General features: G+C 45.2%; 1 protein-coding gene across 1 annotated transcript; it reads left to right on the forward strand.

Moving 5' to 3' along the window:
- Positions 1–37,365: 37,365 nt before the first annotated feature.
- Positions 37,366–60,384, forward strand: LOC311110805 (SH2 domain-containing protein 4B-like; the record flags this gene model as incomplete). The annotated part of the gene is made up of 8 exons (XM_084153370.1): positions 37,366–37,540; positions 37,783–37,942; positions 38,182–38,329; positions 53,484–53,622; positions 53,899–54,205; positions 57,205–57,332; positions 59,165–59,385; positions 60,292–60,384. The coding sequence occupies 8 exons, from the start codon at positions 37,366–37,368 to the stop codon at positions 60,382–60,384; spliced, it is 1,371 nt and encodes a 456-aa protein (XP_084009496.1).
- Between the last annotated feature and the right edge of the window lie 564 nt (positions 60,385–60,948).

Below are 60,948 nucleotides of genomic sequence, written 5' to 3' on the forward strand. Positions count from 1 at the left end.
ATTCGTCAGTTATTCTGTGCTCTGGCACACTCAGATGAGAGTGCTCTGATATCGGAGTAGATAGCCAGACTGAATTTACGAACGCACCCTATATAAAAATGCTACATTATCCTATATGGTAAGCCTCTTTCCCTCGGATGAACAACCAGTCCTTGGTTCCTACTGTGTCCTTTGGAGCTGTGCACACCAAGGACAACCATGGCGGACACCTCAATGGTGTTTACATTCAACTTAAAAGTTATTCCAAAAGGAGAATATTATTTAAATAAATGAATATATCAAGCATTCTATGCAACAATCTTAGGAGTTGTATGGTACTTGTACATACAACAGAAGATTGCATTCATATTTCATGCCCGTTGCGATATGCTTACCATATATTTCATATTCAACATTTTAGCAAACAGAACACATTATGGCCTTTTGAAGCAATCAATCATATGTTTCAATACAAAAGTAAGTAGCAACAACAAGAAGAGAGCCAGCTTGGTGTAATTCTTAAGTCTAAGCCGTTGGTGGGGGGGAATACGGTTTTAAAGTGTCTGTCATATATCTAGGAGATATAAGAAAGCTCAGGAAATATGTATATATATATTTTTTTACACATAACACTACCATGACCAAAAGTATGTGGACACTTGCTTGTCGAACATCTCATTCCAAAATCATGGGCATTAATATGGAGTTGGTCCCCCTTTGCTGTTATAACACCCTCCACTCTTCTGGGAAGGCTTTCCAACAGATGTTGGAACATTGCTGCGAGGACTTTCTTCCATTCAGCCACAAGAGCATTAGTGAGGCGAGGACTGATGTTGGACGATTAGGCCTGGCTCGCATTCGGCGTTCCAATTCATCCCAAAGGTGTTCAATGGGGTTGAGGTCAGGGCTCTGTGCAGGCCAGTCAAGTTCTTCCTCTGGTCCTCTGTAGCTCAGCTGGTAGAGCACGGCGCTTGTAACGCCAAGGTAGTGGGTTCGATCCCCGGGACCACCCATACACAAAAAAAAAAAAAAAAAAAAATGTATGCACGCATGACTGTAAGTCGCTTTGGATAAAAGCGTCTGCTAAATGGCATATTATTATTATTATTCTTCCACACTGATCTCGACAAACCATTTCTGTATGGACCTCGCTTTGTGCACGGGGGCACAAACTGTTGCCACAGATTTGGAAGCACAGAATTGTCTAGAATGTCATTGTATGCTGTAGAGTTAAGATCTCCCTTCACTGGAACTAAGGGGCCTAGCCCAAACCATGAAAAACAGCCCCAGACAGTTTACAGTTGGCACTATGCATTGACGCAGGTAGCGTTCTCCTGGCATCCGCCTAACCGAGATTCATCCGTCGGACTGCTAGATGGTGAAGCGTGATTCACCACTCAGAGAACGCGTTTCCAGAGTCCAATGGCGCCGAGCTTTACACCACTGCCGACGCTTGGTATTGCACATGGTGATCTTAGGCTTGTGTGCGGCTGCTCGGCCATGGAAACCCATTTCATGAAGTTCCCGATGAACAGTTATTGTGCTGACTTTGCTTCCAGAGGCAGTTTGGAACTCGGTAGTGAGTGTTGCAACCGATGACAGACGATTTTTATGCGCTACGCGCTTCAGCACTCGCCGGTCCCATTCTGTGAGCTTGTGTGGCCTACCACATTGGGTTTGTGAGAGTCTCCCCTTTCTACAATGGGTCATTAGTTTGTATCCCAAATGGTTCGAACGATACAGACAAAAGTTGGCACATCAGTGTTAACAACTTCAGACGAGTCCAGTGGGGCTTTGGGGGTCGTAGAGCAAAACGGAGAACACCATCGTGAGAGTCTCCCCCTTTCTCAGATGATACAGATGTTTTCGTGAGAAGGATCATTTTCGGGATGTCTCCTGGTCTGACAAACAGCGCTGTAGCTCTACCACTTTCCACCGCAGATGTGGAAGGGTGATATAGGCGGATGCGATTGATTGAGATGCAGCCCATACAAAAAAACTGACAAATCTAGCTTAAACTGACGGATTTTGATGGGGATTTTTTTATTATGTTACTTACATTGACTCACCAGTGCGTCAATAGACTCTAGGGGGTTTTAACAAGACAGCTAATGCAAAGGGATGATTTTATTCACACCTGAACACAGTCTACTTTCCTTCAGTACTCTGATTCCCTGTTACTTAAGTGCTTGACTTGGGCAGTAGCTCACCGGAGCTGAGTTCCGGCACCTCACATTTTCTACTGCTTGAGCTCCTGTTCCTCTCATAGAATATTAGCAAAAAAGTATTGTGGAGCTCCTGCACCTGAATAAAAACAGTACCGGCACCCACATTGAGTACCGGCAACTACAGTGCATTGCAAAAGTATTCATCCCCCTTGCCGTTTTTCCTATTTTGTTGCATTACAACCTGTAATTTAAAATGATTTTTATTTGGATTTCATGTTATTTTTATTTTTTCACCTTTATTTAACCAGGTAAGCCAGTTGAGAACAAGTTCTCATTTACAACTGCGACCTGGCCAAGATAAAGCAAAGCAGTGCGATAAAAACAACAACACAGAGTTACATATGGGGTAAAACAAAACATAAAGTCAAAAATACAACAGAAAATATATATACAGTGTGTGCAAATGTAGCAAGTTATGGAGGTAAGGCAATAAATAGGCTATAGTGCAAAATAATTACAATTAGTATTAACACTGGAATGATAGATGTGCAAGAGATGATGTGCAAATAGAGATACTGGGGTGCAAATTAGCAAAATAAATAACAATATAGGGATGAGGTAGTTGGGCAGGCTAATTTCAGATGGGCTGTGTACAGGTGCAGTGATCGGTAAGGTGCTCTGACAACTGATGCTTAAAGTTAGTGAGGGAGATAAGTGTCTCCAGCTTCAGATTTCATGTAATGGACATACACAAAATAGTCCAAATTGGTGAAGTGAAATGAAAAAAATAACTTGTTTCAGAAAATTCTAAAGAATAAATAACTGAAAAGTGGTGCGTGCATATGTATTCATCCTCTTTGCTATGAAGCCCCTAAATAAGATCTGGTGCAACCAATTACCTTCAGAAGTCACATAATTAGTTAAATAAAGTCCACCTGTGTGCAATCTAAGTGTCACATGATCTGTCACATGATCTCAGTATATATACACCTGTTCTGAAAGGCCCCAGAGTCTGCAACACCACTAAGAAGGGGCACCACCAAGCAAGTGGCACCATGAAGACCAAGGAGCTCTCCAAACAGGTCAGGGACAAAGTTGTGGAGAAGTACAGATCAGGGTTGGGTTATAAAAAAATATCTGAAACTTTGAACATCCCACGGAGCACCACTAAATCCATTATAAAAAATGGAAAGAATATGGCACCACATCAAACCTGCCAAGAGAGGGCCACCCACCAAAACTCACGGACCAGGCAAGGAGGGCATTAATCAGAGAGGCAACAAAGAGACCAAAGATAACCCTGAAGGAGCTGCAAAGCTCCACAGCGGAGAGTGGGGTATCTGTCCAAAGGACCACTTTAAGCCGTACACTCCACAGAGCTGGGCTTTATGGAAGAGTGGCCAGAAAAAGCCATTGCTTCATGCTGTGGGGATGTTTTTCATACAGGAAAATTATTGAGGGAAACCTGTTTCAGTCTTCCAGAGATTTGAGACTGGGACGGAGGTTCACCTTCCAGCAGGACAATGACCCTAAGCATACTGCTAAAGCAACACTTGAGTGGTTTAAGGGGAAACATTTAAAAATCTTGGAATGGCCTAGTCAAAGCCCAGACCTCAATCCAATTGAGAATCTGTGGTATGACTTAAAGATTGCTGTACACCAGCGGAACACATCCAACTTGAAGGAGCTGGAGCAGTTTTGCCTTGAAGAATGGGAAAAAATCCCAGTGGCTAGATGTGCCAAGCTTATAGAGACATACCCCAAGAGACTTGCAGCTGTAATTGCTGCAAAAGGTGGCTCTACAAAGTATTGACTTTGGTGGGGTGAATAGTTATGTACGCTCAAGTCTTCTGTTTTTTTGTCTTATTTCTTGTTTGTTTCACAATAAAAAATATTTTGCATCTTCAAAGTGGTAGGCATGTTGTGTAAATCAAATGATACAAACCCCCCCAAAATCCATTTTAATTCCAGGTTGTAAGGCAACAAAATAGGAAAAATGCCAAGGGGGGTGAATACTTTCGCAAGGCACTGTATATCAGTCCAAGTCAAGGTTGCTTATGATCTCAGCAGGTGTAATCGGCACTAAAGAGTAGAGCTTTTGCTAGTTTAATAAAAATGTGGCCACCAAAATAGACACTATTTACACTGAGGATGTCCTGCGGCCGAAACGTTTGTCTTTTGTTTTCACCTTTTATGTATGCACTTTCTTGCACTATGATTTTTTTGGGCACCATTATGTTTTAATAAACATATTGATTTTGCATTCAAGCCTCAGTTTTGGATTTATTCCTTTTTTTGAAAGCATGCAGCTCTCTATCTCATCCAGTATTCGTATTTTGACTCCTATGCACCTGGAACAGACTCTATTCAGTAGTAAGGGCCTTAAAAGAGCACAGACTCCCTCTGATCATTCACCAAAATAGACATGAAATGACTTCTCGGTCCTGTATGGACATAATGGCACGGCCGTGCTTTTTAAGTGACAGTACTTATTACGCTGTACAGTCTCTGCAATAAGTGTCAATGAATTCCAAATTAGACTGTCTCCTTATGTCAATACTGAACACACAGCAGTTACTTTTCATACATGGACACTTGTTCTTTTTAGGAAAATGTACGAAGTCATGAGAAAATATAGCCCTCCTTTGAAACTGCAGTCAATTAGGACTGTTTCCGTGACAGACGTTTAGAAGACATATCTGACAGTGATTTTAATTGTTTTTTGGGCCAAATTATAATGTACAAACAGGTAGTTTCTATTTAACTAGGCAAGTCAGTTAAGAACAAATTCTTATTTACAATGACGGCCTACCCCGGTGACGCTGGGCCAATTGTGCCCTGCCCTATGGGACTCCCAATCACGGCCGGAATCGATCCAGGGTCTGTAGTGACACCTCTAGCACTGAGATGCAGTGCCTTAGACCGCTGCGCCACTCGGGAGCCCCCGAGTACATAGTTGTGTATGTGACTGAAAACATTTTTATACATCCAATTGCACAAAATGTATTCTTCTTAAATTCTTCATGGAGATAACATCATCAATAAAATTACTCCTGACACAAAAGGAGGGAAAATTAAAGAGTTTGGGGTAAGATCTTATGAGACTAGCGTGCAGCAAGATTACCAATCAATGACTAACTGGAGTGAAATCCCTATGACAGATACTTGAGTTATGTTTAACATGACAATTTAGCCTCCCAAATCAAGATGAATTGTACTCTGCTGCTTAAAGTGACACAGGGAGGGACATTAGCCTAAGCAAGGTTTTCTCCTCTGTAGGTCTGCAACATGCCACCACGTAACAACGGTACAGCCTCTGCCTGTCTGATCCAGCTCTTTCAGGGACAACTCTCTCCATCCAATCCACACTTTGAACGAGTCAGCTCCCATGATGCACAGGGACCACAGAGTTTCTAAACCCAGAGGCCCAACATCACAATACTTCGGGGAACGCTTCGTGAAGCAGACTCGACAGACCAGACACTGGTTTGGGGTTTGAGAAGTCAATGAGAGAAGCGTAAAATGATTCCTCAGTTGTTAATTTTCTCAATTTCTAAAGGCACAACCTAGATTCGAGCCAATGTCTTAAAGTAACTGTCCAGTGAAAATCTCACTTTTAAAAGTTCATATTCTGTTAACTCATACCCAAATAATGTTGTTGACTCATCCTATACTTGGAGAAAAAACACTTCAAAATCCCACCTCAAACTTGTATCTCAAACAGACAGCTTCAAAAATGCTTGCTATTTCCTCAGAGTATGATGTCATACTCCTGAGGAGGATGAGCTGGCCAATCAGCGGTCTTGAGGAGAATGAGCTGGCTAATCAGCAGTCTACTCATATAAATATTTTTTATGACCGGTATTTCTGTTTTTGGGGAAAGCCCACACCATTCCAACACAGAAAACTATTTAACTCATATTGTAAGTAATTATAGGTCAAATTTCATAGAACTCTGGAAACACTGGACAGTTACTTTAAGTAACACAGTTAACACATTTTCATTTTCGTCAAAAACAACTTCATTTCAAGGAGTGCCTTTTGATTTGACGGCATTTGATGGCATGACCGTTAGACCTGATGACGTGTTTCTGCGCATAACCTAAGCTAGCTAACGTCGCCATGACATCGCCTACAAGCACGATTGGGGATTTCTAATAGAGAAGCAGTTTATAGGCATCTTCATACTTAACCATCTTTGGCTTGACCCTGTCTGAAAGCAAAGCCTCTAGTGGGTAACTGGGAGGGGAACAGAGTAGACACTGATTACAGACATGAGGTGGGTATGATCTCATGTTGAGGGCAAATAACCATACCTTAGAGCTGTACAGTGGGACGGGGCATGACAGATTCTGTCCTGTTTCAGGGCACAGGCAGGGGCATGGGATGGAGGGCAAATGATGTGAACTGTAGAGATGACAGGCAATCCTGCAAGGGACAGGATGGGGGGAGGGGGCAGAACAATGACAGATGAGGATGGAGGGTATACAGTGGGCAGTCATACATGGCTGTATTAGGCAACTATTATCCTAGCCCTTATACCCACTGTGTCCTGCAGGGAAGTCCTTGCCTCTATTTCAGGGTCATGGCAGGGGGCTACAGAGCTGACCAGTGGCTCTATTGTTTGGTGACATTCAGTATGAGAGATATAGATTCCCTGCTGTATTAATGGATGGTTGGCTTCACTCCTAGCTGGTGCAATCAGGTCTCATGCAACAACAGCTATTCGTCTAAGAAGTGTGGTTAAGATAGAATAGTATTTCCCAGGACGGAAAGAGCTTTGAGACCCCCAGTTAGAAAACGTTATTTAAATTCACAATGCTATAACCATCCTTTCTACTACATCTGACTGTTATTTGATACATTATCTATCAGTGTCCTAACACACATGAGGACTCCTGTGGGGCAATTCCACGGTAACAGTGACACTGAGACTCTGATTTTTCACTTGTATATTATAAATTGTCATTTTAAATTAACTTAGCAAACATTGTTTTTTGTTTGACATACATTTTAAAGTGAAAAATCAGAGTCTCGGTGTCACTTTGTTGCTCTAGCTTATCATTTATATCTGAGAGGCAGAGAATAGACACTCTCTCCAGATCGAGAGGGATTGGTCATTCCCATCCCATTCAGTGGCCAGCTCTTTCTCTGTCTCGTCTGGGCCTCAGAGAGATGGAGGTACCTGGGATGTCCCCAACTCACAGAGAGAAAAACAGAGAGAGAGGTGATTAAAATGACTTTCTCACGCAGAGAAGAGAGAGAAGAGAGAGAAGAGAGAGAAGAGAGAGAAGAGAGAGAAATGGAGGAAGGGAGGAAGGGAGGGGAGAGGGAAGAGGGGAGAGGTGGATCTTGGTAACTTTCAGTAGAGACATTATGCAGATAGCCAAGATTTGAATACAGGCCACAAGGATGTCTGGAAAGCATTCAAGACATGTCTGTGAGTATGGAAAGGAGGGAGCGATGCAGCCTGGGTTCTTTAACAGATGTTGTGTCGTAGAAAATGGCTGGGGGAGATCCAGCAAAGCTTTGTTTCCCTCCTGAGAGAGTGGCAAACCCCACTGTCTCAAATCCACACAGCTCTCCATTAAATACAGGTGTGTGCCAATTACCGGGACTCAAAAGTGTTTCACAAAAATACACCCATAGAAACTGGAACACTAGCGGATTGTGCAGGCTCAGGTGAATATAAAAAATAAAGTGGTTCTTGGCGAGTATAGTGCAGTACTACTTTGTTGACCAGAGAGAGATTAATTGTTTCCATTCATCCCTCAGTCTCCCTCAGATATGCATATGCTAGGCCTCTCTGTTCCCACAACAGTACTGTCAAAAGCAAAAAGTGAATATATTTGGAGTAAATTCATGTCTTTACAAGTAAATGGGTTACAAAAATGAGAACACACATCACATTATGTATACAATTTCCACTGAGGAAACAGTTACCTCAATTTTACCTTGCTACTTCCAACAATGTTGCAAGAACATTTCCTGATTCAAACAACATAATAAAGCTAAAATCATAACTAGCACACCGTTAAAGCAACTAGGTAGGAGGTAGGATTATAATGTACATCAAATCGCAAAGTGAGAAGAGGGAACCAGTCCAAGCCCCATTCACCATGGCAAAGCCAAACATAGCTCGCGCCATCTTCCTCTGGCTGGGCCTGCACCAGCTCTCTTCATCTCCCACCCTCACCAGTCCCCAGCGTCTGGCAAGCCCAATCGAGTTGCTCTGTGGTACCCTCCTGTGTGACCCTCATCATATCCACATATCCTTATGGTTGTGGTGATAGCTAGCATTAGCCATCAAACACAACAAGAGCTGGAAAGAGCAGAGAGGCAACAGAAGCAACCCAGCGGGGGATGTTTGTAGGAGTACCCCTCACCTCAGCCAAATGACTACAGGGTTTCCGTTTGTATTGTGTGCCCATCCGCAGTGCTAGCTTCTTGCTTTCAGCGCTAACATAGGAAGCACCCATTGGAAAACTGTGTTTTTGGGATGAACATCTTAATTAAGAAGTTGTAGCTGATCAGTTGGTTGTATCCTTTGCTTCTCTTCTCTTGGCTTTAGTCCTTCAGTACCAATGCCAATTGACTCTCTTGGATTACATTTGGCATAACCAGCAGACAATATTTCAGGTCTGTAGGAGGTTGGCAGTGTAAGATAAGTAGCTTGCTGGTGGATAGGTTCTTCTACAACAATGGTCCTTGTGTGACATTGCCAAGGACTCCTCCTCTAGGCATTTGGAAGAACTCATGGCCACTTGCACTGATAGAGAGGAGGATAAGGGAGAGGAATAGAGAGAAGGGGAGAGGCAGAGGGAATACCAGCTTCTGCCTTCTAATTCCCCATGTCCCTAAGGTCCCAGCTGTTTGCTATTCGTCTCTCTTCTTCCTCATCTCTGGCAGGTGTTGAATCACACTTTTTTCCCTCACAACATTCACCACATTCATGGTTCAGAGCCTCAGTGATATTTTTGTGTGAGCAAGGGGCTTTTCTGGCTGCCCTGTTTTCTTGGTTAAATATTCCCATATAATGTCTGGTTAAATACAAGGCTTGTCCCTTCAGAAGTATTTTGGGACACATTATTTAAATATTATCATCACACCCAGAGGATGCTGTGTTTTGAGAAAGAGAGAGAGAGATAGAGAGAGAGAGAGAGAGAGAGAGAGAGAGAGAGAGAGAGAGAGAGAGAGAGAGAGAGAGAGAGAGAGAGAGAGAGAGAGAGAGAGAGAGAGAGAGAGAGAGAGAGAGAGAGAGAGAGAGAGAGAGAGAGAGAGAGAGAGAGAGAGAGAGAGAGAGAGAGAGAGAGAGAGAGAGAGAGAGAGAGAGAGAGAGAGAAAATCACCGCTGTCAATGGGCTTTAAAACAGCAGCCCCCAGTGGCCAACACCATTCACTGCAGCCTTAGCCCGTCTCCAGACAAAGATAATTTAATTAATTCAGAGCGCAGCATCATTTAGATAAGGCTGCGATAGTCACAAGCTAATCAGGGCAGGCTTACGGCCAGTGGGTTTTTTAATCGAGCGTTGTGATGTCTTGTTCCCGTTCAGTTATTGGTTTTCCCCAGTCCTTAGATGTGTGTAATAGAGGGAAGGTTTAGTCCGGCTCAGTGTGGAGAATCTGTCTGACCACACAGACAGAACACAGCATCTCCCAGTCACTACTGAGCCAAGCCTGTTTGGGATGCAGTCGCGATGACAACCACACACTCTAGTGTGATGAACCAATTTGTTCCATGCTTATCTCAGGCCCTATTCTCCACTGCCAAAGCAGGAAACGTATATGCCCCAAAGATAGTTTAGTGAACACAGCTGCAGGGGGGACATGGTGTTGGACAACTCTAGATGATTTGGAGTCCTCTTCTGGAATAAACTCTTTCTAGCTACTCAACACTGGTGTTACTACAGTATGCATGTCTGTGACATTTGTGACAGTTCAACTGGATGAAGAGCAACAACACAATGATTTGACTGCCGTTGATGTTGTTTTGATGAATGATAGAATGGCTGTCATTAGGAACCACCAAGAGACATGCATCAGTAACAGTAAAAGCCAAGCTGGAGGCTCCTTATAGTAACTTAAAGTGGTGATCAAAGTTGTGATGTTCAATAAATTCCTGACTGCTAAAAACCTCCCGTCAATTAATGTAAAGGGGCATTTTACAATCTTTACGCACGTTGTTCTTGTTTATCTGCCAGAGAAGGCAATTTTATCTGCCAGAGAAGGCACATTTTCTGGAACAGTTTATCAAAGAGTTACAGTGACAGCCACTTACTTCACACTGTTGACTTCTTTGAATATAAGCAAAATAACACTCAAAAGATCTCACTAGAGAGTTCATACACACACACACACTGCATTTTCTGCATTTCTGAACGGGCTCGTGGTAATGGCTGGAGCGGAATTGGTGGAATGGTATCAAATACAGTACCAGTCAAAAGTTTGGACACACCTACTCATTCAAGGGTTTTTCTTTATTTTTACTATTTTCTACATTGTATAATAATAGTGAAGTCATCAAAACTATGAAATAACACATTTGGAATCATGTAGTAACCAAAAAAAGGTTAAACAAATAAAAATATGTTTTATATTTGAGATTCTTCAAAGTAGCCAGCTTCATGAGGTAGTCACCTGGAATGCATTTCCATTAACAGGTGTGTGCCTTGTAAAACGTTAATTTGTGGAATTTATTTCCTTCTTAATGCATTTGAGCCAATCTGTTGTGTTGTGAAAAGGTAGGGGTGGTATACAGAAGATAGCCGATATTATGGCAAGAACAGCTCAAATAAGCATTACTTTAAGACATGAAGGTCAGTCAATCCGGAAGATTTCAAGAAAGTTTCTTCAAGTGCAGTCGCAAAAACCATCAAGCGCTATGATGAAACTGGCTCTCATGAGGACCGCCACTGGAAAGGAAGACCCAGAGTTACCTCTGCTGCAGAGGATAAGTTCATTAGAGTTACCAGCCTCAGAAATTGCAGCCCAAAAAATGCTTCACAGAGTTCAAATAACAGACACATCTCAACGTCAACTGTTCAGAGGAGACTGCTTGAATCAGGCCTTCATGGTCGTATTGCTGCAAATAAACCACTACTAAAGGACACCAATAAGAAGAAGAGACTTGCTTGGGCCAACAAACATGAGCAATGGACATTACACCGGTGGAAATCTGTCCTTTGGTCTGATGAGTCCAAATTTGAGATTTTTTGTTCCAACCGCCGTGTCATTGTGAGACGCTGAGTAGGTGAACAGATTATCTCCGCATGTGTGGTTCCCACCGTGAAGTATGGAGGAGGAGACGTGATGGTATGGGGGTGCTTTGCTGGTGACACTGTCAGTGATTTATTTGAATTCAAGGCACACTTAACCAGCATGACTACCACAGCATTCTGCAGCGATACGCAATCCCATCTGGTTTGCGCTTAGTGGGACTATAATTTGTTTTCAACAGGACAATGACCCAACACACCTCCAGGCTGTGTAAGGGCTATTTTACTAAGAAGGAGAGTGATGGAGTGCTGCATCAGATGACCTCCACAATCACCTGACCTCAACCCAATTGAGAAGGTTTGGGATGAGTTGGACTGCAGAGTGAAGAAAAAGCACCCAACAAGTGCTCAGCATATGTGGGAACTCCTTGAAGACTGTTGGAAAAGCATTCCAGGTGAAGCTGGTTGAGAGAATGCCAAGAGTGTGCAAAGCTGTCATCAAGGCAAAGGGTGGTGTCACGGTTTCGGCCGAGGCTGCCTCTCTTCCTTGTTCGGGCAGGCTTCGGCGTTCGTTGTCTCCGGAATACTAGCTGCCACCGTTGTATGTTTCATGTTCGTTTGCTTTTGTCTGATTGTTTTCACACCTGTTATCATTTAGTGTCATTAGTGTCCTATTTAGTTCTCGTTGTGTTTGTCAGGTGTTGTGTGTTATTGTTTCGTGTACTGTCGTATTTGCTGGTCGTTTGACTATTTCGCTCGGTTGAGCTTACTACTCCACTGCGCTGGAGCGTATTTACGCACCTGTTTTCGTGCGCCTGTATTTTGGTCGCCTACGTGCGTCGTTCCGCCTTCGGGCGAGTTTTCCTGTTTGCCTTATTGGTAATTTTGACTATAGTCTTTTGGATTATTGACTTCGGTGTCCTTGCGCTTGATTCCACCCATACACCCACCTACAGCCAACCCTGACAGAATAACACACCCACAGTATGGAATCAGCAGGAGCCGCTGCAGCCCAGGCGACGCTGGAGGACAGGGTCCTCCAACAAGGCGACCAGATCCAGCAGATGGGGACCGCACTGCAGGAGGTGATCACTACCATCAGAGGCTGGGGAACGCCGCCACCACCACCCTCCCTGCCAGCACCATCGGCCAGTCAGCCCATTCCCGCACCGGAACCTCGAGGAGTCCGACTCTCGCTCCCGAGGGCTTACGACGGGACCGCGGCCGGGTGCCAGGGTTTCCTTCTCCAGGTGTAGCTGTACCTGGCCACCGTGCACCCGGCGCCCTCGGGACATGAGAGCGTGTCCGCCCTGATCTCCTGCCTGTCCGGGAGGGCGTTGGCATGGGCCAACGCGGAGTGGAGGAGGATCGACGCGGACACTATAACCTACGACGAGTTCTCCCGCCGCTTCAAGGCGGTGTTTGACCATCCCCCGGAGGGGAAAGCGGCGGGAGAGCGTCTGGTCTTCCTCCGGCAGGGGAGGAGGAGTGCCCAGGAGTTCGCTCTCGAATTTCGTACTCTAGCGGCGGATGCAGGGTGGAATGATCGGGCTCTCGTCGATCACTACAGATGTAGTCTACGAGAGGACGTCCGTCGGGAGCTGGCCTGTAGGGACACCAGCCTCACGTTCGACCAGTTGGTCGACATGTCCATCAGGCTGGATAACCTGCTAGCTACCCGCGGACGTCCCGAGGGGGGTCCGTCCATTTCACCCTCCAGCGCCTCCGAGCCGTGCCCCATGGAGCTCGGGGGCGCTGGCGCTAGAGAGAGGAGGGGTCGGCTTACTTGGGGGTCCATCCCCTGCACCAACTGTGGTCGGGGAGGACACACCGCGGCTAGGTGCTGGGGATGGCCTCCTAAGGGAGAGAACGACAGGTCCCGCACTGGGGATTCCTTCCAGGTGAGTAGGCGCCCCACTCACCCAGAGCTCTCTGCTACACATTTCTGTATGCCTGTGAGTTTTCCACAGGTAGCACCTCATTCCCAGCATAAGGCGCTGGTAGATTCAGGCGCGGCTGGGAATTTTATTGATAAGAAGTTTTGTTTAGCTTTAGGGATTCCCCTTCTTCCTGTTGATGTCCCTTTCCCCGTTCATGCCCTAGATAGCCGTCCGTTGGGGGCGGGCTTGATCAGGGAGGTCACTGCGCCACTTAGGATGTGTGCGCAGGGGGGTCATCAGGAGATGATTCAGCTATTTCTGATTGCCTCTCCTGCGTATCCGGTGGTGCTGGGCCTGCCCTGGTTGAGTACCCATAACCCATCTATTTCGTGGCAGGAGAGGGCTCTGATGGAGTGGTCTGCCCAGTGTGTGGGTAGATGTTTAGGCGTTTCCGTAGGGGCTACCTCGGTGGAGAGTCCAAACCAGGTGCCCGCATTGCACGTTCCCCCTGAGTATGGGGATTTGGCTATTGCGTTTAGTAAGTCGAGGGCGACGCAGTTGCCGCCCCATAGGCAGGGAGATTGTGCGATAGACCTCCAGGCAGGAGCTGCGCTCCCGCGGAGTCATGTGTATCCTCTGTCTCAGGAGGAGAAGAAAGCTATGGAGACTTACATAGACGAATCTCTGAGACAAGGATACATACGGCCTTCCACTTCCCCTGCGTCCTCGAGTTTCTTTTTTGTGAAGAAGAAGGATGGTGGTTTGCGCCCGTGCATCGATTACCGTGGTCTCAATCAGATCACGGTGAAGTATAGTTATCCACTCCCGCTGATTGCGACCATGACTGAGTCCTTGCATGGGGCGCGTTTCTTCACGAAATTAGATCTCAGGAGCGCGTACAACTTGGTGCGCATCAGGGGGGGCGATGAATGGAAGACAGCCTTTAGTACCACCTCGGGCCATTACGAGTATCTTGTCATGCCATACGGGTTGATGAACGCTCCGTCAGTTTTCCGAATAATTCGTGGGTGAGATCTTCAGGGACATGCAGGGGCAGGGGGTCGTTGTGTACATTGATGACATTCTCGTGTACTCGCCTACCCGTGTCGAGCATGTGGCCCTGGTGCGCAGAGTGTTGCGGAGGCTGGTGGAGCACGACCTGTATGTTAAGGCAGAGAAGTGTCTGTTTTTCCAGGAGTCGGTCTCCTTTTTGGGGTATCAGTTGTCTGCGTCAGGGGTGAAGATGGAGGTAGACCGTGTGTCGGCCGTGCGTAATTGGCAAACACCAACCACTGTGAAGGAGGTGCAGCAGTTTTTGGGGTTTGCGAATTACTACCGGAGGTTTATCCGGGGTTTTGGACAGGTGGCAGCTCCCATCACGTCTCTCTTGAAGGGGGGTCCGGTGCGTCTGCAGTGGTCGGCCGAGGCGGACAGGGCTTTTGGGAGGCTGAAGGACCTGTTTACCTCGGCTCCGGTGCTGGCGCATCCGGATCCCTCTTTACCATTTCAGGTAGAGGTTGACGCGTCTGAGGCCGGTATAGGAGCCGTGCTTTCACAACGGTCAGGCGCGCCACCTAAACTCCGCCCCTGTGCTTTTTATTCAAAAAAGCTCAGTCCGGCGGAGCGAAACTATGACGTAGGGGACAGGGAGCTGTTAGCCGTGGTACAGGCCCTAAAGGTGTGGAGGCACTGGCTTGAGGGGGCTCAACACCCTTTCCTCATTTTGACGGACCACCGTAACCTGGAGTACATCCGGGCAGCGAGGAGGCTAAACCCTCGGCAGGCTAGATGGAGTATGTTTTTGACCCGGTTTACGTTTAAGATCACGTACATCCCTGGGTCCCAGAACGGTAAGGCAGATGCGCTGTCTCGGCTGTATGACACGGAGGAGAGGTCCGTGGAGCCCACTCCCATACTGCCGGAGTCGTGTCTGGTGGCACCGGTAGTGTGGGAGGTCGATGCTGAGCTCGAGCGGGCGTTACGCACCGACCCTAGTCCGCCACAGTGCCCGGAGGGTCGGAAGTACGTTCCGCTCGAGGTTCGGGATCGATTGATCTATTGGGCTCACACGTCACCCTCCTCTGGACATCCGGGTATCGGCCGGACAGTGCACTGTCTTAGTACCAAGTACTGGTGGCCCACGTTGGCAAGGGATGTGAGGGTTTCCTTCCTCCGTCACAGGGGAATACCACTATACTGGTCGTTGTGGACCGGTTTTCTAAGGCCTGTCGTTTGCTCCCCATGCCTGGCCTTCCTACCGCCCTGCAAACTGCCGAAGCCTTATTCACCCATGTGTTCCGGCACTACGGGGTACCCGAGGATATTGTGTCTGATCGAGGTCCCCAATTTACCTCCAGAGTCTGGAGGGCCTTTATGGAGCGGTTGGGGGTCTCGGTGAGCCTCACCTCGGGTTACCACCCGGAGAGTAATGGGCAGGTGGAACGTGTAAACCAGGATGTGGGTAGGTTTCTAAGAACATACTGCCAGGACCGGCCGGAGGAGTGGGCAAGGTACGTACCCTGGGCCGAAATGGCCCAGAATTCCCTACGCCATTCCTCCACTAACCTAACCCCTTTCCAATGTGTGTTAGGTTACCAGCCGGTTCTGGCACCCTGGCAGCAGAGCCAGATCGAGGCTCCTGCGGTGGATGAGTGGGCGAGGCGCTCGGAGGAGACATGGAACGCTGCACACGTCCACCTGCAGCGGGCCCTCCGACGTCATAAGGCGAGCGCCGATCTCCACCGCAGTGAGGGACCGGTGTACGCACCTGGTGATCGAGTCTGGCTCTCTACCAGAAACCTGCCCCTCCGCCTGCCCTGTCGGAAACTGGGTCGGCGGTTTGTAGGGCCATTTAAAGTCCTGGGAAGGTTGAACGAGGTGTGTTATAAATTACAGCTACCTGTTGAATATAAAAGTATTAACCCCTCGTTCCATGTGTCCCTTCTCAGGCCGGTGGTAGCTGGCCCACTCCAGGAAAGTGAGATCAGGGAGACTCCTCCGCCCCCATTGGACATCGAGGGGGCACCGGCGTACTCCGTGAGGTCCATCTTGGATTCGAGACGTCGGATGGGGGGTCTCCAGTATCTAGTGGAGTGGGAGGGGTACGGTCCGGAGGAGCGGTGCTGGGTGCCGAGGAGAGACATTTTGGACCCGTCTCTCCTGACTGAATTCCATCGTGGGCACCCGACGCACCCTGCTCCGCGTCCTCCGGGTCGTCCCCGAGGCCGGAGTCGGCGCACGTCTGGAGCCGCGCGTCAAGGGGGGGGTACTGTCACGGTTTCGGCCGAGGCTGCCTCTCTTCCTTGTTCGGGCAGGCTTCGGCGTTCGTTGTCTCCGGAATACTAGCTGCCACCGTTGTATGTTTCATGTTCGTTTGCTTTTGTCTGATTGTTTTCACACCTGTTATCATTTAGTGTCATTAGTGTCCTATTTAGTTCTCGTTGTGTTTGTCAGGTGTTGTGTGTTATTGTTTCGTGTACTGTCGTATTTGCTGGTCGTTTGACTATTTCGCTCGGTTGAGCTTACTACTCCACTGCGCTGGAGCGTATTTACGCACCTGTTTTCGTGCGCCTGTATTTTGGTCGCCTACGTGCGTCGTTCCGCCTTCGGGCGAGTTTTCCTGTTTGCCTTATTGGTAATTTTGACTATAGTCTTTTGTATTATTGACTTCGGTGTCCTTGCGCTTGATTCCACCCATACACCCACCTACAGCCAACCCTGACAGGTGGCTACTTTGAAGAATCTCAAATATAAAATATATTTTGATTTGTTTAACATACTTTTGGTTACTACATGATTCCATATGTGTTATTTCATAGTGTTGATGTCTTCACAATTATTCTACAATGTAGAAAATAGTAAAAATAAAGAAGAACCCTTGAATGAGTAGGTGTGTCCAAACTTTTGACTGGTACTGTACATCAAACACAGGGTTTCTATGTGTTTGATGCCATTCCATTTGCACCGTTCCAGACATTATTATGAGCCGTCCTCCCCTCAGCAGCCTCTACTGATCTCAAGGTCCCTCACATCCTCAGCTCAATTCGTGAAATGTTTCACTGCAGTAAAGATATGGGTATGCATTCCCTTCTAATGAGTCTAGCATGTATGAGGTGATTTGGAGGCAATTAACAATGAGAGAAGGAGAGGTCCTCACCCCAATACATCACAGTGAACAGGGGCTCCAGGGTTCCTGTTTATGAACATTAATATGCATGGAATATAAGTGTTATAATGAGCAAAGTAAGGTGCATTGGGGAGGGTTATTGTTACTGTAAATGAGGCAACAAATATGGGATATTTATGTTTTATTATAGAGCAGACTTCATAGAGGCCAACAGGTGGATGATAACTTCTCTAGATGGACAGCTATATATTTTTTTAAGTAAATATTTTGTCTCATGACAAAATGTTTATTGGATAAATCTGATCCTCTGTATCTACTGACACAAATAGGGGGAGGGGGTTCACATGGCTGTGTTTACACAGGCAGCCCATTTCTGATCTATTTACCACTAATTGGTCTTTTAACCAATCAGATCAGCTCTGAAAAAGATATGATGTGAAAAGATCTGATGTGATTGGTTAGACCAATTAGTGGAAAAATATCCGAATTGGGCTGCATGTGTGAATGCAGCCATTGTGTACAGGCTTTAGAAACCACATTGGCCCCTATTCCGACCCGAGTTAAGCGCGCATAAATGGATAATATTCCCTTTTTATGCAGTTTTCTCTCTATGCGTAATTCTGATCTTGAACTTAAGCATGAGAATAGCATGCTATTCGCCCGCTATTCGTTCGGCGGAGGTGTGTCTACAAATAAACCGTATTCTGAATTTGATAAACCCTCATAATTCCACCACCTTTACGCGCGAGGAAACCATGAGTATGGTCGAGCAAACCTGCCGGTTCCAAGTGGAAGAAGCATCTACTTTATTTTTTCCCAATAGAAATAACAGCATTCTCCATGCACTGTAATTTATAAATGGATAAGAACTATTAAAAAGAGCTGGGTAAATCAGTAATCCGTTTGGAGAAGGGGATTGTAAATACACAGATTAGTTTTCCTTATGAAAAACCAGCCATATTCCATTTGAAACCAGCCATATGGAAGCAAACTGAAAATCAAATCAACATGACATGTATTGCGGTCCCTTTTCCACAGTGAAATAGGCTCTAAATAGCTGTGCCGTTTTTCCGATTTTTAATTGTGTGCCCTCATAATGTGCGTGGATTAAATTTGGACACCCAAGCTATAGGCTTCTGTAGGGCTGAACCTGCCGAGTTGATGTATGCGCTTTAGATTATAGCCTATGCCCGGGTGTTTCTCAGTTTTATTTTACCATTTGTATCATGTTAAATATGAGCCACTATCGGGAGACACAGTCAGTAATAGCCACATACATTTATAACTGTCACTTTAGTGTTTGTTTTCTTAAATTTGTAGCTTACATTTTCCATCATTCCATTGTATTTACCTTTCTTTCCTCTGTCCCGTCCGTGTAAATTGTCGATAGCATTAGTGGATCATATTAGGATAACGTTGTGCAATAATTTGGAAGATGTAGCCTATTTGAATCATTATGGAACTCAGACCACACCTAGCAGTTTAAACCTGGAGCATGGCGCACGGTTCACGACGACTGGACGGTTGTCATATAGTGCCATGATTAGTGAGGATTATAGCAGATTTATAGGACTATTGTTCAACCCCTATTGTACACTTTTTTCCACCTTCCAATATTGAACTTGAATATAACAACTGTTTTTTTTTAATGATTCATACAAAATGTGTCTAAATAATATACAAGATCAGAGTATTTTTAAATCTACCAGTTGCTGCTGAAACGGAGACGAAGATGCATAGATGGAATTCTTTAATTGATCCATATATTCTGAACCTGTTCTCTCGATGTATTCTAGTCTGACGACAAAATTCTAATTAAAGGTACACCGTATTTAAAGGGATGGCTTAAGAGAAACGTACTGAAAACCCTATTGAATGAAAACCATGCCTAGGTTTCCAGCAGTGTTAAGGCACTGCCTTACAACAGCTTCACTGTTTGAGATGCCACTGCAACACTCAGACTGACTCCACCAGTGTCAGAGACCTGATGGCCATTTGGAGTTGTAATTGCAGCTGAGATCCGTTAAAGGCACCCAAAACTACAATTACCCAGGGACCCCTACTTCTGTCAGCCTCTTACAGCTTTGTCCAAAGTCAACATGGCGATACCTATTGAATGAGAACATGTCATGGAAATTAAGTTTGCGCTCCAGTCTTTTTGTTAAGATATGACAAATAAACATAGTGAGGTGAAGGAAAAAAATATAGAAAAAGGGTATGAGTGTTTTTGTAATAAAGGATATATTTTCCGAGGAAAATTAAGTTAGTGTAAGTGAATTGTTTCAAACAGGTCCCTGCACAGACCTTTCAGAAGCAGGTGCTCAAAAAAATAAAATATATAAAATCTACATTTTTTTAACAAAGGCCTATTTATTTCTGCAACAACACACTCGATTCTCACAAACTGTAAGCCAGCTAGTTACAGTGCCTTCTAAAGACAAGATTGACATCTGGGAAAGAGGGTGGGCTATCCGCTGATTGTTGATGATTGATGTAAATCTGCTAGTTAGCTAGCTCGATTTCTTTTAACTGATTGGGATTGATCTTCAATCTTAAAATAATAACTTTATATCATAATATTCATAATCTTCTAACTCAAGATATATGGCTGGCTGGCTAGTAGCTTGTGGATATTTTAGTAGGCCTTAATGTTGGTTAGCTAGAGTCTAGACTACCTGTGTTGCTGCTGCAGACTGAGGAAGGGATGGAGTTGGATCGGAGAGGCTTGCCCCTCCTGTCTTTCTGCCTTTTTCAGCTGCGCGTATTACCCAACCAGACCCAATATTGATGATGATGTAAATCAAGTGTTATCAAGCGTTAATCAAATGTTATGCTGCAGTGGCAGAACTGTTGATATTTAAACTAGGTAGCTAGCTACACACACTCGACCAGGAGTGGTGGAGGTGGGGGGTGGCGAACTTGATGACATCACAACGACTTACGGGCAATAGGTTCAGAACAACAACGACAAAACTTTATACCCCAAAAAATTTACACCACCACCCAAAAGGCCACTTGGTGAGTGGGGGGTAACGGGTCATTTACTGGCAACAGATCTATTCTGATCTGTGCACGTACCTGGTCTCAAGTAAAAATAACAACAACAAGATTTAGGGAGGGCTAAGGAAGAAATCCTCATCTTGTGAAAGAGACAGGCACTCACAGTCTACCTACAGTATGTAAATGACCCAGTGGGCATATAGAAATATGAGGTGTGCAGGTGAGCTGGAAAAAGTCTCAGAGCCTAAACCAAACACCATAATCATCATGATGGCCATTATACATGTACACCTCCCAGAATTACCTTGGATGCCCTGAGTTGTTAGATGAGGCCAGTCGGAGTGAGAAGAAAGTACACTTTCATGCTTCAGCTGCACTTAACGTACTATGATATACAGTATTAAAGGTGTACTCCCACTAATGTGTCCCCGCATTCCCTTTCAGCCGATTTTCAGGAGATGTCATATGAGGACTTATACTTTACGTGGACTATTGCGCTCTACAGAAGTTTGTATGTAGCTTTGTACAAGGACGACTCAGATAAAAGGATATCATCTGTAATATTCTAGTGACTGACAGTGCCCACTCGTAGTATGTGAGGACAGGGTCAGAGCCTTTACTAACATAATATACTTACCTTGTCCCCAGGTGTTAGCTTTGAGATGGGCCCATACACTACCGTAATTGTTCTTACACTTATCCTGAAACGTATATACCCCCAAAACTTCTAAACTGTCCACTTATTCACTGACTAAGCCATGATACATATTTAATTCACCTGAACAAGCATTGATATTAATCCCTTTCTCTATTTGACACACTTACTCCAGCTGATGCAACATACAGTAGTTACTCTGACACACCATCTGGGCCATAGTAGAGAAGAGGCTGCACCAGAGGGTCCTCCACACAGAATGAAATAGAATATATGTGTATCTATATGGTCCAACACAAAGAATTAGGAATTAGAATAGATCTCTTAGGTCCACCATCCCCCCTCAGAACTGTGGTTTGCCCCTGAAAACAAGCACTCTGGAAGTGTGAGGACAAAGTACTGCCAAACTATGGCTGCCATAGTGGGGATTAGCAGGGTTGTTGTTCCCAGCCAACTCAGTGAAGGGTGGAAGTGGAGCCCCCACTACCCAGACAGTGTTTGTGTGTGTGTGTGTGTGTGCATGCGTGGGATGGAGGCCCCTAGAAGAAACAGCTGTTAATGCGTAAAGCAGTGTCTGCCATAATCTTAATTGAAATCTCTTAGTCGCCCTCTCCCTCTGTGTACGTGTGCTGAAGTAGAGAAACATTTTCCTTCACTAAGCTCACCTCAGTGTGTGTGTGTGTGTGTGCGTACTTTCATGTGTTGAAAAATACATAAGGTTGTTCCATCACTATGCTGAAACAACAATACATAGGCCTACATTTAAAAAACGATCAAAGATAAACAGAATAAAGTGAGACTTATTTCCAATGGGGTCCTTTTGACCGAGAGCAGAGGTTATACAATTGTAAAATACAGGGCCCATTCTATTTACAAGAAGATGATGCAGTCTTTAGCTGCAGTGGAGCGTTGAACTCAAATGACTAGCTTAGCGTCTCGCTGATAACTGAGCTGAAACTCAGGTAGCAGTGAAAGTCAAGCTGACAGCTATCCTGACAGTCTGCGCATCAGTGTGTTGCCTCCCTCATCTACACAACCCTATTATGAAACAGCCTGCATGCTAAGCAGGGCACAATTCCCTTCCCCATCACAGCACCTGACAGAGAATGGAAATGATTCAAATGAATATCAATCCATTCCAATGAGTGGAGATCCCAGCTTAACTTCAAACAATTACTCTGCTAAACGCCTCACTGTTACAAAATTGCTTTTGAGAGAAAAAATCAAATTAGGCTGGAAGGTGAAAAAAGTTAGGAAGAATGAAAAGGGTGCTCAAGGTAGTCGTTCCAGAGACTGCTCCCTTTCTTTAAAAGCAGTGTTTGACAAGTGCGCGCCTGTGCGTTACCGTGTCCTCTCAAGCTTCGCCTTAACGTCTGCCGTTTAAAGCAGTGAAACTCACCGGTCAGACAGCACAGACACTGTTCCTGACATTCATTTAAATACAGAACATCCTAAAATCTAGGGATGTGTTCTACAGATGATGATGTTGCAATATTACAAGGAAGTACACTCCAAATGTGATATAACTTTCAGTCGGCCAATATCAGAGAGCATCACGATAGTTCTCATATGACATCTCCTGACTGAGAATCCCTCTCCCTGAACAGTTAATGTTGGTTGTTAGGGAATGTGAGGACACATTTGTGTATTATTGTGAACAAACTTACAATCACAAATCTACCCATGTAGACCTCTGTAGACCTAAATACTGATATTATCCAGTAGATTCTTTCTTGCTGCATTGTAATTTCCGCCGCATTTCCCCTGAGCTGACATCAATGCTCTACAAAGCCCAACACTTTTATGATACTTTATGACTTCTGACAAGTGATAATGGCACGCAGCATGGCATTACAAAAAAAAGTGCCTAATCAATTACAAGCACAGGGCGTGTGGGCTTTAAATGCTGGCTTAATCCTTAAAGAGGGATCACATTGTGTTTCTTAGCAACCCATTGGGTCCACGCCGGCCACTGTACTGCAGCTGACTACTGATGGTTCAGATTAGAAGTACTTGCTGAAACGACTTGCCTACTGAAAACCCTCCTCTCCTCTGGAGCACCAGATAAGAGTTTGAAGTGTGTTCTGCGAGACGCGAGACGCCCATGTTTAATGCCAAGGCCTTATCAGCATATGAAAGGCTGGAGTGTGGAGGGTATGTCATGTACTTTCTGTTTTCTTCTTTTTCTCTTTTTGCTGTCAACCATAATTTGATATCCAACTACTGTCAGATATAGGCTGCTTCTTTGTCTGTGAAATGCAAGAAGAGCTCAAGGCCTGTTGTTGTGTATCGTCTGTTTGGGCTGCACTCTGATAAGTCCTGCAAAGGTCCTCTGTAGCTCAACTGGTAGAGCACGGCGCTTGTAACGCCAAGGTAGTGGGTTCGATCCCCGGGACCACCCATACACAAAAATGTATGCACGCATGACTGTAAGTCGCTTTGGATAAAAGCGTCTGCTAAATGGCATATTATTATTAAAGGCCTCTGGGAAATATGGGCTGCTGAGAGATTGGACAGGGTGAAAAGGCAAAAGTCTGGCCTGGATGTAATGAACATCGAGATGAACCACTTATTACCTGCCCTCCCATGTTTTGCTTAAGAATTGTTGCAAAGCAACATGCAGGAGCACAATCTAACGACCAAATTAGACACATTAACCCCATAGATGCCAGTCACAGCAGAATGAAATAAAAACAACATTATCTCTGCTACAATCACATGGACACAAACATAATACTGTCAACCATCCCTCTGCCGAGCACATGGCCCATTATTTCCATCAGTGTGTTCCTGAGGAGGAGGGAGGTGGTGGGTAGTGACCCTGGTTAGCATTGCACTCGTTGGTGCGCTGTGTTTTAAACACTCCCCTATATGCCCCACGCCCCCCACCTCCAATGCACACACACACTCAGACTCCAAACTTGGCACCAACTCTGTGGTCTATCACTCTAGCGTGAAACTAAAACAGGATAAAGTAATTTAACAGCTTGATGGAAAAACTCCCCAGCACTGACTCCTGAATCTCAACTCTCACCTGGCTTACCATATATTTTGTCAACCCAGCAATGACGATATGCCCTTTTAGTCATTTGTATTTTATTTCACAACGTTAACTTCAATATCATTACATGCTTTGCAACCACATCTACATCTATTAGTCTGACTGCAGGTGGGCCACCACCAGGTAACCTCTGTGGAACAGTTGGGTTCCCCTTGGTTAGCTAGAGGCGACCAAGGGAAATTATAATGGAAACTAGATAATAAAGTTAGACTTTGGAAACTGTCACACCCTGGCTCTGGGGACTCTATATGTTGAGCCAGGGTGTGTAAATTCTATGTGTTTATGTTCTGTGTGGGAGTTCTAGTTGTGGTATTTCTATGTTGGCCAGAGTGGCTCCCAATCAGAGGCAACGAGTGTCAGCTGTTGCTGGTTGTCTCTGATTGGGAGCCATATTTAAACAGTCTGTTTCCCTTAGTGTTTGTGGGATCTTGTTGATGTTTGGATGTTTCTGTGTTAACCGTAGGACTGCACGTTTCGTTTATTGTTTTGTTGTTATATATTATCACTTAAGATAATAAAGTTAAGTATGTTCGCAACTAACGCTGCGCATTGGTCTACTCTCCACGACGATCGTGACAGAAGATCCCACCATACCAGGACCAAGCAGCGTGTCCAGGAGCAGGCAGCCTGGACGTGGGAGCAGATCTTGGACGGGCAGGGGTCCTGGACCTGGGAGGAAATCCTGGCCGGGATGGATCGCCGGCCATGGAGTGAGACGGTAGAGGCGCGACGGAGAGAGGAGCAACGGCGTAATCAGTGTCGTCGTCGGACGGACGAGAGGCTACCCCAAAAAATGTTTAGGGGGGGCACAGGGCATGGACGACGGGGCTGACGGAGGCAGACAAGGGGCGAATTCAGAAGGCCACCAGGTTACGGGGGTCACTGGTCAAGGAAGGGAAGGAAGGTGTAGAGGCACGGCGAGAGGTACTGGGGTGTGTTACCAGTCCGGTCCGGCCCGTTCCAGATCCCGGTGTAGAGCCAGTGGTGTGTGTCCCCAGTACGGTCCGGCCTGTTCCTGCCCCTCGCACCAAGTGTACGGTGCGCGTCGCCAGCCCGGCCCGGCCTGTTCCTGCCCCTCGCACCAAGTGTACGGTGCGCGTCTCCAGCCTGGCCCGGCCTGTTCCTGCCCCTCGCACCAAGCCTACGGTGTGCGTCGCCAGCCCGGCCCGGCCTGTTCCTGCCCCTCGCACCAAGCCTACGGTGTGCGTCGCCAGCCCGGCCCGGCCTGTTCCTGCCCCTCGCACCAAGCCTACGGTGTGCGTCGCCAGCCCGGCCCGGCCCGGCCTGTTCCTGCCCCTCGCACCAAGCCTACGGTGCGCGTCGCCAGCCCGGCCCGGCCTGTTCCTGCTACTCGCACCAAGTCTACGGTGCGCGTCGCCAGCCCGGCCCGGCCTGTTCCTGCTACTCGCACCAAGCCTACGGTGCGCGTCGCCAGCCCGGCCCGGCCTGTTCCTGCCACTCGCACCAAGCCTACGGTGCGCGTCGCCAGCCCGGCCCGGCCTGTTCCTGCCACTCGCACCAAGTGTACGGTGCGCGTCGCCAGCCCGGCCTGTTCCTGCTACTCGCACCAAGCCTACGGTGCGCGTCGCCAGCCCGGCCCGGCCTGTTCCTGCCACTCGCACCAAGCCAGGGGTGCGAGACGTCAGCCTGGTAAGGCCTGTTCCTGCCACTCGCACCAAGCCAGGGGTGCGAGACGTCAGCCTGGTAAGGCCTGTTGCTGCTCCACGCACCAAGCCAGGGGTGCAAGTCGTCAGCCCGTTAAGGCCTGTTCCTGCCACTCGCACCAAGTGTACGGTGCGCGTCGCCAGCCCGGCCCGGCCTGTTCCTGCTACTCGCACCAAGCCTACGGTGCGCGTCGCCAGCCCGGCCCGGCCTGTTCCTGCCACTCGCACCAAGCCAGGGGTGTGAGACGTCAGCCTGGTAAGGCCTGTTCCTGCCACTCGCACCAAGCCAGGGGTGCGAGACGTCAGCCTGGAAAGGCCTGTTCCTGCCACTCGCACCAAGCCAGGGGTGCGAGACGTCAGCCTGGTAAGGCCTGTTCCTGCCACTCGCACCAAGCCAGGGGTGCGAGACGTCAGCCTGGTAAGGCCTGTTGCTGCTCCACGCACCAAGCCAGGGGTGCGAGTTGTCAGCCCGGTAAGGCCTGTTCCTGCCACTCGCACCAAGCCAGGGGTGCGAGACGTCAGCCTGGTAAGGTCCGTTCCTGCTCCACGCACCAAGCCAGGGGTGCGCGTCGTCAGCCTGGTAAGGCCCATTCCTGCTCCACGCACCAAGCCAGGGGTGCGTATCGTCAGCCCGGTCCGGCCAGTTGCTGCTCCACGCACCAAGCCAGGGGTGCGCATCGTCAGCCCGGTCCGGTCCGTTCCTGCTCCACGCACCAAGCCAGGGGTGCGCGTCGTCAGTCCGGCACAACCCGTGCCTGGGTCACCGGTGCCTGATCAGGTACCGGTCGGCTGCTCCACACCGGAGCTGAAGCTATCCGCTCCTACTATGTCCAGTTCAGCTCCAGCCAGCGGGGCCAGATCGGACCAGGGGCGCTATGGGGGGATTATTGGAGGGTGGTGGCAAGCCCGGAGCCAGAACCGCCGCCGAGGAGGAATGCCCACCCAGCCCTCCCCTGTTTGGTTCTAGTTGAGGCACGGTCGCAGTCCGCGCCTTTAGGGGGGGGTACTGTCACACCCTGGCTCTGGGACTCTATATGTTGAGCCAGGGTGTGTTCATTCTATGTGTTGTGTTTCTATGTCGGGAGTTCTAGTTGTGCTATTTCTATGTTGGCCTGAGTGGCTCCCAATCAGAGGCAACGAGTGTCAGCTGTTGTTGGTTGTCTCTGATTGGGAGCCATATTTAAACTGTCTGTTTTCCCTTTGTGTTTGTGGGATCTTGTTTCCGTTTTGGTTTGTTCCTTGTTGGTTATGATAAACCGTAGGACTGCACGTTTCATTTTGTTGTTTTGTTGTGTATATTATCACTATAGATAATAAAGATTCAATATGTTCGTTCATCACGCTGCGCCTTGGTCTACTCCATACGACGATCGTGACAGAAACCTTTCACCTCTGAACATTTCTTAATCCAAAGGCCTTTTATTTCAAAGATTGGATCATCTTTGAAACAGGTGTCATGGACGTTAATTCCCCTCAGCCTTAATGTCCCCTCTTCCTGTACATGGGCCAAAATCAGCCAGGGTAAGGGACGTGGTAGCACAACAAAGGCTCTTTTTAATCCATGCCAGAGAAAGACAGAGAGGTCCTGAAGGTGGAGGGAGCCTCTCACTAAATGAAAGAGTCTGTCCTGCCATCTGTTCCTTCTCTTCACTCCTTTAGCTCTCTCTCTCTATCTCTCTCCATAAGTCATTTTTCATCTCTGCCACCTTGCCACTCCATTTCTTCCCTTGTCTTCATCCTTCAATCTTGTCTTCCTTTGTGTTTCTGTCTTTCTCCTCTAGCCACCAGTTTCATCTCTCTCTTTCTCTCTTTCTGCACATTCTCTGTTGTTTTCTCTATCTCGTTAGTTCTCTGTTCTCTCTCCCTCATTCTTTCTCTCTTCGATGGCACTATTTCTTTCCTCAGTATATCAGGCTCTTGAGGCTTACGCCATGTCTCCTCCTAATCCTGGGTTGGCAGGGTGGTGTCATCTACCAGATGAATCTGTCTCCTCAGCATTACCATTCGTTTAGCTGGCTCCATGATCCATGAGGACTTCAGGGGACACACTGCAGGGCCATATTTCCAACGGTAAAAACAATGCCATATTTTCAATTAAGTACTATAGAAATAGCTAAGTCCCCTGTAGCTCAGTTGGTAGAGCATGGTGCTTGCAACGCCAGGGTTGTTTCCCACGGGGGGCCAGTATGAAAATGTATGCACTCACTAACTGTAAGTCGCTCTGGATAAGAGCATCTGCTAAATGACTAAAATGTAAAAATGTTAAGGCCAAGCACCACACTCTCATAGGGTATTTTTTTTCCCTTAATCATATCACAAATCAATTTTTACCAGTTGAATGTAGACACAAATATAATACTTTTGTGGATTAAAATGTTTCTGAAATACTTTATTAAGATATGCAAACGCAATCTGTGCATATTTTCATATCGTGCAAATCCATTTTTCTGGACACTGGATGAAGTCAGTCTGAATATTTGGGTTTCATTTAGTTAAGACGCTCCAGGACCAGACTTGTCCAGAGCAGATTGTGGCTTTTTCCATCTTTCTATCTGTAAAATACTGAAGACGTACATAAAATTCTGTTTTTTAAAAAGCATTTTTCAAAAGAAAATGTTATTTAGAATAAAAAATTGACAACATATCAACAATTCCCTCTGGGCAAGTCTGGAAAATATATCTAAGGATAACAACACAACATTTGGTGAACGCAGATGCTTTTGAAGCTGCGAAAAATGAGTTGGCATGTTGGGGGGGTCTGACTTTTGGGAAATGGCAGTTAAAAGACAAGTACATTGAATTTAGACTACCAAATACCAAACACCTATTTAGACCCAATCACCATCTCTTCAAAGTAAGTTACTAAATATAGACCAGTTTGAAACGCTCTCTATGAAATGGGATTTTAAATTATGTGTAATGTAATGTAGTGTGCTTTGAAATAATTTATGTATGTCCATGTTTCATTGGCCTGGTCAGTCTAACAAATAGGGATGAAATCTAACCAACTCTTATTTTATCATCCATTTTGCACAGTATGACCAGCCCAGCATGTTCAATCTTTCCTTCTTTATTTTATTCCACATTTCATTACTTTCCACAACTACTTTAAGCCACAATTAAACCACAGAGTGAGCACTCCAATTAAAAACAAACAAATCAAAAGACATCCCCTGCTGCCGTACTGGCTTGTGTCACATCAACCACTTTGTTGTAATATAAAAGAAAACGGATGCCTGGGCAACAAGAGATTACCAATGCAGCCATGGCCTTTGGAATTACAAGGGTGACATTTTTGCTGGTGTGCCACTTTCCTCAGGCAGGCCTCCCCATTACTACATCCAATCAAAGTGATGGCATGGGTTTCTAAATCTTCATTCATTGGGTTTACACAGAGAGCTGCTTTGATGTTTCCCTATTGAATAGACTTATAAAACATTATATTGTGGCCCAAGGCATATACAGTACTGTACAGTGCCTTGCAAAAGTCTTCATCCCACTTGGCGTTTTTCCTATTTTGTTGCATTACAACCTGTAATTTAAATAGATTTTTATTTGGATTTCATGTAATGGACATACACAAAATAGTCCAAATTGGTGAAGTTAAATAAAAAAATAACTTGTTTCAAAAAATTCTACTAAATAAATAACAGAAAAGTGGTGTGTGCATATGTATTCATCCCCTTTGCTATGACGCCCCTAAATAAGATCTGGTGCAACCAATTACCTTCAGAAGTCACATGATTAGTTAAATAAAGTCCACCTGTGTGCAATCTAAGTGTCACATGATCTCAGTATATATACACCTGTTCTGAAAGGCCCCAGAGTCTGCAACACCCCTAAGCAAGGGGCACCATCAAGCAAGCGGCACCATGAAGATCAAGGAGCTCTCCAAACAGGTCAGGGACAAAGTTATGGAGAAGGACAGATCAGGGTTGGGTTATAAAAAAATATCTGAAACTTTGAACACGGAGCACCATTAAATCCATTATTAAAAAATGGAAAGAATATGGCACCACAACAAACCTGCCAAGAGAGGGCCGCCCACCAAAACTCACGGACCAGACAAGGTGGGCATTAATCAGAGAGGCAACAAAGAGACCAAAGATAACCCTGAAGGAGCTGCAAAGCTCCACAGTGGAGATTGGAGTATCTGTCCATGGCACCACTTTAAGCCGTACACTCCACAGAGCTGGGCTTTATGGAAGAGTGGCCAGAAAAAAGCCATTGCTTAAAGAGAAAAATAAGCAAACACGTTTGGTTTTCGCCAAAAGGCATGTGGGAGACTCCTCAAACATATGGAAGAAGGTACTCTGGTCAGATAAAACTAAAATTGAGCTTTTTGGCCATCAAGGAAAACGCTATGTCTGGCGCAAACCCAACACCTCTCATCACCCAGAGAACACCATCCCCACAGTGAAGCATGGTGGTGGTAGCATCATGCTGTTGGGATGTTTTTCATCGGCAGGGACTGGGAAACTGGTCAGAATTGAAGGAATGATGGATGGCGCTAAATACAAGGAAATTCTTGAGGGAAACCTGTTTCAGTCTTCCAGAGATTTGAGACTGGGACGGCGGTTCACCTTCCAGCAGGACAATGACCCTAAGCATACAGCTAAATCAACACTTGAGTGGTTTAAGGGGAAACATTTAAATGTCTTGGAATGGCCTAGTCAAAGCCCAGACCTCAATCCAATTGAGAATCTGTGGTATGACTTAAAGATTGCTGTACACCAGCAGAACCCATCCAACTTGAAGGAGCTGGAGCAGGTTTTGCCTTGAAGAGTGGGCAAAAATCTCAGTGGCTAGATCTACCAAGCTTATAGAGACATACCCCAAGAGACTTGCAGCTGTAATTGCTGCAAAAGGTGGCTCTACAAAGTATTGACCCTGGGGGAGTGAATAGTTATGCACGCTCAAGTTTTCTGTTTTTTTGTCTTATTTGTTGTTTGTTACACCCCAAAAAAATATTTGTGCATCTTCAAAGTGGTAGGCATGTTGTGTAAATAAAATGATCCAAACCCACCCAAAAATCAATTTTAATTCCAGGTTGTAAGGCAACAAAATAGGAAAAATGCCAAGGGGGGTGAATACTTTCGCAAGCCACTGTAGTTCAGGATGAAATTATACTTACATCAGCTTCCCGTATGAGACTTAAAACATTGACAGACAAAGTACATGATGTAGCCTCCAGTAGTCTTCTGTTTCATTGTGTGAGTCCAGGACCTATATACTAAGCGTGTCAGAGGAAGGCCCAAAAAATGGTCAAAGACTCCAGTCACCCTAGTCATAGACTGTTCTCTCTGCTACCGCACGGCAAGCGGTACCGGAGTTCCAAGTCTAGGACCAAAAGGCTCCTTAACAGCTTCTACCCCAAGCCGTAAGACTGCTGAACAATTTATCAAATGGCCACACAGACTATTTACATTGACCCCCCCCCCCCCTTTGTTTTTACACTGCTGCTACTCGTTGTTTATTATCTATGCATAGTCACTTTACAAATGACCTCGACTGAACCTGTACCCACGCACATTGACTCGGTACCGGTACCCCCTGTATGTAGCCTCGTTATTGTTATGTAATTTTCTTGTGTTACTTTTTGATTTACTTTTTAAATTACTTTAGTTTATATTTTCTTAACTCTATTTCTTGAACTGCATTGTTGGTTAAGGGCTTGTAAGTAAGCATTTCACGGTAAGGTCTACACACCTGTTGTATTCGGTACATGTGACAAATACAATTTGATTTGATTTGAGTCATTATAGAGTAACATTATCGTGCGTGATGTACTATGTCACTGCGTCACGTATATACTGTACATGCATGTGATCTGCTGTACAGGGCATCCATATACTAATCTATCTGCAAAGGTAGATACTGTAGCTGAAGGAGAGTCTACTGAGTCTAGACCGTTACTCAATTCATACTAGATCAATTATAGTTGGCCTTTCAGTCCGTGTTCAGCTCCCCTTCTTTCCTTCATCCAAGACACCTCAGCCATTTCAAATGCCATATCAATGAGAAAAAGGTCTTCCGCTAGGTGGTAATTTGACATCATGTTCTTCGCTCACCCAGAGCAAATTATATCAGTGTAGTTCCCCCGTCCACAGGAGTTTGCTTTTCCTAGCAAAGCGTCCCTGTGCAAACAGAGTCCTGGCTCTGTTCAGTGGCTCACTGCACCAGAACATGAACTAAACATGCTGCAAATATTGCATGTTTTTATTGCGTTGGAATTGTAAATATTGTGATTTGTATGATTATGTGCAGGGCTCCCTTGTAAAAGAGGCTTTGGTCTCAATGGGATTTCCCTGTTTAAATTATTATTATTTTTTAAATGCTTCCTCACTTGCATAATAAGCTCCCAGTCGGTTAAAAACAAATTATTGTTACATAAAACACTCCTTTATGGAAGAGATTTGATATGCAATGAAGTGTTCTGATTTCCTGCAGACATTGGGAAGGTGGTGGTGGTGATCTGTTCTTCTCATTAGTCCCCTCCTTTATGTCGATCTGTTCATTCTGTTTGTGTGCCACGGGGGGAGAGAGGAGAGGGGAGGGGGAGCTGGATCAAAGTGCTGACTAAGCGCTGCTGGTTTACATAGGCAGCAATCATAAACTATAATATATGAGAATCATACTGTATAATATAATATATGAGAATCATAGACGTTGGGACTGTAGATGACTGAACCTGCTGTTACAGACTGACGTTTGTGCAGGAGGGGAATAATCATGAATATATATCACAACATAACCCTCTAGCCTCCTAGAGCGTTGGAGCATTGTGGGTATGTTTGTTGCTATGTAAGCTCACTGAGTGGTCTTCCCACAGACAGGTCTTAGATATAATTATATGGGTCTTCTATCTGACTGCAAGAGAGGTTGAATCATTGAAATGTTACTGTAAACCATGGTGTTTACAGGAATATGATGAACAGGTGGTAGAGCATTAAAACTTTAGAAAATACTGTGTGCATGTGAGAGTGTGTGTACGCATGTGTTCATATGCAGGCAGAAATCATGGTTTAGTCAAGTCAAATGTTATTTGTCACGTACACAGTTTACAGCAGGTATTAAAGGTGCAGTGAAATGCTTATGTGCTACATGAATCAACAACAATAATAACAATAACAAGAATCAAGTCAAAAATAACAAGTAGTACAAGTAATAGAAGAGGTAGCATGCATAGTAATAATGGACTACACTGTATTTTACAATATAATGTGGGTAGTGACTTGGTCACGCAGTGGAATACATTGTATGTAACAGAACAGCAGTGTTGACTGTGTGTGTTAGTTAGTTAGTTCTGAGTGCGTGTGGATGCATGTGTGTGTGTTTATGGGTGTTTGTGTGTGTACATTTTTGTGTTAGTGCTTCTCCGCTTAGGGCCATGGATCTTTTTGACACACACACAAATCTGGGCTTGGGTGGCGACAGAGTGTGTTCCTGTGGGAGAGGTGATCCATACATCCCGCCTCCTCACTTAAGCCACCATGATAAGGCAATAATGTTGAGAGGGAGCACCTCCATAATATCTCTCTCTCTCTACCATAATAAGGCAATACTGTTGAGGGGGCACCTCCACGCCAGCACATCTCTACATTTATTATATATAGCCTGCACTATCATTTATTAAGCTATAATCCTTAATTGAAAGAATACCAAAGCATTTTCCCCACCCCTGTTTCGCTAAAAAGCTAAGGGATGGGGTCTGGAGAAATGTAACCACTCTCAAATTCATAGCTATGGATGCAAGGACTGACAAATGTATAGTTTTAACCATGTTTTGAGGCTATACAGTGATTGTTTACATTTACGTTATAACAAACATTGGAGTAAGCGTATATTTTGGGTTCTGATGGGGTATGACAGTTGAACTAAGCTCATGAGGCAAGTTATATTCTTCAAGAACTAATGGGTATATATCAGTAATTTATAAGTCCAAAAATTGATTTAGCAACTAAGGATTCTAGATTTAAATGGTTAAGCCAGATGAAGAATGGAAAAGCGTGTGAATCCAAGCTGGCAGAGGAGGAGGGGAATAGGACACAGCAGAGAGAGAGAGAGAGAGAGAGAGAAGCAAGTAGAGCCAGACTGACATCATTACTCAAACCCTGGCACCAGACTGTGACCAGCAGGTAGTGCCACCAGGCCGTTGCAGCCTTGGCCCTGATTGGTTCTAGTCATGTGAAAACCTTGGTCATGATTGGCTCACCACGGCTTCAAAATCCCAGCTCAACAATGCCCCCTGTCTGGCAGATCCGTCACTGAGATAAGTGCTTTACAGCAATGGTACATCAACACACAGACACTTCAGACTTATCTTCCACTCTGTCCATACAGTTAACAATGCAGGTTAGAGTTTTTCATCATGAATCTTGTTCTGTAGGCAGCTCTACAGAGTGGTCACTAGCTGGCACAGCCACAGTCATACAATCTGATTTTAAGCCTATCCCTAACCATCCTGCTAACGCTAATGCCTAACCTTAAATTAAGACCAAAAAGCTACAAATAATTTAATGAATATTTACAATATAGCCTATTTTTACTTTGCAGCTGGCCTAAGACAATAAACGTCAACCTACGTTAACGATAACAGGCAAAACTTTATGGAAACAAGTGGCGAGGAAGCTGTATTGTCTGTCTGTGAATAAAAATTTGAGTGAAAGGTTTTACAATAACTTGTGTATTTGTGTGTGTTTGTGTGTGTGTGTGTGTGTGTGTGCATGCTTCACCACCCATGGTGTGTATGTATGCTTGTATTGTGAGCCACATCTCAGTGTGTTTTCACATATTCAAGTGTTTATGGATACACACCAGTAGCTTCTTCCCCACTAAAATGGCGAAATCCAAAGTTTGATTCATTATGCTGCAGTGGAATTATGCTGCAGATGCCTGCCACTTGGGGAGATGGCTCCATATTCACAGCCCCTGATGCCTTCATAAATCAAGCTGCCTAATGTTCTGTGTGTCATGTGCTTCAGGCAGAGGATGAAAGGGAGAAATAAAGATTCCTGAGAAGCAGGGATTTCAACTCGTAGTTCTTTGTGTTAAGAACCCGGGTTGATACGGACCGTCGCGGCCCACAAGACCAATAATGTTCCATCAATCAACGCTGTGTGGAGAGTGTAAGGCTTTGGGGGGACAGAAACACACACACACACACACACACGGACAGTTGGACATGCACACAAACACACACAGCAGTCTATATCTCAAGTCTCATTAACGCTAAGCAGAGAGAGAGGAAGTGATGTCTGGTGTTGTGGTAGGCTTGCAGATGGAGCTGAAATGTACCAAATAGACTTTGAATAGACTTGTACAGCCCAGTTGATGGCCGCTTACTTGACTGTCAGACAGGCTTAGACTCCTGAAAGCCTGTATTTATTGTGAGTATACAACTACCTCTCTACTGATGTCAAGTCGAGAGACGCGAACAAAAATCAACTACATCAGAGACGTTTATTAGCAGACACTAAGACTGTAATTAACTCTCAATAGAGGATGATACTATTTCCGTTCACTCTGATTGCTTTCTAAAGTAGATTTTAATTTTACCTTTATTTAACTAAGCAAGTCAGTTAAGAACAAATTCTTATTTACAATGACGGCCTACACCGGCCAAACCCGGACGACGCTGGGCCAATTGTGTGCCGCCCTATGGGACTCCCAATCATGGCCGGTTGTGATACAGCCTGGAATCGAACCAGGGGGTTTGTAGTGACGCCTCAAGCACTGAGATGCAGTTGCCTTAGACCACTGCGCCACTCGGGAGCCCATCTTGTGATAAAGTATGTATTTCAGCAGCTCAACCCTGGTTAGTTTTCATTATAGCTATTCATATAACAATGATCAATTACATTTCTGAATGAATGGTTTCCTACTTCGTTATGAAGAGGTTTATCCTTTCATTTCCATTATTGGTATGCTGTTGAGAGGCTTTCACAGGAAGAACTAGGGCTGGGAATTACCAGGGACTTCACAATACGATGTTATCACGATACTTAGGTGCCGATACGATATGCATTGCGATTCTCACGATTTTCACAACTCTATACGGTGTGTACTGAAATTTGATACTGTGATTGTATTGTGATTCGATGTTCCAAACATATTGCTCACCATATGTCTGCTGCAGAGGGACAAGAGAAAGCCATGAGAAAACTAGTTTTGATCAGTCATGGAAATAAAATAGCTGAAAATAAATTGGCTTCCTATTTAAAAAGAAGATGGAGAACAAGCTATGAAGGAAGAATACTGGAATTTTAGTGCAGGTACAGCCAACTAGCTCAAAAATAATATTGCGATATTGTCAAAATGATACAATAGAATATATCGTCAAAAATAATATCCCCATATGTAACTGTATCCATTTTTTCCCCGTCACTAGTAAGAACACCCAATTAGAGTGTTTTATCCCTAAATATCTATCCTAAAACTATGCTTAAGGCCAAAGTGATCAACAATAGAAAAACGTTTTAATGGTCTTTGAGACAAAGAAGACAAATTACTGTTTGGTTGAAAGAGAGAGAGATGTTGATAAAGAGAGCAGGAGAGAGAGAAAGAGAGAGAGTGGAGAGGGAAAATGTGCCTCATAGCAGTTTGTGGATGACGGTCCCCAGCAAAGCATATCATGTTGGGCTGTATGCTTACTGAATACTAAGACCCTGAGACAGACAGAGAGGCACACACACACACACAGCTGACAGCCATGGCAACCTGGTGTTTGCTGTAGTATCCATTTTCAGTGTTGGCCTGTGAAGGTAAAACCACCCTGTCTGCCCCTGAACAGGGACAGGTAGGCAGACAACCTACAGCACAGGGAATGGAAGTAGAGGAAGTCATTCTCCCAATGACATCATTGTGAAACAGAGCCGAGCTAGGGGAGAGGTCAACTTTATGTCTGCCCTATTTACTGTACTGTGGATGGTTCATTTAGCTGGTGGAAGGGAGACGAGATGTTGTAACTAAGTCCTATCAAAGAGATTGTTGTAAATCTAAAGGCATATTACAGTGGACATGGATGGTATAATGACTTCCATGAATTAGGCATTTGTCTGGATGTATTAATTAATTTCATTATAACACTGAATTACCTGTTGTCTAGCTCTGAATAAAACATACACACTTAATTATAAGATAGCAGGAAGGATAGAAAGAAAACAACACTAATCTGATACTAATAGCATGTGTTAACATTTCCATAGGTTGTACATGGAAGATGGGCATGAGTTTCATTCTTTCCCACTCCTGCACAAAAGACTATCATGTTGCACATCAGGTAAAGGGATCTGTGCTTACACACACACACACACACACGCACCAGCGATCAGGTTAAAACCCCTCGCTTCAAAGCACATGGAGCAGAGGGAAAGAAGATGGCACCTGCGTTTTTGTTCTGGTGCTGGATCCAGTTCGATGGTAAGAGAACAGAGAAGAGGCACAAGGATCTGAACTCTACAGCCCAGTAGTGTCTCTGAGGACCGAATGAAAACATAGACGGAGGGAATGACACTTCTCCTGAACATGAAGTGAACTGATAAAAGGGGTTCATGGCCCCCTGACCCCACTGTGGTTAACAGATCTCTTGGGTGTTTGGAAGCTGTGTGTTGCCAAGATGATGCAACAGATTTTGAGGGACATGTACATCGATCCGGACCTGCTGGCGGAGCTCAACGAGGAGCAGAAGCACATCCTATTCTATAAGATCCGCCAGGAGCAGGTGAGGCGCTGGGATGAGAGGGAGAACCAAGAGAACCAGGAGAACCAGGACCAGGACCAGGGGAAGAAGGGTGAGTCTGGGTGTACTGTACTGAGTGTTTTTTTGACAAGCGGAGTGTAGATTTAGACATGCTTTTAGCTGTGTCTAAATTATGACTTCATAGGGATGTTTGGTATTGGTACTGGTAAGTATGGTTAAATAGAATATTCCCAAATAAACTGGAGACTGTAGAGGTTGTGTTTGGTTTTATTAGTCACAGACACAGACAGTCAAAGGTGATGCTAACATGCTAACCCCACTGTGCCCACTCAGGCAGCAGGAGAAGTATCCAGTGGCTGCAGGGCAGCGATGGGGATGTGTGGGTGTGGGTGATGGGCGACGCTCCTGGGGATAAGCCTTATGAGGACATCATCAAGGAGTTGATGGGGGAAAAAGCCAGACGGCAGGCTCAGCAGGAGGCCAAGGAGCTCTGGTGAGTGGGGAGGGATAACCCCATTGTAAATTATATTGAAGCAAGGGAAAATGTGCCAGAGAGATTATACTGTATGAGGGATGAGATGGGTAGATAGGGAGATGTGTGTTATAGAGACAAAACTATAATGAAACTCTCCAAAGATGTCTTTGATGCAACCCTTGTCAAATTGGGCTTTAGGTAGGTTTCCCACCCCTTCCTTTCACAACAAAGTGTTTTTCAACAACCCTCTTGCCCAGGCGAACCAAAGAGGCTGAGATTGAGGAGAAGTTCCGGGGTGCTATGGCGAAGGAGAAGGCCCGTTTTGTGGCAGGGAAGTGGAAGGAAGAAACGGAGGACAGGAAGGCTGCCAAGCAGGAAGAGGAACACATCCAGGAGGCTCTCAAGGTAGGGCAAAGGCTGTGTGTGTGTGTGTGTGTGTGTGTGTGTGTGTGTGTGTGTGTGTGTGTGTGTGTGTGTGTGTGTGTGTGTGTGTGTGTGTGTGTGTGTGTGTGTGTGTGTGTGTGTGTGTGTGTGTGTGTGTGTGTGTGTGTGTGTGTGTGTGTGTGTGTGTGTGTGTGTGTGTGTGTGTGTGTGTGTGTGTGTGTGTGTGTGTGTGTGTGTGTGTGTGTGTGTGTGTGTGTGTGTGTGTGTGTGTGTGTGTGTGTGTGTGTGTGTGTGTGTGTGTGTGTGTGTGTGTGTGTGTGTGTGTGTGTGTGTGTGTGTGTGTGTGTGTGTGTGTGTGTGTGTGTGTGTGTGTGTGTGTGTGTGTGTGTGTGTGTGTGTGTGTGTGTGTGTGTGTGTGTGTGTGTGTGTGTGTGTGTGTGTGTGTGTGTGTGTGTGTGTGTGTGTGTGTGTGTGTGTGTGTGTGTGTGTGTGTGTGTGTGTGTGTGTGTGTGTGTGTGTGTGTGTGTGTGTGTGTGTGTGTGTGTGTGTGTGTGTGTGTGTGTGTGTGTGTGTGTGTGTGTGTGTGTGTGTGTGTGTGTGTGTGTGTGTGTGTGTGTGTGTGTGTGTGTGTGTGTGTGTGTGTGTGTGTGTGTGTGTGTGTGTGTGTGTGTGTGTGTGTGTGTGTGTGTGTGTGTGTGTGTGTGTGTGTGTGTGTGTGTGTGTGTGTGTGTGTGTGTGTGTGTGTGTGTGTGTGTGTGTGTGTGTGTGTGTGTGTGTGTGTGTGTGTGTGTGTGTGTGTGTGTGTGTGTGTGTGTGTGTGTGTGTGTGTGTGTGTGTGTGTGTGTGTGTGTGTGTGTGTGTGTGTGTGTGTGTGTGTGTGTGTGTGTGTGTGTGTGTGTGTGTGTGTGTGTGTGTGTGTGTGTGTGTGTGTGTGTGTGTGTGTGTGTGTGTGTGTGTGTGTGTGTGTGTGTGTGTGTGTGTGTGTGTGTGTGTGTGTGTGTGTGTGTGTGTGTGTGTGTGTGTGTGTGTGTGTGTGTGTGTGTGTGTGTGTGTGTGTGTGTGTGTGTGTGTGTGTGTGTGTGTGTGTGTGTGTGTGTGTGTGTGTGTGTGTGTGTGTGTGTGTGTGTGTGGTTGTATGCGAGTGATGGGGATCTTTGGTTGCAATTTGGAAATGCGAGTCGGATTACTTTTCCTATACAATCCAAGTGATCAATGTCATCTACAGGGATTGTGTTGATGCCCACCTTGAGGGCATACATTTTTTTTGCCAGACTAGCTTGCCAGATCAGTCCCATTAAACATTTAAGCCTTTAAGTTGTATGGTGCAACGCCACACTGCTGTTAGAGAGAGAGGACATCCCCTCAGTCTGCATCCCAGCTCCCCTGCTCTACAGGAGAGGGAGAAATATGAGAGAGGGGGATCGGACGATCGATACTCAATCTGGGAAACACACTAGCAGAGGGAGAATCAGCCTTATTAGAGGGATCTGTGGGGCAGGGGTGAAGTATTTTCCAGGGAGTGCACTGCACAGAACAACACTGTGTGTGTGTGTGTATGTGTGTTTGCGTGTGCGTGCATTGGTGTAGAGATACCGTATATGTATATGAGGATGGATCATGGTAAAGGGTTTGGTCTCTATCAAACTTAATCATCTTTATACCTTCAAAGGAGAAGAATATGAAATAGGGGGGCTGGGAGTCTGAGGGGAGCTGGATGGGAATCTGTGGGGGATGGCAGTACCACACCTGCATATTCGATCACTGCTGTACCATAGAGCCCTGTTGGAGCATCAGCAGTCCTGGGTGATGTAGAACCCGGACAATTGAGACCTTCTTAAGAAACTCGTCAAATATTAAAGAGCTTGTTTATCATTTCCCTCTGTTGAGCTCGCCTGAAGGAAAAGCACTGAGTCATTAAACATTTTCCTGTCTGAAACTCTGGGACAAACTGGGACAAAAATATAAAATATAGAAGAGGCTAAAGTCGTATCTCTAGACTATGTATAGCAGAGTTAGGTCATTATTCTTCCACCAATTCAGTTTTCAATTCAGTCAATTCACAACCCTGGCTTCCACAACAAAGTCTAAAAATACTATCTAACTGTCCTGTTTGATGGGTTCATTGTGCTGACAACCCTGGTATGAACCCCTGTTGGTTACATTCACAGCAGAGTAGCCTTTGACCTCTTAGAGAAACCCAATCATGTTAAACGCTTGCCTTGCCATTGAAGCAGAACCCTGTGTGGTCTGAATCTATGAATATGTTCACTGAGGTTCTATACACTGTATGTTCTTTCCACAGAATCAAACAACACCAATTAACTCCCCATCACAACTGTCAGAAACATCGCTCACCACTCTCCAGCAGGGGGAAAAAGCCTTTTAGCTAGAACAAAACACAACAGCTAACAATGGTCACGGTCAAAAGCTGCCTGTTTTCAATCCATAACTCAATGGCAATTACTCCATCCAACTAATTACAAGGCTTACGTGGTTCAAATTACCACAATGCCATGTGTTTGTCCCTGGGAATAAATTATTCAGTAAATTATTACCACATCAGTACAGATGATGAGCTGAATGCTTGTGTATGGAATATCATACTGGGCCCGATTTTCCAAAAGCATATTAAGCCCAAGATCATCGTAAGAACCTCCGTAGGAGCATCGTTTAATCTCAGAGTCTACCGAAACCATCGTTACTAAAGTTGCACTTGGAAACACTTGTTATTTACCGACTGCCTCAGACCATTCGTAAAACAGCATTGTAAGGTGCTTTTTTGCCCTTCTGCATCACTTTATACAAAAAAGATCTGTGCTTAACATAGAATCAAAATGCTTGTCGGTCTCTCTGTGACTGCAGATAACTTCAGAACAAAGTTGCCAATGTCTTTGCAATTTTTACAAACAAGCGTAGGATAAAAATATGCTTCAAATGAAAACCGAGATGACTAAAAGATTAGTACAGTTTACATAGGCGTATATATTTCAATAATATTTAAATCAACTTCTTTTTCAGTCAATTGAGATCTATTTTGATAATTGTAGGTTAGCCTACTGACTGAAATTTTTGCCTCAAAAGTATGTGGACTCAGCTATTTCAGTGTATAAAATCGAGCACACAGCCATGCAATCTCCATAGACAAATATTGGCATTGGAATGGCCTTACTGAAGACCTCAGTGACTTTCAACGTGGCACTGACATAGGATGCCACCTTTCCAACAAGTCAGTTCATCAAATTTCTGCCCTGCTAGAGCTGCCTCGGTCAACTGTAAGTGCTGTTATTGTGAAGTTGAAACATCTAGGGGCAACAACAGCTCAGCCGCAAAGTGGTAGGCCACACAAGCTCACAGAACAGGACCGCCAGGTGCTTAAGTGCGTAGCGCGTAAAAATAGTCTGTCCTCGGTTGCAACACTCACTACCTATGGAAGCAACGTCAGCACAAGAACTGTTGGTCAGGAGCTTCATGAAATGGGTTTCCCTAACCGAGCAACCGCACACAAGCCTAAGATCACCATGTGCAATGCCAAGCGTCGGCTGGAGTGGTGTAAAGCTCGCCGCCATTGGACTCTGGAGCAGTGGAAACACGTTCTCTGGGGTAATAAATCACGCTTCACCATCTGGCAGTCCGACGGAGGAATCTGGATTTGGCGGATGCCAGGAGAACACGACCTGTCCCAATTTATAGTGCCAACTGTAAAGTTTGGTGGAGGAGGATGAATGGTCTGGGGCTGTTTTCATGGTTTGGGCTAGGCCCCTTAGTTCCAGTGAAGGGAAATCTTAACACTACAGCATACAATGACATTCTAGACAATTCTGTGCTTCCAACTTTGTGGCAACAGTTTGGGGAAGGCCCTTTTCTGTTTCAGCATGACAATGCCCCCGTGCACAAAGCGAGGTCCAAACAGAAATGGTTTGTCGAGATCGATGTGGAAGAACTTGACTGGCCTGCACAGAGCACTGACCCCAACCCCATCGAACACCTTTGGGATGAATTGGAACGCCGACTGCGAGCCAGGCCTGATCGCCCAACATCAGTGCCCGACCTCACTAATGCGCTTGTGGCTGTGGAAAGCCTTCCCAGAAGAGTTGAGGCTGTTATAGCAGCGAAAGGGGGGACAAACTCCATATTAATGCCCATGATTTTGGAATGAGATGTTCGACGAGCACGTGTCCACATACTTTTGGTCATGTAGTGTATTTCATGATGTGTAACAACATGTGCGCAATCTGTGATTTTAGTGCATTATTATTAGCCTAGCTGACGCGCGACCCACGTGACGTCAAGGACGTAGAGAGGCTGGTGTTAGCAAGACTAGCGTATTATTGTGTAAGCATTAGAATAAGGGTTCGGTTTCATCAATACAATACTGATGACGGATTATCTCCTAGCGATATATTATTATCTTTATGGCTGTAAATATCAGAATCAGAGATTATGCTTCAGGACTAATTTGCTGATTGGAATATGTTCAGAGACTCTGATAACATCCGATAACATCAACGATAACATCGACGAGCTAACCACCTCCGTCACCGGCTTGGTAAGGAAATGCATCGGCGGCGTTGTCCCCACAGTGAAGAATTGCTGCTTCCCCAATCAAAAGCCCTGGATTAACACTGAGGTTGGTGCTAAACTAAAGGACAGGGCTACCGCACACAGGGCTATCACAGCCAACCCTGAGGCTACGGCTGAGGACAGGAACAAGTACAAGAAGTCCCGCTACAAGGACTATGTAGGAATAAGGTGGGATCATATTACACAGGAAGACCCAGCCATGATCTGCCCAATGATGCCTCTCTTCCAGACGAACTCAATGCATTTTATGCACGTTTCTACAATAACAACACTGTACCGTGCACGAGGGCCCCCACCAACCCAGAGGACAGGGTGATCTCACTCTCCGAGGCCGACGTGAGTAAGGTCTTTAATCAGGACAACACTCGCAAGGCCGAGGGGCCGGACGGTATTCCAGGGCGTGTTCTCAGAGCATGCGCAGATCAGCTGGCAGGCATATTCACAGTAATTTTCAACCTCTCCTTGTCCCAGTCTGTAATCCCCTCGTCTTAAGATGACTATCATCATTCCTGTTCCCAAGAACTCTAAGGTTTCATGCCACAATGACTACCACCCTGTAGCGCTCACATCTGTAATCATTAAGTGCTTTGAAAGGCTAATTATGGCACACATCAACTCCATCATCCCAGACACCCTAGAACCACTCCAATTTGCATACCGCCCCAAGAGATCCATAGATGATGCAATCTCAATTGCACTCCTCACTGCCCTCACCCACCTATAAGAGGAATACCTATGTGAGAATACTGTTTAACACCATTGTCCCCTCCAAGCTCATCACCAAGTTTAGGACCATGGGACTGAACACCTCCCTCAGCAACTGGATCCTGGACTTCTTGACAGGCCGCCCCCAGGTGGTGAAGGTAGGCAACATCACCTCCGCCACACTGATCCTCAACACAGAGGTGTGTGCTTAGTCCCCTCCTGTACTCCCTGTTCACCATGACTGTGTGGACGTGCACGACTCCAACACCATCATCAAGTTTGCTAATGACATGACGGTGGTAGGCCTGATCACCGGCGATGATGAGACAGCCTACAGGGAGGAGGTCAGTGACCTGGCAGTGTGGGGCCAGAACAACAACCTCCCTCAACGTCAGTAAGACCAAGCTGATAATGGAATACAGGAAACGGGAGGGCGAGCACGCTCCCATCCACATCAATGGGGCTGCAGTGGAGCGGGTCGAGAGCTTCAAGTTTTTCGTCCCCAAATCAATAAGGACATAAAATGGTCCACTCACACGCGCACAGTCATAAAGAAGGCACGACAGCGCCTCTTTCCCCTCAGGAGGTTGAAAAGGTTTGGCATAGGCCCTCAAATCCTCAGAAGTTCTACAGCTGCACCATTGAGAGCATCTTGACTGGCTGCATCACTGCTTGGTATGGCAACAGCACCACCCTCGATCGCATGGCGCTACAGAGGTTGGTGCGGACAGCCCAGTACATCACTGGGACCGAGCGCCCTGCCATCCAGGACCTCTATATCAGGCGTTGTGAAAGGAAGGCTCGGAAAAGACTCCCCCAAGCCGTAGACTTAGTTCTCACTGCTTCCGGACGGCAAGCAATACCAATGCATCAAGTCTGACACTAACAGACTCCTGACCAGCTTCTATCTCTAAGCCAGACGGCTAAACAGCTAACAAAAAGGCTACACGGACTATCTGAGTTGATAAAAATGACTGTCTCTATGCACACTCACAGGGCTCTACACACTCATGCACACTGACACTCCAACACACACATAACATCCACAAACAACATCCACACACATTTACAGTGCTTTGCAAAAGTATTCATGCCCCTTGGCGTTTTTCCTATTTTGTTGCATTAAAACCTGTAATTTAAATGGATTTTTATATGGTTTTCATGTTATGGACATACACAAAATAGTCCAAAATGTTTCAAGACATTCTAAAAAATAAATAACGGAAAAGTGGTGCGTGCATATCTATTCACCCCCTTTGCTATGAAGCCACTAAATAAGATCTGGTACAAACAATTACCTTCAAAAGTCACATAATTAGTTAAATAAAGTCCACCTGTGTGCAATCTAAGTGTCACATGATCTGTCACATGATCTGAGTATATATACACCTGTTCTGAAAGGCCCCAGTGTCTGCAACACCACTAAGCAAGGGGCACCACCAAGGAGCTACATACGCACGCACCACTTTTCCGCTATTTATTTTTTTGAAGGAAAAACGCCAAGGGGGATGAATACTTTTGCAATTACTCTTACTGAATTTCCACGTGGGCGAGGATATTGGAAATGTAATCAAAGCCAATTGGATGATAACTTGTTTTTAACTAGGACAGAGGAATTTATAACTGAATTTTTCCTACATAACATAGGTACAGCAAATCCCCTTATTGTATAGGACACTTTTAAATGTGCCTTTAGAGGCCATGCAATTCAGTACTCATCTCAAAAACAAATGCAATTTAGGTCAGAAGAGTCCATACTAACAAAGGAAATAGAAGGTCTAACAGAACAGATAGATAGCAATAAAAACTGTAACATAGAGGCTCAGAATAAATTAGAGGAAAAACAAAAATAAATGGAGAAACTTATTCAAGAAAGATCTAGTGTAATATATTATAAAAATAAAAGCAAACTGGATGGAATATGGGGAAAAATGCACCAAATTGTTTTTTAATCTTCATCATAGAAATGCTATCAAGGAAATAATCTCCCAAATATCACTATTTCTAAAACAAGCCATAGAAAGTTGGTTGCAATTTCAATTTAATCCTCCAAAAAACGACAGAACAAATAATGCATCAAATATTGTGGTTAAACTCAAATATACTAATTGTTAAAAAAAAACATAATTTTTTGAAGAAATGTTTAAAAAAGGTATAGTCTTCATAAATGACATCATAGGTAGGACTGGTGGAGTTATTGTTTTGTATTTTTTTTTTTTGTCATTTAGCAGACGCTCTTATCCAGAGCAACATACAGTTAGTGAGTGCATGAAAAAAAAATCATACTGGCCCCCCGTGGGAATCGAACCCACAACCCTAGCCTTGCAAACGCCATGTTCTACCAACTGAGCTACATCCCTACCGCCCATTCCCTCCACTACCCTGGGCCAATTGTGCGCCGCCCCATGGGTCTCCCGGTTGCGGCCGGCTATGACAGAGCCTGGATTCGAACCAGGATCTCTAGTGGCACAGCTAGCACTGCGATGCAGGGCCTTAGACCACTGCGCCACTCTGCAGCTAACAAAAACATATGGAAATGTCTGCTCTACCCAAAATTACAACCAAATAATTGCAGCAAAAATGGAAGAGGAAAGTGGAAGGGGGGAAAAGTAAGGAACTTGTCTGTAGGCCCTGCATTAAAGACCATTCGTTAAAGAAAATTGTAATAAATTAAAAAGTATATCAGTTTCATTTACCAGCTCTGCAGATTTTGCTGCGAAGAGACAGAAATATTAGATCATTTGTTTTGGTACTGTCCATTTGTAGCTTGTTTTTGGTCACAGGTCCAGGAATGGCTGAAGGATTGCAATATTTACCTGGAGCTAACCCTGCAGATAGCACTACTGGGTGGCTTGAAAAGTCATAGTCAATCGATCAATAATATAATAATACTGTTAGCAAAAATGTTTATTTTCAATGTACAATCTGTAGACACAATGAGAATAGAATGGTTCAGAACTTTTGTGAAACATCACAGTACAGTTGAAAAATATATGGCAAATAGAAATCCAATATGGATGGTGTTAAGAGATAGATGGGAAGTGTTGAATGGAGCTGAAGGATGTGACTAATAACAACAAGATAACTAATGTAAAGCATACTGTGTCCATAATAAGTACAGTGGGGAAAAAAAGTATTTAGTCAGCCACCAATTGTGCAAGTTCTCCCACTTAAAAAGATGAGAGAGGCCTGTAATTTTCATCATAAGTACACGTCAACTATGACAGACAAAATGAGAAAAAAAATCCATAAAATCACATTGCAGGATTTGTAATGTATTTATTTGCAAATTATGGTGGAAAATAAGTATTTGGTCAATAACAAAAGTTTCTCAATATTTTGTTATATACCCTTTGTTGGCAATGACACAGGTCAAACATTTTCTGTAAGTCTTCACAAGGTTTTCACACACTGTTGCTGGTATTTTGGCCCATTCTTCCATGCAGATCTCCTCTAGAGCAGTGATGTTTTGGGGCTGTCGCTGGGCAACACGGACTTTCAACTCCCTCCAAAGATTTTCTATGGGGTTGAGATCTGGAGACTGGCTAGGCCACTCCAGGACCTTGAAATGCTTCTGACGAAGCCACTCCTTCGTTGCCCGGGCGATGTGTTTGGGATCATTGTCATGCTGAAAGACACAGCCACGTTTCATCTTCAATGCCCTTGCTGATGGAAGGAGGTTTTCACTCAAAATCTCACGATACATGGCCCCATTCTTTCTTTCCTTTACACGGATCAGTCGTCCTGGTCCCTTTGCAGAAAAACAGCCCCAAAGCATGATGTTTCCACCCCCATGCTTCACAGTAGGTATGGTGTTCTTTGGATGCAACTCAGCATTCTTTGTCCTCCAAACACGACGAGTTGAGTTTTTACCAAAAAGTTCTATTTTGGTTTCATCTGACCATATGACATTCTCCCAATCCTCTTCTGGATCATCCAAATGCACTCTAGCAAACTTCAGACGGGCCTGGACATGTACTGGCTTAAGCAGGGGGACACGTCTGGCACTGCAGGATTTGAGTCCCTGGCGGCGTAGTGTGTTACTGATGGTAGGCTTTGTTACTTTGGTGCCAGCTCTCTGCAGGTCATTCACTAGGTCCCCCCGTGTGGTTCTGGGATTTTTGCTCACCGTTCTTGTGATCATTTTGACCCCACGGGGTGAGATCTTGCGTGGAGCCCCAGATCGAGGGAGATTATCAGTGGTCTTGTATGTCTTCCATTTCCTAATAATTGCTCCCACAGCTGATTTCTTCAAACCAAGCTGCTTACCTATTGCAGATTCAGTCTTCCCAGCCTGGTGCATGTCTACAATTTTGTTTCTGGTGTCTTTGACAGCTCTTTGGTCTTGGCCATAGTGGAGTTTGGAGTGTGACTGTTTGAGGTTGTGGACAGGTGTCTTTTATACTGATAACAAGTTCAAACAGGTGCTATTAATACAGGTAACGAGTGGAGGACAGAGGAGCTTCTTAAAGAAGAAGTTACAGGCCTGTGAGAGCCAGAAATCTTGCTTGTTTGTAGGTGACCAAATACTTATTTTCCACCATAATTTGCAAATAAATTCATTAAAAATCCTACAATGTGATTTTCTGGATTTCTTTCCCTCAATTTGTCTGTCATAGTTGACGTGTACCTATGATGAAAATTACAGGCCTCTCTCATCTTTTTAAGTGGGAGAACTTGCACAAATGGTCGCTGACTAAATACTTTTTTCCCCCACTGTATATAGGTTATAGGTTAAGAGCTTTTGTGAAAGATCACAGTTAGAAAGATATGGCATATACAGTGAGGGAAAATAGTATTTGATCCCCTGCTGATTTTGTACGTTTGCCCTCTGACAAAGAAATTATCAATCTATAATTTTAATGGTAGGTTTATTTGAACAGTGAGAGACAGAATAACAACCAAAAAATCCATGTAAAAAATGTTATGAATTGATTTGCATTTTAATGAGGGAAATAAGTATTTGAGCCCCTCTCAATCAGAAATATTTCTGGCTCCCAGGTGTCTTTTATACAGGTAACGAGCTGAGATTAGGAGCACACTCTTAAAGGGCGTGCTCCTAATCTCAGCTTGTTACCTGTATAAAAGACACCTGTGCACAGAAGCAATCAATCAATCAGATTCCAAACTCTCCACCATGGCCAAGACCAAAGAGCTCTCCAAGGATGTCAGGGACAAGATTGTAGACCTACACAAGGCTGGAATGGGCTACAAGACCATTGCCAAGCAGCTTGGTGAGAAGGTGACAACAGTTGTTTTTTTTGGGGGGGGGGGTGGAATGGATCAGCTTAATATTGCAGATGGATTGTATCTTCTATCAATGTAATTGTCTGCATCACTTCCAATCCCCCATGTTTTTTTTTTTTATATATATATACTCCCCTTTATTACTTTTCAACCCCACCATCCTTTCCCTACTTGGAGTAAATTAGTGAACAACAATGCCCAGGCCTCTACTTCCGGTCTATACTTACTATCTACACCTTATGGACAGAGTGACAACAACAGTTGTTGCGATTATTTGCAAATGGAAGAAACACAAAAGAACTGTCAATCTCCCTCGGCCTGGGGCTCCATGCAAGGTCTCACCTCGTGGAGTTGCAATGATCATGAGAACGGTGAGGATTCCGCCCAGAACTACACGGCAGGATCTTGTCAATGATCTCAAGGCAGCTGGGACCATAGTCACCAAGAAAACAATTGGAAACACACTATGCCGTGAAGGACTGAAATCCTTCAGCGCCCGCAAGGTCCCCCTGCTCAAGAAAGCACATATACAGGCCCCTCTGAAGTTTGCCAATGAACATCTGAATGATTCAGAGGAGAACTGGGTGAAAGTGTTGTGGTCAGATGAGACCAAAATCGAGCTCTTTGGCATCAACTCAACTCGCTGTGTTTGGAGGAGGAGGAATGCTGCCTATGACCCCAAGAATACCATCCCCACCGTCAAACATGGAGGTGGAAACATTATGCTTTGGGGGTGTTTTTCTGCTAAGGGGACAGGACAACTTCACCACATCAAAGGGACGATGGACGGGGCCATGTACTGTCAAATCTTGGGTGAGAAACTCCTTCCCTCAGCCAGGGCATTGAAAATGGGTCGTGGATGGGTATTCCAGCATGACAATGACCCAAAACACACGGCCAAGGCAACAAAGGAGTGGCTCAAGAAGAAGCACATTAAGGTCCTGCAGTGGCCTAGCCAGTCTCCAGACCTTAATCCCATAGAAAATCTGTGGAGGAAGCTGAAGGTTAGAGTTGCCAAACGTCAGCCTCGAAACCTTAATGACTTGGAGAAGCTCTGCAAAGAGGAGTGGGACAAAATCCCTCCTGAGATGTGTGCAAACCTGGTGGCCAACTACAAGAAACGTCTGACCTCTGTGATTACCAACAAGGGTTTTGCCACCAAGTACTAAGTCATGTTTTTCAGAGGGGTCAAATACTTATTTCCCTCATTAAAATGCAAATTAATTTATAACATTTTTGACATGCGTTTTTCTGGATTTTTTTGTTGTTATTCTGTCTCTTACTGTTCAAATAAACCTACCATTAAAATTATAGACTGATCATGTCTTTGTCAGTGGGCAAACGTACAAAATCAGCAGGGGATCAAATACATTTTCCCTCACTGTAGAAGGAAACCGGATGGACATCATGAAACTGATCGGAGAGGTTGAGGGTAGAGGAAGTTCAGGAGTAAAAACAAACAAAATAGAATTATTGTAAAATTGACTGTGTCCATAAAATGTATATAGTATGTATAAGCTGGAAGTAAAGGCCTAAGCGTTGTTGTTCACTAGTTTACTCCAATTAGGGGAGGGGTGGTGGGGTTGGAAAGTAATAAAGGGAAATATATATTTTTTAAGGATATGTATATACAGTCGAGGTCAAAAGTTTTGAGAATGACACAAGTATTGGTCTTCACAAAGTTTGCTGCTTCAGTGTTTTTAGATATTTTTGTCAGATGTTACTGTGGTATACTGAAGTATAATTACAAGCATTCCATAAGTGTCAAAGGCTTTTATTGACAATTACATTAAGTTTATGCAAAGAGTCAATATTTGCAGTGTTGACCATTCTTTTTCAAGACCTCTGCAATCCGCCCTGGCATGCTGCCAATTAACTTCTGGGCCACATCCTGACTGATGGCAGGCCATTGTTGCATAATCAATGCTTGGAGTTTGTCAGAATTTGTGGGGTTTTGTTTGTCCACCCGCCTCTTGAGGATTGAACACAAGTTCTCAATGGGATTAAGGTCTGGGGAGTTTCCTGGCCATGGACCCAAAATTTCGATGTTTTGTTCCCCGAGCCACTTAGTTATCACTTTTGCCTTATGGCAAGGTGCTCCATCATGCTGGAAAAGGCATTGGTCGTCACCAAACTGTTCTTGGATGGTTGGGAGAAGTTGCTCTCGGAGGATGTGTTGGTACCATTCTTTATTTTATTCATGGCTGTGTTCTTAGGCAAAATTGTGAGTGAGCCCACTCCCTTGGCTGAGAAGCAACCCCACACATGAATGGTCTCAGGATGCTTTACTGTTGTCATGATACAGGACTGATGGTAGCGCTCACCTTGTCTTCTCCGGACAAGCTTTTTTCCGGATGCCCCAAACAATCGGAAAGGGGATTCATCAGAGAAAATGACTTTACCCCAGTCCTCAGCAGTCCAATCCCTGTACCTTTTGCAGAATATCAGTCTGTCCCTGGTGTTTTTCCTGGAGAGAAGTGGCTTCCTCGCTGCCCTTCTTGACACCAGGCCATCCTCCAAAAGTCTTCGCCTCACTGTACGTGCAGATACACTCACACCTGCCTGAGCAAGCTCTGCACTGGTGGTGCCCCGATCCCGCAGCTGAATCAACTTTAGGAGACGGTCCTGGCGCTTGATGGACTTTCTTGGGCGCCCTGAAGCCTTCTTCACAACAATTGAAGTTCTTGATGATCCGATAAATGGTTGATTTAGGTGCAATCTTACTAGCAGCAATATCCTTGCCTGTGAAGCCCTTTTTGTGCAAAGCAATGATGACGGCACGTGCTTCCTTGCAGGTAACCATGGTTAAGAGAGGAAGAAGAATGATTTCAAGCACCACCCTCCTTTAAAGCTTCCAGTCTGTTATTCTAACTCAATCAGCATGACAGAGTGATCTCCAGCCTTGTCCTCATCAACACTCTCATCTGTGTTAACGAGAGAATCACTGACATGATGTCAGCTGGTCCTTTTGTGGCAGGGCTGAAATGCAGTGGAAATGTTTTTGGGATATTAAATTCATTTTCATGGCAAAGAGGGACTTTGCAATGATTGCAATTAATATGATCACTCTTCATAACATTCTGGAGTATATGCAAATTGCCATCATAAAAACTGAGGCAGCAGACTTTGTGAAAATTAATATTTGTGTAATTCTCAAATATTTTGACCACGACTGTATACACTACCGTTCAAAAGTTTGGGGTCACTTAGAAATCTCCTTGTTTTCGAAAGAAATGCAATTTTTTGTCCATTAGAATAACATCAAATTAATCAGAAATACAGTGTAGACATTGTTAATGTTGTAAATGGCTATTGTAGCTGGAAACGGCTGATGTTTTATGGAATATCTACATAGGCATACAGAGGCCCATTATCAGCAACCATCAGTCCTGTGTTCCAATGGCACGTTGTGTTTGCTAATCCAATTTGATCATTTTAAAAGGCTAATTGATCATTAGAAAACCCTTTTGCAATTATGTTAGCACAGCTGAAAACTGTTGTGCTGATTAAAGAAGCAATAAAACTGGCCTTCTTGAGACTAGTTGAGTATCTGGAGCATCAGCAATTGTGAGTTCGATTACAGGCTCAAAATGGCCAGAAACAAAGAACATTCTTCTGAAACTCATCAGTCTATTCTTGTTCTGAGAAATGAAGGCTATTCCATGCGAGAAATTGCCAAGAAACTGAAGATCTCGTACAACGCTGTGTACTACTCCCTTCACAGAACAGCGCAAACTGGCTCTAACCAGAATAGAAAGAGGAGTGGGAGGCCCCGGTGTACAACTGAGCAAGAGGACAAATACATTAGAGTGTCTAGTTTGAGAAACAGACGCCTCACAGGTCCTCAACTGGCAGCTTCATGAAATAGTACCCGCAAAACACCAGTCTCAATGTCAACAGTGAAGAGGCAACTCCGGGATGCTGACCTAGGCAGAGTTGCAAAGAAAAAGCCATATCTCAGACTGGCCAATAAGAATAAAAGATTAAGATGGGCAAAAGAACACAGACACTGGACTTTTTCTTTGCAACTCTGCCTAGAAGGTCAGCATCCCAGAGTCGCCTCTGCACTGTTGGGGGATTGGAAGTGATGCAGACAATTACACATTTGGAAGATACAATCTATCTGCAATATTAAAGCTGATCTACCCCCTAAAAATACAAACAAAATAAAAATTAAAAATACATTGCCAACTTTGTATTTGTAGTCAACTTCATTCTGAAGTTATCGGCGGTCACTGAGCGACAGATTAACAACAAGTGCCGTGGAAGGGCCAAAAACTATCTAAAAAACGACGCACCTACTGTTCTAAGAGTGGTCTGAGGCAGTCTGTAAATAACGAGTGTTTTCAAGTGCAACTTTGGTAACGATGGTTTTGGGAAACAGCTCAGAGATTTAACGATTCTCCTACGAAGGGTCTTACGATTAACTTTGTCTTAAGGACAATTATTACTGATGTGTCTTATTACAAAATGATATGCAAATACCTCTGCAGTGTGTGTGTGTCTGTGTGTGCGTGTGCGTGTCTGTGTGTGTGTGTGCGTGTCTGTCTGTGCATGTCTGTGTGTGCGTGTGCGTGTGCATGTGGTGTGTACACCCGCCTGTCCTTTGTTTCCCATTCCTCACACATTTCTTCTCCGACAGAAACGAGAGGAGGAGGAGAGACAGCAAGGTGAGGAGGAGATAAAACGTGCGGAGGAGAAGAGAGCGAGGGAGCTGTATATCTCCCTAGAGCAGGAACAGAGAAGGAGTGAGAAGAATGACAAGGAATGGGAGGAGCAACGTAAATCAACTCTTCCCTGTGTTCTCTCTACAACTGTTTTCCTTTCCAGTGATCACCTCCTTCTATTCTCCACCCCTCATTTTTACTCGATTTACACCATCCTCTTATATCATCTCTGTCCCTCCCTAAATATCAACTCCAAAGCTTCTGTTGTTTATCCTCAAACTTTTACAGTTAAGCGCTCTCGTGGAACTACAGGACACATCTGATAGTGAAAGTCCAATGCAAAGTAACTTCCTTATCAAATCCTCTCTCTCCTCCATCTCATCCCTCCAGTGCGGCGCTCTAAGATGGCTGACCAGGAGATGCAGAGAAAAGCGAGGCGGGCGCGGGATGAGTACAAGCGCCAGTCCCTGCGGGCTATAGAGAAGGGCCGTGTGGCGGGGCTCAGTGGGCTGTTCCAACAGGGCCCGGTGGTGGGGAACGGACCAACAGCAGCCCCCCTCAGGAGACACAGCACCGTGCTAGAGTCATCCTCCTCCACCACACAACGCCCCGGCCTCCATCCTGCTGCTCCTCCACTGTACCGCCGCAGACAGAGCCAAAGACACAGCACCATTGTCACACAGCCACTGATGGACAGGTACAGATATAGCACTAGCCTACTACTCATGAATACAGTGGGGGAAAATAGTATTTAGTCAGCCACCAATTGTGCAAGTTCTCCCACTTAAAAAGATGAGAGAGGCCTGTAATTTTCATCATAGGTACACGTCAACTATGACAGACAAATTGAGGGAAAAAAATCCAGAAAATCACATTGTAGGCTTTTTTATGAATTTATTTGCAAATTATGGTGGAAAATAAGTATTTGGTCACCTACAAACAAGCAAGATTTCTGGCTCTCACAGACCTGTAACTTCTTCTTTAAGAGGCTCCTCTGTCCTCCACTCGTTACCTGTATTAATGGCACCTGTTTGAACTTGTTATCAGTATAAAAGACACCTGTCCACAACCTCAAACAGTCACACTCCAAACTCCACTATGGCCAAGACCAAAGAGCTGTCAAAGGACACCAGAAACAAAATTGTAGACCTGCACCAGGCTGGGAAGACTGAATCTGCAATAGGTAAGCAGCTTGGTTTGAAGAAATCAACTGTGGGAGCAATTATTAGGAAATGGAAGACATACAAGACCACTGATAATCTCCCTCGATCTGGGGCTCCACGCAAGATCTCACCCCGTGGGGTCAAAATGATCACAAGAACGGTGAGCAAAAATCCCAGAACCACACGGGGGGACCTAGTGAATGACCTGCAGAGAGCTGGGACCAAAGTAACAAAGCCTACCATCAGTAACACACTACGCCGCCAGGGACTCAAATCCTGCAGTGCCAGACGTGTCCCCCTGCTTAAGCCAGTACATGTCCAGGCCCGTCTGAAGTTTGCTAGAGTGCATTTGGATGATCCAGAAGAGGATTGGGAGAATGTCATATGGTCAGATGAAACCAAAATAGAACTTTTTGGTAAAAACTCAACTCGTCGTGTTTGGAGGACAAAGAATGCTGAGTTGCATCCAAAGAACACCATACCTACTTTGAAGCATGGGGGTGGAAACATCATGGGGCTGTTTTTCTGCAAAGGGACCAGGACGACTGATCCGTGTAAAGGAAAGAATGAATGGGGCCATGTATCGTGAGATTTTGAGTGAAAACCTCCTTCCATCAGCAAGGGCATTGAAGATGAAACGTGGCTGGGTCTTTCAGCATGACAATGATCCCAAACACACCGCCCGGGCAACGAAGGAGTGGCTTCGTAAGAAGCATTTCAAGGTCCTGGAGTGGCCTAGCCAGTCTCCAGATCTCAACCCCATAGAAAATATTTGGAGGGAGTTGAAAGTCCGTGTTGCCCAGCGACAGCCCCAAAACATCACTGCTCTAGAGGAGATCTGCATGGAGGAATGGGCCAAAATACCAGCAACAGTGTGTGAAAATCTTGTGAAGACTTACAGAAAACGTTTGACCTGTGTCATTGCCAACAAAGGGTATATAACAAAGTATTGAGAACTGTGCTTCCGCAGAGGTAGGGGGGCCAGCAGGCCAGAGGTGGATGAACGCAATGCCCTCGTTTGGGTGTAGGGATTGATCAGAGCCTGAAGGTACGGAGGTGCCGTTCCCCTCACAGCTCCGTAGGCAAGCACCATGGTCTTGTAGCAGATGCGAGCTTCAACTGGAAGCCAGTGGAGTGTGCGGAAGAGTGGGGTGACGTGAGAGAACTTGGGAAGGTTGAACACCAGACGGGCTGCGGCATTCTGGATGAGTTGTAGGGGTTTAATGGCACAGGCAGGGAGCCCAGCCAACAGCGAGTTGCAGTAATCCAGACGGGAGATGACAAGTGCCTGGATTAGGACCTGTGCTTCCTGTGTAAGGCAGGGTCGTACTCTCCGAATGTTGTAGAGCATGAACCTACAGGATTGGGTCACCGCCTTGATGTTAGCGGAGAACGACAGGGTGTTGTCCAGGGTCACGCCAAGGCTCTTTGCACTCTGGGAGGAGGACACAACGGAGTTGTCAACCGTGATGGCGAGATCATGGAACGGGCAGTCCTTCCTCGGGAGGAAGTGCAGCTCCGTCTTGCCGAGGTTCAGCTTGAGGTGGTGATCCGTCATCCACACTGATATGTCTGCCAGACATGCAGAGATGCGATTCGCCACCTGGTTATCAGAAGGGGGAAAGGAGAAGATTAGTTGTGTGTCGTCTGCGTAGCAATGATAGGAGAGGCCATGTGAGGATATGACAGAGCCAAGTGACTTGGTGTATAGCGAGAATAGGAGACGGCCTAGAACTGAGCCCTGGGGGATACCAGTGGTGAGAGCACGTGGTGCGGAGACAGATTCTCGCCACGCCACTTGGTAGGAGCGACCGGTCAGGTAGGACGCAATCCAAGAGTGAGCCGCGCCGGAGATGCCCAACTCGGAGAGGGTGGAGAGGAGGATCTGATGGTTCACAGTATCAAAGGCAGCAGACAGGTCTAGAAGGACAAGAGCAGAGGAGAGAGAGTTAGCTTTAGCAGTGCGGAGAGCCTCCGTGACACAGAGAAGAGCAGTCTCAGTTGAATCACCAGTCTTGAAACCTGACTGGTTTGGATCAAGAAGGTCATTCTGAGAGAGATAGCAAGAGAGTTGGCTAAAGACGGCACGCTCAAGAGTTTTGGAGAGAAAAGAAAGAAGGGATACTGGTCTGTAGTTGTTGACATCGGAGGGATCGAGTGTTGGTTTTTTGAGAAGGGGTGCAAGCATTAAAATGCTTAGGGCAATCTGTGCTATAATTAAGCAATAAGGCCCGAGGGGGTGTGGTATATGGCCAATATAACACAGCTAAGGGCTGTTCTTAGGCACGACGTAACGCGGAGTGCTAAGACACAGCCCTTAGCCGTGGTATATTGGCCATATATCACAAACTGGTTACCAACGTAATTAGAGTAGTAAAAATAAATGTTTTGTCATACCGATGGTATACAGTCTGATATACCACAGCTTTCAGCCAATCAGCATTCAAGACTCGAACCACCCAGTTTATAATGTGTCTTAATTTCTTATTATGATATGGTTATGTCTTGCTCCACTCCTCCCTATCTTCTCCAGTCCTGCCTGGGTGAGAGCTCCCCGGCCCAGCTCCAGAGAATGTGTTCTGCTGTGGTTCAAAGAGGAGCAGAGGCCCAAACAGGCTGGCTATGAGCGCAACAGCACCGCCATCGCCCCCTGGTTCCACGGTCAGTGCTGGGTTGATCAATCGTGGATCCCTCCAAGCTTCCCCTCTTGCACCAATCTACTTTTCTTCACTACCACTGCCACGTCCAAACTATCTAACTCAAACGTATTCTTGCCTGAGTCCTCAGGAAATGAGCATTGAAGGAAAGTGTCAGTCTGTTCGTGCACGGTAGGGTGTGTGGCTGAAGGGATGGGGCTCTTCAATAATAAATAGGCCACCCTAGACTAATTACTGGCGAGTGGCCCTGAGCCCTAACCCTCTCCATAATAGGTCACAGTGTGTAGCTCCTGGTTAAGTGACAGAAGCACAGATGAATGGGCCTATGAGTGGCACACTCCACTGGAAAGAGGGGTGCAACATGCACTTCATGCTATCATGCAGAGACAGGGTATCAGGCATCTAAATAATGTGAGCACACCCAAACCCACTCTTTATCTTGAAAAGATGCCAGTTTGATACTGTTTTTCCAAATTATGCAACTGTCATAATTTCTCTCTGTCACTGAGATTACTTTAGTCAATAACAACGTTACACAACATTAAAAGGAAATATTCACCCATTTTAAATGTTATATCGTATTTGTGCATCTCCGAGCAATGTTCTATCGATTCCCAGGGTCAACTATGTTTTCATGTGTATCTGAGCTCTTGCCATTCACGCAGGCAGACATACAGCCGGTATGACGTAGCATTGTGATAAAGTCGCTCTCACTACACTGGAAGTTAATAGGAAGATTATTTTAGATAGTGAAAACATCTATCATACATGTCAGACTTCAATACTGGCCGATGTCATTATGCGGGAGGTTGTCTTCTCTCGAATGAGCCATTGATCATATATTTGCGATATTCCTACCTTGAGAAATTTGTAATTTAACAGAGGGTGCACCACATTTCTCCTATTTCTCTGCCACTTCAGTCCAGGGTGCATTGCATGGTGCTGTTGCAAACGTCAGACTCCACTGCAAAGAACACGATCTGCAGGTTGAACATGGTGAGATTGTAGACTCCTAAATTGATATTGCAGTTTGTTTAGGCGATTTTACAGATTTTGGTATTATTGTGCGTAGCTAGCCAACCAGCCCATAGAGAGAGCATAGCATTGTGGGTTTTGTAGTCGACTTGAGCTGCAAAAGATTTCCACAACGATTTTCACATGTTGCTACCAACCTTATTATAAAGACAAAATGAAGTATTTGTTCACAAAAATATTGTTCTCGCATATTAGTGTAATTTAACACAAAATTGTAGGAATTTGTGGTTTCGGGTGGATTTTTCCTTTAATCATTTAGGGCAATTAGTTTTTTTTGGTCCTAATGAGAGGAAATTCAACAATATTGTGCAAGGACCTTGGGCTTCTCTTTGCTTTGGATTTAACTACTGTCAGACTCTCCCTCCTCCTGACCTCAGGTCTGATTTAACCACCATCAGACTCTCCCTCCTCCTCAGGTCTGATTTAACTACTGTCAGACTCTCCCTCCTCCTGACCTCAGGTCTGATTTAACTACTGTCAGACTCTCCCTCCTCCTGACCTCAGGTCTGATTTAACTACTGTCAGACTCTCCCTCCTCCTGACCTCAGGTCTGATTTAACTACTGTCAGACTCTCCCTCCTCCTGACCTCAGGTCTGATTTAACTACTGTCAGACTCTCCCTCTTCCTGACCTCAGGTCTGACTTAACTACCGTCAGACTCTCCCTCTTCCTGACCTCAGGTCTGATTTAACTACCGTCAGACTCTCCCTCCTGACCTCAGGTCTGATTTAACTACCGTCTGACTCTCCCTCCTGACCTCAGGTCTGATTTAACTACTGTGAGACCCTCTCTCCTCCCCAGGTCTGATTTCCAGACAGGAGTCAGAGACCCTGCTGATGAATGCAGCGGACGGCTCCTTCCTGGTGAGGGTGAGTGACAGGATCTGGGGCTACACGCTGTCCTATCGCACGGCCGACGGCTTCAAACACTTCTTGATCGACGCATCAGGAGACTACTACAGCTTCCTGGGTGTGGACCAGAACCGCCACGCCACCCTGGCTGACCTCATCGACTTCCACAAGGTGGGCAGGCAGTTTACAGTATGTACAGGGTTTCACACAGTGAACTGCAGGGGTTGGGTCAGACACTTAGCATGCTATATACATCAGTAATGTCAGTGTTCTGCAGTGATGTTAGTCAGCATAGAGACTCCATGTGGAAATCAGATTAAATGGTTACTTAGTAACTCAACATCAAAGTGACAGCCAGCAAACATCTGGGAGTAAGTCTAATCTAATGCTCCATGATATACATCCGTGATCTTTTCTTATCACAACTGATTTAGCAACCAATCAAAAGCACGGCTGAACTACGTTATCTTCAATAATACTGCCTTACTTAACATGGAAACATTTCTCGGAAGCGGAGGCTGACAGAACTGAATGTGTGAACTGTGAATCTGTGACATGAGTTATATGCTAATGTGAAAAGACGGGTGAACGTTGGTCTCCAGGAATTTGCATGTCTCTTTGGCATTACACACACATACAGTATAAGGAGTCACTGTGTACTGATCAGATAAAGAGCATCTGGAAACTGCTGGGGGAGGAATACTGACAGTTTGAATATGATTCACCACAGATCACCACACTGACTCTGGAAAATCGGAACATAAAACCATCCTATTACTATATAGATACATAATATGCAAGCAGTATACACCAACAGACAAAACATTTTACATTACATTTTAGTCATTTAGCAGACGCTCTTATCCAGAGCGACTTACAGTTAGTGAGTGCATACATTTTTAATACTGGCCCCCCGTGAGAAACGAACCCACAACCCTGGTGTTGCAAGTGCCAGGCTCTACCAACTGAGCAACAGGGGACTACAGTTCGACAGCTGTTGATAAGAATGTATAGCACAGACATATGAGACCAGTCATAGGGTATGTTCTGATGATCTGTTGGTCTGTCTGTCTCTAGGAGGAGGTGATCACCACATCAGGAGGAGAGCTTCTTCAGGAGGCATGTAAATGGACAGTCTCAGCCACGGACTATGGGGGGCTCTTCCAATGACCCCCTCTACACCCTGTCAGGTCACTGTGAACACCTTTCTGCTCCCTACGATGTCACTTTGAACTTTGAACTTTGAACTCACCCCACTGGATTCACACACAGTGAGCTCAGTCTTTCTACAGGCATGGAGCCATGTCTTCAGACTCTAACCATTCCACAGGACTGTCTGTAGACATCCATTCCCCCAGTAGCATCTTGCATGCGCCTCGCCACTAGCTGTTGCAGTGGGGACTTCTTGGTAAACAAAGTGCTGCTACAAGCTGTTTGGAAGCTGTAAACTGTCTAACACGAGAGAGGAGTGAGCCATTGAGATATACAGTACCAGTCAAAAGTTTGGACACACCTACTCATTCCAGGGGTTTTCTTTATTTGTATTATTTTCTATGTTGTAGAATAATAGTGAAGACATCAAAACTGTGAAATAACACATACGGAATCATGTAGTAACCAAAGAAGTGTTAAACAAATCAAAATATATTTATATTTGAGATTCTTCAAAGTAGCCACCCTTTCCCTTGATGACAGCTTTGCACACTCTTGGCATTCTCTCAACCAGCTTCATAA

The sequence above is a fragment of the Coregonus lavaretus genome, assembly GCF_964263955.1.
Source record: "Coregonus lavaretus genome assembly, chromosome: 36".
In the NCBI taxonomy this organism is placed as follows: Eukaryota; Metazoa; Chordata; class Actinopteri; order Salmoniformes; family Salmonidae; genus Coregonus; species Coregonus lavaretus.